Source organism: Gobio gobio (genome assembly GCF_949357685.1).
Source record: "Gobio gobio genome assembly, chromosome: 6".
NCBI classification, from domain to species: Eukaryota; Metazoa; Chordata; class Actinopteri; order Cypriniformes; family Gobionidae; genus Gobio; species Gobio gobio.
The window spans coordinates 4654605-4726693 of NC_137102.1; the positions used below are offsets into that span (position 1 = coordinate 4654605).

Sequence of the window (72089 nt, forward strand, 5' to 3'; positions counted from 1 at the left end):
CCCAGAGATGTTGAACCTGGGAATTTATGCTTTGAGAAGAGAAAAACTCAAATAGTTGTTTACCCCCGCAGACATGTCTGACAAAAACACACACGAGGAGAGAGAATGATTTTCAATAAATGTGACCACCTCTAAAAACTGTTTCAGAAACAATCAATACCTGATTAAAAAACGATTTTAAATGAAAATATATATATATATATATATATATATATTTTTTTTTTAATTCCAATAAGTCAAACCTTACAAACACTGTAAAATCCAACAGTGATTCTAACTAACACGTTTTAGTTAAGTGTCTTAACTTAATCTAGTAATCTGTGCTATTATTTATACATATTTATACATATTCAGTACATATCCATGTCCTGCACTTACGCATCCATTGTATATCCTGCACTTGCTGCTATTGCACTTCTGGTTAGACCTAAACTGCATTTCGTTGCCTTGTACTTGTACTTGTGTAATGACAATAAAGTTGAATCTAATCTAATCTAATCTATTCACATACTATTCCTTGTTTACTCAGAAAAACCACGTTAAGATTAATTGATTGGTTTGAGTGCCATTTTGTCAAGCAAGAAAAGAAAAACCATTATGGTGATCAGTGTTCACTTTGGTGGAACATTTATATTATTAAAACTCTCTTTCCGATGCAACAAGAAATCAGTTATTTGGTTTCAAAAGGAAGAGAAGTAATAAATAGGTTGCTTTTAAAAGTTGACCTATAATAATTAACTAGTGATTTAGTCAGAAATTAAGATCACCTTTTAAAATTAACCAATGTAATATTTCCCTTTATGTCATATAATGATCGTGTACAATTTTAGTGCTAACACTATACTTCATAAACACCTCTGAAACTTTTAATTGGGTTGATGTATCCCTCTATATTCATAACAATATCTTGCCGTTGACCACTTGAGTTACACTTCAACATTCAGCATCAAAACACAACAATGGTAACATGGTAGCTATAGTCAAGAGTAAACCTGAAGTAAAATATCAAGTACTTTCTACAGTTAAGTATTGTGTAAGTGAACTATACTAAACATTTGTTAGCACAACATACTATTCCTAATTCACTTTACTTGTTTTTTAAAGGGGTGGTAAAACACATTCTTTTGAAGGCTTGACTGTGTTTGTGGGGTGCACTGTAACATGTGTTCATGCTTCGTTTAAAAAAAAAATTGCCTTATTTTTCATATATTTGACCTTTATTCTACACTGCTCTGTCCCTCCTTGTAAAACGGTCTGATGCTTTCCGGGTTGTATGAAGCCAGTCCCTCAAAAATACGCAGTGGGCTCTGATTGGTTAGCTGGCCCAGTGTGTTGTGATTCGCTAAACGCCTAGTGCACGTATGTCGGAAACGTCACGCCCCTTACCGGCGGCTGTGCTTTGGTCAGTATTAGAAAAAACGGCGTCAATAAAACCATATGAGCCCGAATCAGACCCAGAACATTTGAGTGAAGATGATCGAGCAGAACCTGTTCAGTCCTCAAGAGTAAAGACTGCGGATCTATAGTGATCGCTACTGAATGGCACTTTAACTTTTGTATTTTTAGAATGATTATAGCCAAATATCTGTCGCAAGAACTAACCCAAAACAAACACTAAGCACTGGCTTTAACTAGTAAGTTAGCCAAATCACACACAGAACCATGTTTAGCATGCCTGTAGATAAACAATACATAAAAGCTCTAATCAAAGAATCATTTACACTAATGTCAGGTTCGCTGTTGAGATTTTAACGTTAGTGTTTGTAACGTTAGGTGTTCGTCGGATAACGTTAAGTATGAATGAGCATTTAACAGACTGGTTTGCAGAACAGCGTTGTCATCTGTTTACTTCCTTGCTACAACCTATTACAGGAAAACAGGAATGTGTGTAGTCGCCTGCTGGCCGTTTGCTGTAGTTCTTAGAAACTGATTTCTTTAAAAGCAAATATCTCCCTTTGCTTTAAACTTTGAACGTTGTAACTTTGCAGATGTTGTTTATGCTCAAGCAGCAACATTACACGTTAGCTAAAGTTTGAATAGTGAAATCGTGGTTTACCACCCCTTTAAGGCAATCGGTTTGCATGCTTTTTTCTTTACAGTGTCATTTTTATAACATTTAGTTTATTTAAAATAAACTTACGTTTTGTGTTGTTTTTCATTTTTTATTTGCCATAACATTTATATGTGGATTTAAAACTGTATATTTTACCCATTTATAAAATTTATTTTTGCCATTTAAGGTTTATTAAAGGTCCCATGGCATGGCATTTTTCTATTATTTTATAATGTTTCCTAAGGTGTACTTATATTGTTAGTATGATTTTTACATCATAAAATGTCATAATTCAGAAATAAAAGGCATTTTTTCTATACTGCTGTTTGCCCTGTGGCTGAATGCCCTGCTTCAAGAGGCGTGTCTGCTGTGAGACTTCAGTAAAAACGCCCACTGTTGTGATTGGCTGACATCATTGTATTTGATATGAGCGGAGGGGGCGTGGTTTAACGAGGTCTACGACGCACTTTTTTTTTAGAGTGTAAATTATGGATCAGCGCTGACTGGAGACGCGAACCGTTTAGAACGATTCAGTCCGATTTGGTGAACTGATTCGGTTCACTAAAAAGAACCGGTTCAAAAGAAAGATCGTTCGCGAACCGGACATCACTAATGTACCAGAGACTGAGCTCAGCGATTGCTAACAAAGTTATTTATAGTAACTACTGAGTTATGAGAGCGCTGTCAGTCAGCGCGAGTTTATTGTGTTTGTATTTGAGAGTTCTGAATAAACACGAGTCCCAGTCACGCCGAGTCCGTCTTCATCATTATACCAACTTTGTAACACATGCAATGTACCATTACAGCTGTCGAGATGAAGCGTCTTACGTCTGCAGCGTCACTGGAGCCTCGTGAACGCGGATTCCAAGATAACGAGAGAAGACAATGCTTCATAAAGTCTTAGTTTTTGTTATTTTTGGACCAAAATGTATTGTCGACGCTTCAAAAAAGTCTAACTAACCAAATGATGTCACATATGGACTACTTTGATGATGTTTTCATTACCTTTCTGGACGTGGACAGCAAAGTGTCCTTACACTTGCATTCACAGGACTGAAAGCCCTTGGACTAAATCTAAAATATCTTAAACTGTGTTCCGAGGATCAACGGAGGTCTTACGGGTTTGGAACAACATTGGGGTGAAACATTAATGGAAGAAATTTCATTTTTGGGTGAACTAACCCTTTAACATATGGATTCCATGTAGTCTTTCATAATATTTAGATATGCACTGTTTGAGGATATAATATAATATAATATATTATATCCCATATTGGTAACACTTTACAATAAGGTTGTATTAGATAACATGAACAACCTCTGTTCAGCATTAGTTAATCTTTGTTAATGTTAACGCACACACGCATCTATTCATAGTAGCATTTAGTTAACATGAACCGTGAACAATACTGAAGCTTTACTGTTTTTGTAAGGTTATCTTACTGTACATATTTACATTAGTTTAGCAGTTGACACACATGAACATTTCTAACTCCGTCTTACTCTGAAGGTAAAAATTTTGTTGTGTACCATATCAACATTATTTAATAAGCCATTGAATATGGGCTGTAAACATAATTCTGCAGTGGAAAGCATCAGCGGACAGGTTGTTCATGTTTACACGCACCTTGCTATCATTACTTACATTCAACAAAGCATTTATTAATGGATTTTGTGACTCTTATAGAGCTCCGGAGGTCATGTGACGCATTCGCCATTTTGGCAGGCATTGCCAGCATGAGTTTCAAGGCAACGGAGTTCACTGCGCACTTTAATTCAAAAGACATAGACTTGTACATATTAAAACTTAATAGATTAAACATAACAGATCCCTATAATGCCCCCGGGGTGCTTTACACGTGTATGGATAAAGGAACGGAGAGCTTTCCTGTCAGGACACCTGTAGCACCTGTAGTTACAACTAGCCTAGTTTGGACGTAAATGGGCACTGAGTTACAACTTATGCACTAATAAATATTTTTGCGTTGCACCATTAAGCTTAGTTGAAGCCTAAATCTACGTATAAACTAAATATTTACGGAAGCCTCCGATCAGGAGCAGAGGTGGACAGTAACTAAGTACATTTACTTGAGAACTGTACTTTAGTACACTTTTTGAGTATCTGTACATTCCTTGAGTAGTATTTTTTCTGGAAACTTATGACTTTTACTTCACTACATTTGAAAGACAAATATCGTACTTTTTACTCCACTACATTTCTATCAAGGCCCTCGAAGTAGAAAGTCGTAGCCGCTTTGAAAGTCAGTGGATGATTTGTTTTCTTCTTTAAAACGGGATTTGTTTTTTTTGCAGACAGCCTATCAGTAATCATTCTTGTAGGATCACATGAAGTTCAATGATTTCCAGACGGCGGCAGTTCCCAGACGCAGTGTGCAGCGCAACCATAGTCATACTTAAAAGTTACAATTCAGAAGAGCAGACGTGGATAAGTCTGAAAAAGTGCGAGGACATGAAAGTGCACAGAAAGCTGCCTCTCAGACGCCAGACCATAAGTACTGGATTTTAGTCTATTGAATCTACTCAAATCTTATTATAGTCAATTAAAACTAGACTAAAACTAAAACAATTCCGATGCCTAAAATGTTATAGTCAAAAGACTGACTAAAACTAAATCAAAATTTGCTGTCAAAATTAACACTGGTATGAAATATGGTTGGTCAAATGATTTTTATAGATTTATCCGCCAAGTTGCCATGGATAGAGCGCTAACGCATAGCTGACGTTCGACAATGATGTTAGTTAGCATGCAAAAACATAGTTAGGCTAATAATGTTAACTGAAGTCCCCCAGAAATGTCATAATCCTGTCAAATAAACACAATGTAGAAACCTTTCTTTTCTAGTATGATTTTGACTTTGATAAGAGCTTTGTAACTTTTAAACAAGTATTTAAATGAGCTCAAGATATGCTAGCATGTCAGATGGAGCATGACTGGCTTAAACCTCCATGATGGAATAGTGCATTCATACAACAATAATAAAATAATGCATTTACTTTTACTTTTGATACTTAAGTACTTTTAAAAGCAAGTACTTCTGTACTTTTACTTAAGTAAAAATCTGTCTTTACAACTTTCCCTTGTAGTGGAGTAATATTTAACCAATAGTACTTTTACTTTTACTCAAGTAATGGAGTTCTGTACTTTGTCGACCTCTGATCAGGAGTAACATTAACAGATAGAATAGCAGGCAGACCTGCATCAATAGCATCAATTCTTCACACGTATATGATAATGCTGACATATACACGCGCTTACATTTTAAGAGAGAAAACATGTGAATAGATTAACATTATATGTTAGCGGTTAACACTAACCCGTCCTAAACAGCGCCGCTGTGTACATCTGTCCCATCGGTCCATGTTGTGCATTTCAAATAAAATTATAATCAATGCAATTTCTTATTTTTTTGTTTCAGTATTTATTTATTGATCCTTAATTTAATTTCAAATAGCCTACAGTTTCTGAATGTTATAAAAGCACTTATGTTATTCATGAATAAGTATCGTATTTAATGGGAACTTATTTTTATCATTAGTTACGATTCTTAAAAGTAGTTAAGAATGAAGAATAAACTGAAATTTAGTTGCATTTCAACAACATACTGTGATAAAATTAGTTCCCATTTGCTTTCCCCCGCCTGTTCTGGCATCTTGGCGCACACCAGCTGTCATCATGTTGAAATAGTAAGGTTTAAACAGACTGGTTTTAAATTATTTTATAGATATCAATGCTACAGCCGATCTAGCGCTCCCATGATTGCCTGCCAAAATAGCGGAGTTTAGGCTGCGTGACGTCAACCTCCGGAGCTCTATTGTAAAGTGTGCATTTTCAACATTAACTGATGTGTTACTAACATTTGTAGACGGGATGTTAAGGTGGTGTTAAGACTTGTATGGCTTAATATAACATAAATGATGTCTCTTACTTAAATATGTAGTAGAAAACCCATGAAAGTAGAAGGCAAGGCAAGGCAAGTTTATTTGTATAGCACATTTCATACACAGTGGCAATTCAAAGTGCTTTACACAGAAATTAAGTTAATCATAAATTAGTCATAAGTGAATAAAATAAAAATATAGATAGTATAATAGTTATAATAGGAATTAAAAGGAAATGAAAATAAAGATGAAATCCCCTATCTGGAAAAAAAACCCATGTTGTAGAAAACCCATGTGTGTGTGAGTTTGTGTGCACGTGTGTTTGAGTGTGTTTTAAATGCAATTACAAAGCAATTAATTGGTTTTGTTTAACTTGGAAACATTTCTCGAAAATATTTTCATATTTTTATTTTTATGGTGCGTTCACACCGGACGCGATTTGCGCGAGTGATTTACATGTTAAGTCAATGCAGAGACGCGAAATGGCATTCTGCGGCGCGATTCGCGCGATTGAGGCGGCACGAATGACGTGAATTGAGCGTTTTGAACGCGCGACTCGCGCAAATCGCTCAAGTTGAAAAATCAGAACTTTGGCGGATATTTCGCGCCGCGTTAACCAATCAGGGGCTTGCTCTAGTAGTGACAATAATGAGGAGAAAATCTGTATATTAATATCTGGTTCAGACAATATGATTATCACTGTGATAACATTAAATGACACGAAACACAACCCAGTCTCTTTTTGTAAAATGCAAGTTTATGTATGATCAATAATACAAAAGTATAAGTAAAAGGTATAATAAGCTACACATGACATAAAGCAAACAATTCAGTCAAAGATTCAAAGTCAGTGCTAGTAAGCTAACATTACAACTGCAACGTACAGTTATAGCCTAAACATAAAAAGTAATGAAACTTCACTTTGCCCTCAGCCTAAACGATTTGCCAGGGAACAAATTAGATCCATGAGAGCAAAGATCGGCTGTTACAAGACGAATTATAGCTCGAGACGCCACAGAGACATCAGAGCCAGCGGCAGAAGGACTGGCTGAGGAAAGGCTGCTCTCGCCGGGGTTAATGAGCGCCGCTGATCCACTGGAGCTCACAACTCCACACACACCAGATAAAATGTTCAAATAGGCGCTCTTCTTATAAATAAACCACAGATTTTAGCTTTAAACAACTACATTATCGACTGAAAAAGTCTTAAAACTACGTTTTGTCACACATTAACAGTAGATTTTAACAAAAAAAGACGTGTAAACACAGCCCATGTCAGCCATTTCTCAACGAGACGAGCCGCTGGCGGAAGCCCCGCCCATGAGGCGAACTCACGTCTGTTTTGCAGTGAATTTCACGCGCGAATGAAGCGAGTAAACTCAAAATCTTCAAGCGTCCACCTTCGCGCGAATCGCGTCCGGTGTGAACGCCACATTAGAATTAAGTATTACTATTCTTGTTGTGTTTGTATTGTAGTATAGGCTATATGTGCACTGGAAGCTTCAGCACCAAGAAAAATTCCTTGTGTGTGCAAGCACACTTGGCAATAAAGCTCTTTCTGATTCTGAAAGATCGTTATTTAAAAAATCCATTATATATTTGGATAATGGGCGGCGCCATTTTGTTTGTGTTCTAGGTCGATGGCGTAGAATGGTTGCACTCGGCAATCTACCGGCAGCTATTTCTACCACAACACAACTCGAAAAATGTTTCAGAGTTAAACAAAACCAATCAATTGCTTTGTAATTGCATTTAAAACACAAACACACTTGCACAAAAGATTGGCGCGCACACACACACATCTGACAGACTGCTCTTTCTCAATCGAGATGTGTTATGGGCTGCCCTCGTCAGTCTCCACGACAGGGGCTGAATCCGATGTCACCCTTATACCCTTAAATACGGCACTATTTGAGAGAACAGCCATTTGTAGTGGTGTCCGAAACCATAAGTGGACATGTTCGAGTGCACTCATTCAATCCTACAATGCACTGCAAAAATGAGTGTACAGCCGATGAACACACAACAGCTGTCTGACTTCTTCACACACTCGTTTTCATTCACTCCTTCAAGTGAACTATATTACTAAAGTAGGGAATAGTGAATGAGAGTTTGGGGAATCGGAACCAGGTGACAAACTAGGCAAGTCAACCTCATGTATAACATTACAGCTGATTGAGCGTGTGTGTGCGCGCACAGTGCGTGCTGCGTGGGTGTGTGTGTGTAGGCTATGAGCGTGGATGTGTGTGTGTGTTTGTGTGTGCACGTGCGCGCCGATCTGTTTGTGTGTGTGAGTTTGTGTGCACATGTTTTTGAGTGTGTTTTAAACACAATTACAAAGCAATTGATTGGTTTTGTTTAACTCTGAAACATTTTTCGAGTTATGTTGTGGTAAAAATAGCTACGTGTAGCCAGTTATTGCCCATTCTACGTCATCGACCTAGAACGCAAACAAAATGGCGCCGCCCATTGTCCAAATATATAATGGATTTTTAAAACAACGATCTTTCATGGGTTTTCTACTACATATTTCAGTAAGAGACATAATTTATGTTATATTAAGCCATACATTAGGCTACCCTTTAACATTAGGCTACTTGCGAAGCATTTATTATTTATTGATTTGTAATGTTAACACATGAGTTAATGTTGAAATAGTGTACACTTGATAAGAAGGTTCTCAAAAACCATTATGCTTTGTTTAATAATGTTGATATGGTACACAACAGCATTTTTACCTTTAGAGTAAGATGGAGTTAGAAATGTTCAAAAACTAATGATGGTAAGATAACCTAAAAGCTACAGGCATTGTCCATAGTTAGTTCATGTTATCAACCTTATTGTAAAGTGTTGCCATTATATTATATTACACAATTATATTATTAAAATATTTTCATGGATTGTTGCATCCACTGTCAGTTACACATCATGGCTGCTTTGAATGTAACATCAGCCTTTGTGTACTTCTAGTTAAATTATACATTTAATTGAAACTTGACATTTTAAAGATGCTTGAGGTGAAATCTCAGTGGTTATGCTAATTATTTTCTGAATAAATGACCTAAAAGCATCACAATTATCCCTCTACACAAACATAAAAACTAAAAAAATCTTGAAAAATAAAAGTTGTGATATAATGAATAGAGTGACTCATTGCTTCTCAGGGTTAAGGTGAATTCCACTATTGCAGCGCTAGCTTCTGCTCCGTTTACTGACCTCAGGCCAAGCCCAGGACTGATGCTCGTTTAGCGCTTTCAAATGGCAAGACTGATTACGCACTTCCTGCCCCTCCAGATAATTATTGGCTGTCTGTGTAGGTGGCGTCATGGGGTTATTTCCATGCTATTAGTCCATCAGTCCGACTGCTTGATTTTGCCTGAGCGATACAGTTTGCATGGTAATTAAAGATGCATTATGCCGTGAATATCAAATATCTGCTTGATGTCATTTGAGCATGTTGAAAATTTATTAATCCGCATTCACTCTGTAAATAGCATACATATATCTCGGTTTGAAAACTCTGATCATGCATGTGTAGATATACAAACATTTCTCAATGAAGACAGTGTAAATGCACTGGCATTGGTTATAATATTCATAAATCGATAGACAGATATCTGTTCAGTCTCTTCTCATTGTACTGTATATGCATAAAACACCCAGTAGGATATCAGGGTTCACACTCGTCCGGGAAAACCTGGAAAGTTGATGACAAATTTTGTTTTCAAGCTTCGTCTTTGATGAATATTTTTATTTTCAAGTAGTTAAACAAAACATTCAAATAGTTCTGATATTTTTTTCAATGATATTGACACTGGTAACGAGAACATTTGTCATAATGTATGATACATTCTACTAAAAAATGCTGCCTTAAAAACCCAGAGGTTGGGTTGTTTTAACCTAGCAATTGGGTTGCTTTAACCCAGAGGTTGGGTTGTTTTAACCCAGCAATTGGGTTGCTTTAACCCAGAGGTTGGGTTGTTTTAACCCAGCAATTGGGTTGTTTTAACACAGAAGTTGGGTTGTTTTAACCCAGAGGTTGGGTTGTTTTAACCCAGAGGTTGGGTTGCTTTAACCCAGCAATTGGGTTGTTTTAACCCAGAGGTTGGATTATTTTAACCCAGCAATTGGGTTGCTTTAACCCAGAGGTTGGGTTGTTTTTTACCCAGAGGTTGGGTTATTTTAACCCAGCAATTGGGTTGCTTTAACTCAGAGGTTGGGTTGTTTTAACCCAGCAATTGGGTTGTTTTAACCCAGAGGTTGGGTTATTTTATCCCAGCAATTGGGTTGCTTTAACCCAGATGTTGGGTTGTTTTAACCCAGAGGTTGGGTTATTTTAACCCAGCAATTGGGTTGCTTTAACCCAGAGGTTGGGTTGTTTTAACCCAGAGGTTGGATTGTTCTAACCCAGCAATTGGGTTGCTTTAACCCAGAGGTTGGGTTGTTTTAACCCAGAGGTTGGGTTGTTTTAACCCAGCAATTGGGTTGCTTTAACCCAGAGGTTGGGTTGTTTAAAGTAAACATTTAACCCAACTGCTGGGTTAAAACAACCCAATTGCTGAGTTTGTCCATTTTCAACCCAACTTGGGTTGTTATTAACCCAGCATTTTTTTTGAGTGTAGGAGCTCAAATTAAAGTTGTCAAATTAAATTATAGTTTATTACCTATAGTTTAACTATAATAAACTATAAACTATAGCTCTAAAAAAAGGTTTAAAAAATGCTGGGTTAAAAACAACCCAAAATTGACAAACCCAGCGATTGGGTTGTTTTAACTCAGCGGTTGGGTTAAATATTGGCACAACGTGCTGGTTAGTTTTATTTAAGTTAACTATTGTTTAAAAATTACTATATTCAAAAATAGGTTGTAAATTAAAAATCAGACACATAACTACTAGAAGCAACAATAATAATCAAAAGGTGAACATTTATTAAAAAGCAATTTATTATTGTTTAATTATTATTCAACATACTTTTGGTTCATTTTAAGCAAGCAATACAGTCATTTTTAAACAACAGGTTAAGGTTCAGGAGCTGAACAGGTTGTGCAAACATTTAACCCAATCACTCAGTTTGTCCATTTTCAACCCAACTTGGGTTGTTTTTAACCCAGCATATAGAGTGAAATGGAAGCTTGTTTCTGCCACTGAATAAAAAATAAAAAATAAGTTAATTGCAACTTTTTATCTCACAATTCTAAATGTACATAATTGTGATATAATGTGTTATAAAGTCCAAATTTAAAGATATAAACAAAGTCTGACTTTCTTTCAGAATTGCGAGTTTACCTTTTGAATGTGTTATTCTGTGGTGGAAACAAGCTTCCATAGTCATAATGTATGATTAAGAGCTCATATTAAAAGCCGTAGTAAAATTGAAAATGTCCTGGAAAATGGTCGGAGTGGGAACCCTGATTAAAAAATAAAAGAATAAATACAACCCTTTACAAGAAATATTGAAATAAAAAGACAGGATGAAGACAAACGAGGCTACTCAAGTCCAGACAGATTTGAATGCAGAAGTGAATTCATTAAGGCATTTATAGAGCTAACAGGACCATGCTTCAAAGAGGCTGAATAATTTATTAATGCCAAGGTTAAACTGACAGCACTTCAAGAAAAGCTTTTAGCTACTTAGCTCTGCTCGTCAAAACATTTCACGAATGCAAATGATAAGACATGTATTTCTGCTCAGGACAAACGTAATTAAGCAAGCTTCGCGATCGCACACGCTAGCAAACAAAGTCATACTGAATTCCCCTTTGGATTGCTTCTCACTTAGCATGGTAAATATATCTACCCTGTAGATGTGTTGCGTTGCCATTTGCGCATGAAAGGAACATTTTCCCTCCATTATTACATCAGAATGATGGGCACTCTTAGAAACCCTTGGAGGATGCTTTTCATTTCAATTCAGTGCTGAATACTGAATATGTTAGGGCTGCTTCACTCAGAAAGCGTTTTTATGTTCCACTGCTTGTTAATCGCTTTTCATTGTAAACACTTACAGTGCATAAGCACCACATTTTTAATATGACCTCAAGGGTCAAGGTAAAGACAACTTAAAGGATAAGTTCACTTTCAAATAAACTTTTGCTTATAATTTACTCACCCCCTTGTCATCCAAGATGTCCATGTCTTTCTGTCTTCAGTTGAAAAGAAATTAAGATTTTTGATGAAAACATTTCAGGATATTTCTCCATATAATGGAAGTCAATAGACCCCAAACGGTTCAAGGGCCAAATGAGAGGTTCAGTACAGCTTCAAAAGAGCTTTAAACCACATCAAACGGTACCAGACGATCAATAAGGGTCTTATCTAGCCAAACCATCGGCCATTTTTTATTTTATTTTTTATTTGTGCTTATAAAACGTAAACTTTATTTATTTTTTTAAAAAAAAGACAGATGGTTTGGCTAGATAAGACTCTTATTGATCGTCTGGTACCGTTTGATGTGGTTTAAAGCTCTTTGAAGCTGCACTGAACCTCTCATTTGGACCTTGAACCGTTTGGGGTCTATTGACTTCCATTATATGGAGAAATATCCTGAAATCTTTTCATCAAAAATCTTAATTTCTTTTCGACTGAAGACAGAAAGACATGGATATCTTGGATGACAAGGGGGTGAGTAAATTATAAGCAAAAGTTTATTTGAAAGTGAACTAATCCTTTAAGTGTTGTTCCCACAGTACACGTTTTTGAATTGCTTGTTTTTCTATGTAAACACACACTACATTGTGTTTGACCGTTGAGCTTGTGTCAGCCATTTTGTACCATCTCAGTATTCTGAAAACCTGGCACTCGAGGCCTTGCGTTCTTCAATGTAAAAACTCTTACAAAAACGTCTTTGAGCTTTGCGTCCTGTCGCTTTTTTATGTTTTTAAGATGCTGTGTCAAGATATTGATAACTTAAAGGCCTGTACACACCGGGACGATTATCGTGTGTGCTTATCGCCAGCGTTTTTCGGCACGTTTTTGTTCACACCTAATCGATTTTTTGAACGTGCAAATTCAGTAGATGGCGCTCCCGGGACCCAAGGTGTTTTTTTTAAACCGCCCTTTGTTTAGTCACGAGGCGTTAAACGTCGGTGATAAACGTGCGTGGAAATCGTCCCGGTGTGAACAGGCCTTAAGGCCCCGGATTGACTATTTCCAATCGATTATTTACAACGGAAATTAATCAATCAAAAACTTACTTTAGCTGGACTATAACTTTTTTCTAGAGCTGATGTACAGCCAAAACAGTCTCTCTTCATTCCTTTCCAATGATCACTGTAAAGCTGCTTTCAAACGATCTGTGTTGTGAAATCGCTTTATAAATTATCCAAATTAGACCGCGATGGAAACAGACAGCAGCAGGTCTGGGGAAAAAGAGTTCATGGGACAAATTGTTCCGGTTAATTTTGGTGTAAACGTGGCTAAAGTACACTCTAAACAATGCTGGGTTTTTTCAACCCAAATTTGGGTCAAAATGGACAAACCAGCAATTGGGTTGTTTTAACCCAGAGGTGGGGTTAAACGATTGGTTTGGGTCATATTTGAAAATGAACCCAATGGTTAGGTTTGTTCATATTTAAAATTTTGGTAACACTTTATTTTGATGGTCCCTTTTGAACATTCTGTTGACTACAAGTAACTTTGCAACTACATGTCAACTAGCTCTCATTAGAGTATTAGTAGACTGTCTACTTAATATCTGCCAACTCTTTATTGTGATGGTCCTCCAACAGACATTCTACTGACTATAAGTAACTTTGCAACTACATGTCAACTTATTCTAACCCTACCAGTCTACTAATACTCTACTAAACCGCTAATGAGAGTTAGTAGACATGTTGATGCAACATTACTTATAGTCAACAGAATATGTTAAAGGGACCATCAAAATAAAGTGAAACCAAAATTTTTAACCCAACATTTGGGTTTGTTCATATTTAAACATTTTAACCCAACGGTTGGGTTTGTCCATATTTTACATTTGTAACCCAACATTTGGGTTTTTCCATATTTTACATTTTTAACCCAACAATTGGGTTTGTCCATATTTTACATTTTTAACCCAAAAGTTGAGTTCGTGGGTTTGTTCATGTTTGAAATTTTTAACCCAACATTTGGTTTTGTCCATATTTTACATTTTTAACCCAACATTTGGGTTTGTTCATATTTAACATTTTTAACCCAGCAGGGTTTGTCCGTATTTGAAATTTTTAACCCAACATTTGGTTTTGTCCATATTTTTTAACTTTTAACTCAACAGTTGGGTTTGTCCATATTTTTTATTTTTTAACCCAACTGTTGGGTTAAATTTTTAAATATGAACAAACCCAACTGTTGGCTTAAAAAATAAAAAATATGGACAAAACTAAATATTGGGTTAAAATTTTAAAAATATGGACAAAACCAAATGTTGGGTTAAAAATGTAAAATATGGACAAAACCAAATGTTGGGTTAAAATGTAAAATATGGACAACCCCAACTGTTGGGTTAAAAATGTAAAATATGAACAAACCCAACTGTTGGGTTAAAAAATTAAAAATATGAACAAACCCAACTGTTAGCTTAAAAAATAAAAAATATGGACAAAACTAAATATTGGGTTAAAATTTTAAAATATGGACAAAACCAAATGTTGGGTTAAAAATGTAAAATATGGACAAAACCAAATGTTGGGTTAAAATGTAAAATATGGACAAACCCAACTGTTGGTTCCATAATATTTTAAATTTCTAACCCAACATTTGGGTATGTCCATATTTAACATTTTTAATCCATCAGTTGGGTTTGTTCATATTTAAAAATTTTAATCCAGCTGTAGGGTTTGTCCGTATTTTAAATTTTTAACCCAAAATTTGGGTTTGTCCATATTTTACATTTTTAACCCAACATTTGGTTTTGTCCATCTTTTACATTTTTAACCCAACATTTGGTTTTGTCCATATTTTACATTTTTAACCCAACATTTGGTTTTGTCCATATTTGACATTTTTAACCCAACAGTTGGGTTTGTGGGTTTATTAATGTTTGAAATTTTTAACCCAACATTTGTTTTTGTCCATATTTAACATTTTTAACCCAACATTTGGTTTTGTCCATATTTTAAATTTTTTATCCAACATTTGGGATTGTCCATATTTCATTTTTTTAACCCAACATTTGGGTTTGTCCATATTTGACATTTTTAACCCAACGGTTGGGTTGGGTCTATATTTGACCCAAATGTGGGTTGAAAAAGCCCAGCTTTTTTTAGAGTGTATACCCCATTGGCCGTGAGTGCAGAAAGGCTCATCGGTGGACATGTTGGCATGCGCTGCTGTCGTCCTGGAGTGTGTTATGGGCTGTTCACACAGAAAGCATTAATTCCACCGCACTTCTATTCCCTCGTTTTCTTAGTAAACATACACAAGATGGATGTGTTTGAATGCTGTGCTTGTATATTGTCTTTTGCACTGTCCTTGCGCATGACACATCATCCTAAAAATGCTGCTAAAAGTTTTTTTTTTCTACACCCATATATTTTTCTTTCCACTGCTTTCGTTCTCGCATTCAGTGGGAATGGCCCCTTTCAAAAATTGTCTTTTGCAGTGTCACGTCTCTTTGTGTGAACGGCCCGTTGGTTTAATAACGATATCTCACATCACATGAATGCTATCATTCCGTCGTTCTCAATTCTGTCCACACGTGTTTGCAAATCCTCAGTGTCTATCACAATCTCAAAAGCCTTGCTGGCAGGTGCAGCATGAGATGTTATTCTGCCTGTGCTTTGAGAGAGTCTATACCTTTTGAGTACGCCTCTTCATGTTGATCCATGCCGTACAATGTTCAGAATATATCAATATTAGCGATGAAGAGCAGATTGGAGTGGTCTTTCCGAGAGGAAGTGTGCACAGGGAGGTGTGTCAAACACAATGGATGAGTCAATAGTTGCCATGTTTGATTCAGTCCACATCCTCTCAGGCAAGATCCTACACATCTCCGCTGGCAGAACATCCGTTCGGTTCGAATTTATGCACTGTAAAATGCACAAATTTAGCACAGCAGGGCCATCAATTAGAGTTGAACCTTTTGGTTTGGATATGTCGGTTGCATAAAGGGTGTAAACATCAAATTATACTATTTAACTCCAGCTGTAATTTTAACAGTAATAATTTATGTGCCCTCTGCCCTTTTGCGCCATATTAAAATATTTCCCCCTGAATATTACCCTTGTTAATGTTGAGTTTAGGTGTCTCATTTCCTCTCAGTGTTGCTCTCCTCCGTGGCTACAAACTTTATTTCTGCATTGGCCGTGCGGGAGGCGACACTGCTGTCCCTCACTTTGTGTCTGAAGAGGAAAGGGAAGGTCTTCCTGAAAGACTTGCGGAAGCTGGCGCCCATAAAACCGTAGACAATAGGGTTGATAGAGGAGTTGGCATAGGACATACAGTTAGCCCACGTCTTGATCTTATATGTTGCGTAGTCAGCCTTGAAGTTGGGGTAGAAAGACTGGAACAGGACAAAGATCTGAATGGGACCCCAGCAAATGGTGAAGAGGACAACAATGACCACCACCATTTTGGAAATCTTACTCCTAATGGAGATGGTTCTCTCTGAGAGCAGGTGGACCTGAAATAAACAAGATTATAGAAGGGGAATGAGTCTGAAATGTGCTTTCACTTACAATAAAAATAAAAAAAGATTATAGGAATGAATCTGAAATGTGCTTTCACTTAGCATTAAAAAAAATCTGTGACATTTTAAAGGATATGTTTATGCATATAGTGACTTGCATCTTGACTTCTAGTCATTTCAGAATGACTGAAATGCATTTTAATGCTCAAACTTGACAAAACAAGAAACTTGACATTTTATCTGCCTCAATGTTATTAAGAAATATATTAAAAATGCTATTCATACAGATCATGACCTGAATGCACCTCTTTCATGATGAAAATGTATTCTTTTTTTATGGGGTTTAAAGTAAAAGTAATATCTATTGCTATTAGAAGTCTTATTAAATGTCTGAACCCCCCTATATTATAGGGTGTATACATTATATTGCCAAAAGTTTTGGGACGCCTGCCTTTTGTAGTGGGATCCGGTATTTATCCCAGTTCCTGATTAACCCTTAAGATACAATTATATTAATTGCAGATAAGCAGTCTTGTGCTGTCAGGTCAGTATTAGGTCTAAGCCTACACTAGCTCGTTATCTCATACCATTAATCTAGTGATATGAACATCTCGTCCCTTAATGAACAATACAAAATCAATAAACAGTCAATAACCCTTGTAATGAGACCATACTCACCACCCGGTGGTTTTTCTCAACGATGGTTGCTTGACCCCTTGGCCGTGTCAGATGCGATAAAAATGCTCTATCTATTCTTTATGCAATTGACTTTATAAGCTGAGGTAAAAAACTGAAAAATACTTTTTCTTTATAAAATGAAAATTTATTTATACAAAAGATAAAAGTACTGGTTAAACAATGATCCAAAAGTAATTAGCAAAATAATAAAAGGTTACAGGTTATAATACTTCAGCTTATCCAATCTCAGACAATCATGAATGAGTGGGTCAATATAAAGGTTTGAAATACCTGGTATGCAGTTTCAAGCAATAGATGTAAAAAAGTAACTTGTTCTCGTCCGAGCAATACAAGTCAGATTGATACAGCAGAGCAATGCAAATAAAAATACAGAGAGAGAGTAATTCTCAATGATGGTACATCAATCAAAAGAAATCGAAAAGGAATGCACATCGACAGAAAAAATACAGGGGTATTTATACCGAACTGTTTACATGTTAAGCAATCTGGGTTCTTTCCAAAGAGGAAGTCTATTTTGTCTGCAAAGGAAATCAAGTGTGTCGATATCTTGTCATCTTAGTTACTCTTGTACAGACGATGCTGGCTCTTGCAGATTCTTCCATACTTTATGGTTCTTCCTTCCTTTTCTCCCCGTCATCTTAGGATGTCGTTTAACATGAGTGTGGGTGTATAATTCAGGAAGTGTTTTCGTTAGTTCATTTATACTCATATTGTAGCTTTCCCTTACACCCCCTCTTGCACTCACGGAAATACTTTTACTATTAACTTTGTCAGGGTATATTACGTTCAATTCATCCAATCTAACATTAAAAACATAGACAGTAGGAAGTACATAATCCAAACAACACTCATGAAACCGATACCTAGTCTCACTCTCTTTCCAGAAGAAACCAATCACGAGAGTCCCGTACTGTGCGGACAGATTCTTAACCGTCTCCCGGTACCATGTCTTCGACACGGACATCCATCGGAATGAGTTCCTTCTCCTCGGGGCTCGATCCATTGCCATCAGCACTTGCGGAGATAACGCCAACTCGGCACCACTCTCCAATATGCTTTCGTCTACCATCCTTGGAACCCAGTGGGCTCTCGACAGACGTACAAAGCAGAGCTGTTGGATCGAGCACATAGACAAAGACAATTTGGCCGTTAACACGCGCCATCCTTGTACAAAACCCCGGAACAACCATTTTCCGCCATAGATAGGTTTGAATCTCCGCACAGCACCGTCCTTTCGAAATAGTTTCTCTGTGTCCAATCAAAAGCTCAACAGCTTCGTCTAGGTCTACAATTATCCATTTCATGTCAATAATAAAGCTCAATGCGTGATAATCGAGATGATGAGTGCTCTTCGGGTCAGTAAAATCCGCCATCGCTTTATAAAATGTAATAGATCTTATTTCAGCCATGTAATAACCCTGTTTGATTACACATTCTGTACAAAAATTCACATACATCAACATTTCTCTCTTATAAACTATTATTTTCAAAGGATAACAATATTTTTCACATTCGTGACATCTTCTCTGCATTGCCCCGCCCGGTGTCTTTTTCATTATAGGCACCTAATGTAACACACAATCATAAAACAATAAATCATTTATCCTGCCCTATCTAGGATAGTTAATTCAAAAATAAAAGAAAACAAAAATAAATCAACTTATCGTTCTATTAATCATAATAAAAGAAGCAGGGAGAGAAAAATAAATCAACTTATAATGTTGCCGTTAATCATAGTTCATTCAATGACAGAAAACCTAATACCTCCAAACCAAATCAATGTTAGATGATGGTAGATTATGTTAAAGAAAGAAAAATCAACAAAAACAAAAAGAAATCATTTATCAATCATAAAGAGTGAAATCCTCTTTGTTGTCTGCTTTTATTTGGCCAGAATAAAAACAGAGAACATTTTAACATACTATTAAAAATTTACTATCAATTACTCGTAAATCTGCTTTAGTCTATAACTAAAAAAAAAAATGAATAATTTGAGCAATAGATCATAAATTTTCCAAAAAAAAATTTTGTTTTGAAAGAAAAAATCAAAATACAGAATATTCGTCTTCTTCATCTGTCGTCATCAATGATAACAAACTAATACAATTCAAGTTCCAAAAAACGTCATATCTTCCTATTTACCAAACTATTTGGAAAAATCTATGGAGAACTAAAAATAATGAAGACCTTATAAAAGTAATCCTTCTAATTTCATAATAAAAATAAAATGAAAACAACTCATCATGGTCTTAAAAATAAAAATGATAAACAAGATCATCTTGGTCTTAAAACATAATGAAATGAAAACAAAATATCCCCGACCCTTGTAAATAGAGGGCAATGACTCATTTTTTTTTTTTTTTTTTTCATGAGTCATTCTCCTCCTGTGTTCAACTGAGTTTCAACAACACCAAAATTTACAATCATCTAAAAATTTGAATAATCGGCTGTAATCATTAATGCCCACAAGAATTGAGAGCATGAATAATTTTGGCTCTTCAGTGTGCCGAGAACTGGCAGCCATTATAATTACTAAAAAATACAAAACTGCCAGTTTTATCACAAGGGGTCTAAGCATATTATTTCTCTGATAGCTTAATGCGATCAGAAAAATGTATGTTAGGATAGCAATCACTATTCCAACATATTTCAGCCAAAAAACGTCAAGATAACATCTAGCGAAATTGTATACAAAAATTGCGCCTGCAAAAATCATTACCGCAAAAATGCCTCTTTGACCAAAAAGTTTTACATATCTAGCGCTTCTCAACAGCTGTGATACTAAAATCAGAACTAAAGAAAAATCATCCAAAATGTTAAAAAGACCTAGGCTCAAACACATTAGCAAAAATTGTTGGCGGTGATTATAGAACAGCCCAGAAATCCAATACATAATTAACCAAAAGTTTATAATAAACATACTCACTATATCGCGGTTCGCTTGTTCTTGGCTGGGCCAGGACGAGCTTGTGTTTGAGCAATTTAGATAGGCCATTATCTTTTTTTTTTTTTTTTCGTAATGACCGCTGTTGTAATTCAGTTATGTTCAGTCACCTTCCAGTGTCAGTCTGTGTCAAGTTCACTAGTCAACATGCCATGCTTATAAGGCCTCGAGGGGCCTTTTAAAATTGCGTAACTCTCAGTCTTCAAACTTTTCCATCCTCAATGTCAGAGTCGAACTCGCTTGCAGAGAGAAGCGCTTTCCGGTCCTTTAAGGAACCGTTCAGTTTCGACAGTCGATTGCAAACCAATCCTAATTTGGAAAATTTAATTATCATAACTGTCGATACTGTCACTATAAAGATGACAGCCAGGCAAATTACCACTATTTGTATGTAAAACCATGATTCTACGAATAAATCCCAAATGGAGACAGCAAGCTCCTTAACATTTTCCAAAGCCCACAGAATCGCTTTAGTTTGTACTTTCCAATAAACCGTAAATAGATTCCCTGTATTGGGCCTTATTAATTGAGATGAGAAGTCTGCAGAAAACATAAAATGCGGGCCCATTGAAAGGCCTTCCAGGTAATCGTCGACTAAATCAAAAATACCCCCCAGCTCAAGTTGACTTTTCACCATCGATGAAAATGCACATTTTTTCATTATTTGATTTTTTGCTATCAACATTAAAGGAGCCCCTGGCGTAATTTGACTTATATCTTCCCATCGTTCCTCACTTCCAATCTTGTCTTGGCCCAATTTCATCAAGTCTTTAAATGTACAATATAAGTGTTCCCCTTTATACATCCATGTTATATTAGGGCTGAACATGTCACCTGGGGTTTTAACAGTCCATTCATCGAACATCTTTTTGTCGCAAGCCTGTTCTATACCCGGAAACCACAAATATTTCTCCTCTTCATCTCTTTTAAATTGAAACTTGCCAACTCCAAAATTCCATGAGCTTGATCTAATTTTATTCACGTCCTTTAAATAGTCATCAGACCGTAGACTATGCCTAGAAAAAGGACTCGATCTTTTTATATTAAAATTAGATGATGCCATCAATACTTTATAATCCTTACCATTGCTACCCCGATGTTCGCTAGGTTTCAACATTGGTAAATAGTATTTATTACTCCAATAGCCATGGGTCAACACTAATTTGTTCAGTCCTATATTTGATTTATTATTCCTATAAGATATAGAAATTGGGAATACATTCTTATTTTTGCTCTCTTGGAACGTTCTCCAAGTGACTGTTTGGCTAGATATCTCATCCAATCCCATTGCTACAGGGAACACATCCCAAACACGGTACTGGAAGTTGGATAGTCCAATCCATCTTAATGTACCTTTATTCATTCCATCACTATGATTACTCCAAATACCTTGATTTGTATGAGTCCACCGAAGTGGGCCTTCAATCGCCAAACAATAAAGCACTATAGCGGATCTATATTGTTGATCAGATATATTAGTTAGAATATAACTCACTATCCCTGATGCATTCGCTAGTTCTAACGATATTCCTGCTCGTGGCGCATAATCCAAAGTCAATGGGTGTAGTCTACTACCCCCTACTCCGTTTTTCCACAAGGTGTCGTTAATCGTCCATGTGTCTCTTTTTGACTCGGCCTTAACCATTTCATTGTTTGCGTCTTGATAACTCATCCAAGAATGCCACAGCTTGATGACCTCAATGCCATACTCTTTAAATTTATCGTTATCCCATTTGGATTCACTATCCAAATAGCAAATCCAGGCACTAGTCGTACCATATTCCGTTTTACAATGTATATCTAAGTTGTACCATAACTGGTTTTCAGGTTTATTACTCAAAAACCTATTTTTAGTCAAATATGGGCAATCTTTTCTGTTTTCACACAATGCAAGCGGCACAACCTTTTTCTCACATGTCACCCAGTCTAACTCTGCATAGGCTGGTTTGGGTCTATTTTTAAACACCCCCAAAATTAATACATGTGGCTTCAGTCCTATCGGCCAATAACTTTTCTGCACTGGGTTGCTCAAATCTGCATTATTCCACGTGTTCTTAGTTATTGTAATTTTACTAGCAGATCTAATTTTTCGTTTTTTGTTTGCTCCAATTACACTGTCATTTTTTATTTCCATAGTTATGGGTCTTTCTATGCCACTTTTCCCCATCCAGGTTTCCTGCACTGTAGTACTGACCTGTTTAGTTAAACAATCCCATTTGTCTTTTTGCGATACTTCCACAAGAGGACTATTCCATATTTTGTACACATGCGACCTGAACGTAAGGTTAGTTATATCTGAAAAATTATAAACCAAACCCTTCAATTTTACATGTGTCTGGTTATGGGCTTTTAAACTACTCCATTGTAACTTTGTTTTATTCTTTATTACTTTATTCCCATAAAGAACTGGCCCTTTGGTTGCACTGATTCGTTTTGTACCCTTACAATTCCAAAAAGATTTATCTATTTTAGCAATAAATCCCTTGAACATTTCCCTTATCATTCTTGGCCCATATATTTCGCCTCTTAAAGTTACATTTTGTTTATAACAAATTTTACTAACTATTCTTTCAATTTCAGAACACGAGGCTACTCCTATTTTACTTTCTTTATTTTCTACAGATATGCCCAAGCAAACTATGAAAAAACTTATTAACAACGATATTAGTGACGCAACCAGGAACAGACTTAAGGTTCTCCTTTTTCCTCTCAGCGTCCTCTGCTTTCGTCTCGTTTCCGTTCCTTTACGCCTCATGTTGCTGCAAAACAGAAAAAGAGACACAGAGAGACATGTCAACCTAAACTTTCCCTAACTGCTTTCTGAACCAATTGGTTACTTTGCTCAGCGAGTTAGGTTTAGGGATTACTGATCGTTCCACATGAACCCCCTCTATTGATCTTCCAACCCCCATGTAATCTGAGGTAGTTGTTAGTGAGACTTTAACTTCCCACTCTATACTGTGCTGTCCAGGTTCTATCTTGACCTTTACTATTTCTGACCCTGTAAACGTCCTCTGACGACGTGCTTGGATAGTAAGGTTCGTTTCCCAGACATAAAAACTATACTCTCTCGGCATATAAATAGGGAATTCTTCCTGGAAAGACATTTCTTTAATTACATCAATCATCAAATCGTATAACAATTTTTCCTTGTACTCTCCCTTTTCTTTATAGTTCACAAGACCATCCCCGTCATGCAATGATTCTTTCACCACTTGCTTCCATAGATTCAGGTCAGTGTCTCTAGACAAGGTTTTGTCCAGAACCTCCCCTTTTCGGAACGGGTCGGAATCTAACGGTATTTGTTGTCCACAAATAAACAGCCTGTCCCATAAAAATGCCTTTTCTTTGTCAGAGATTAAGGCTAATGGGTTCACTTCCCATTTTTCCATAATTTTACCATGTTGGAAACATCCTAAACTGGTACTACTTTTCCTAGTTTGCCATACTCCTTTCTGGCTGGTCACAACCATCCAGCGTTTTTTCAGAAGAATGACACACTTGTCACACCTTTTAAGTTGTCCTTGTTCAACCAGAACACACTTACACTCTTGGCCTCGTAGATTAAATTTTAACTTACAATCCACACAGTTTTTACAACCACAATTCCCAGTGGTTAGTTCGTACTGCCAAACGATCCAATTCTGCGTTTTTATTCTACATGCTCCACAGATTGAAATGTCTCCGATTGCACATGGGCCAACGGTTCGTTCACTACAGAACCATTTTGGCACAGTTTCCACCTGCGCTTTAAGCCAGGTGTGGCTTTCCCTCATTTCTCGAGGTCCTGCCCAGAGGAGTTTGCAAACTTCCTGTTTGCCACAGATCACACAGTCAGTTGGTCTCCGTCGGATAGAGGTAGTGCCCTCTCGACTCTCTCTATGCCACGTTTTCACCAAAAAGGATTCACTAAAATCTTTAACAACTACTACAGCGCCCTCCGTCGGATACTTAAAATCCTGCTGAGAGGTCACTCGCTGTTTGTTCATTATAGTTTTCTTAGTCTTTGCTCCCCACAAGATCTCTAACTGACCAAATTCCGTTTGCCTCAAGTTTAACGGTCGTATTTGAAGTTAATTCTACTACCTTATCTTCAGTTCCCGTTTTACTTCGAAAACGTCCCTGTTTTTGTTTTAATAAGATATAAACTTTTTGGCCTACCTTAAACGGATTTTTGCTTGTGTCAGTCGGTTCAGTAATTTGATTCGTTTTTTAAACCCTATAATTCAGAAAATGGAGGCATTCTGGAATTAGTAGGTCCCAGTCTCCTAGACTCTGATTTTTAATAAACCAATTTTTACATCTTTTCACACAATTCTCAGCTATTCTATTTGAATTTGGCTGATATTTAACTGCTTTAATTAAGGTGATACCTTGTTCTTCACAAAAGTTTTCAACCTCTAGCCCTGTTAAATTATGTGCATTATCTCCACGAACACGTTCTGGCGCACCTCTGTATTTTATCCAGTCCTTTAAGCTATTCACAACCACTGTGCTCGTAGCCTGTGGACATGGGTATATTTGTGTGAAATTTGAGCAATTGTCCACTATCACTAAGAAATAAACATTATTTCTCTTCGTTTTAGGTCTCAAGGGACCCGCGAAATCGAGGCTTATTTCGACATTCTCTTTTTCAGTTTTTGATTTTTCCAAAATCATGATATACACTGGTCATTACCTTCCTACAATCAGGACAGTTAAGCTTGATTTTGTGATAGCTGGTTTTCAGGTTCTGCACATACAAACCCATTTGTTGGCAGTATTTCGCAATATACGCTGTGGAAGGATGCTTCAGTTTATCGTGCAGTTCTTGCAATAGGGTCCCCTCGCTTGCTTTCGTAACTGCTCTCACTCGAATGTATTCATCGACCTTTCCTCTTGCAGCTTCCGTTTTTTGAACACTGTGGCTTGTCTTATTCAATACTCTTGGTTTAGCAATCTCATAGTTGTCTTTAATATTCATCCATAATTCTCTTTGTGCTAAAGGTTTCCCTTTTGCATTATGGAATTCATTCTGTTGCCCTATGTCCAAATTTTGAACTATACCCATATATACATATTCACTGTCCGTTACTAGTATACAATCTTTATGATTGTTATCTTTCATATGTGAAATTGCTCTGTCCACTGCAGTTACTTCAGCTTCCTGAGCACTTTTACTATCCTCCACTTTTACTATCTACCTTTCTCTCTATGGATAATTTTTCCATTTAGCTTGACTAAGAAACCCCACCATTCTTGGCCTTTTTCTGAACTACCATCAGTAAAGTAACACATTTGTTTCGGGTTTATCATAGTCTGTTTTTCCTTTTTAGGCGTTTTTTTTTTTTTTCATTTCTAAATTCAATCTGTTTATCAAAGATTAATTTTTTCCATTTCGCCCAGGTAAAGGTGTGAATCATCTTATGTTCATTCACAAGATTTTTGGCTTCTCTTACCAGTAAATCTATACCTTCGCCTTTAGCTACTACTATTATCAGTTTCTCTGCAGCTAAGGATTTAATTGTCAGTAAATTTCTTGCTAACGTCGCTAATATGTCAACTGATGACATATTTTCATTCTTTCTTTGATTTGCCGGTTTTTCATGCGAAATGAACATCACTGGTGATTTTGAGCTACCTTCATTATATAGGATAACTTCCATTTCTTCATTTGTGTTATTAACTTTAACTACCAGGTTCTTATCAGGATCTCTTCTGATAATCCTCCCTGAATTTAAGGCCATTTCTATTAGGTCACATTTTATTTTTTCCAGGTTTTCATCCCATTTAAAGCTATCCCCGGCTGTGGCTTTATACATTGTTTTTGCTTTAGCACTATATCCTGGAATTAAATCTCGTATGAAATTTAATCTCCCTAGCAAGTTTTTGCAACTGTTTCAAGTTTTTTATTTCTGTATTTTTTAACTCTTTAAGTTTCTCTTGGGTTGATTGTGCAATTCCCCTTTAATTTCCTGAAATTTCAAACCCTAGAAAATTGACCTTCTCCTTCCCCAACTCTAGTTTTTTCAGATTTAACAGGAAGCCAGCTTCTGCTAATCTGCCAATGGTGTCCGTTAGGACTTCCATATGATCTTTTACGGTTTCCGTGGCAATTAATACATCATCAATGTACACTGTGACAGGTAAACCTTCCAAAATTTCCGATATTATTGCCTGGAATACCTTAGGAGGGTTGCAGAACCCTTGCAAACGGTTAAATATCATCTGTTTCCCTTCAAAGGTGAAGGCCGTATGTGGTCGGCTTTCTTTAGCCAATGGGACTGACCAGAACCCATTAGCTAAGTCTATTTTAGACAGGATTTTACCACCTTGCAGGCCATTTGTTGCGTCTCTCGCATTAATTAAATACCTGGTGTCAGGTACTGTTACTTTATTTAATGCTTTGAAATTTAAACGATAGGTCCCATCCGGTTTTTCCATGCTTTGAATTGGGCTGTTGGTGGGACAATTTTCCTGTATACTTATAACCTTTTTATGAAGCAATTCCCCTATAGTTTGTTTTATTTCTGCATATGCAGCTTTATTTAGCGGCTATTGCCTCTGTGGTGTTGGGATTCCTCCCACTATAGTATACTCATATTTATCTGATAACTTCCCACAATCGTTTTTACTTTTTGCGCAGTTATTTTTATATTTTTCGAGTAATTTTCTTAACTCGTCTTTTGGTAGTAGAGTCTCGTTTACAACTCTATTTATCTCTTGCCCCAGGTCGACTGTTTTAAGCCACTTAACTTCCCTGATCTCCTCAGGAACCTTCTCTGTCATTTCTTTAACGAAAATAACATCTTTCAAACACATTAAATTTGAGCTGCCTAATATGCAATGCAAACCTTCCCAAAGATATCTATCTCTAGTGACAGGCCCCATTTCCTTACTAAATCCATACACTCTATATTTGCTTTTTCACTAGGCCTGAGCTTATGTCGGTCATTTGATCGGAATTTATCTTTTTGAAAGTTAGATTTTTGTTTGTCTCTCGCTCTCTCCGCTGGTCTGTTCCTTTCTGGTCCTGAACTGTCTTTCATTCTTTGTCTTCTATTTGTTTCTCTGTCATATCTTGCTGCAAATTTAGACAATTCTGACCAGTCAGTTTCCGCCCCCCAACTTGCAATTTCTCTGCAACCTGGTAGGTCTACAACTATCTTTTTTTTTTTTTTTTTTTTTTTTTTTATCTGGCTAGCATTTTTGTTTCAGTCCAGCCTTCTCCAGCCTTTTCAGATAAATATGGCCACAATCCTGTGGTTTTTACTATCTCTACTTCTTTCCTAAATTCGGCTTCCTCATTTATTCCAATTACTTTTGAATTATGATCTTTTAATGTTTCCAATCTTAGAGACAACCCGGTATGATACTTAATCATTTGTTCAATCAGTCTTTTTGTGACATTTAACGTTTCCCCCAATTCAGCTACCATCCTAGCTTTGGCCATGTTCTTTTCGCCTTCGCCCTGGAATCTCATATTCTGCAGTAGCTGAATTGAAGTGACGCTGTCAGTTTTTGCCTGTCTTTTCGGCCCACGCCTCAGTTTAGGCCTTACTTCCTCATCTGATTCTGAGTTTACTCTTCCCTTTTCCTGCCTAGAGATGGCTGCCATTAGTGACAAATCTATTTGAGGCTTAGGAGGAAGTAACTGTTTCTTGCTGCTGGTCTCCTCTCTGTCAGAAGTTGAGTACTCAGATTCAGACAGAGATTCTGAGGATTCTTCTTCATCCTCTATTTTCCTTTCATATTTTTCTATTCTGTAGTATCTTTCACTACTCTCCCTGATAAGCTTTCTAGTTTTATCAGGTTTTAATTGTTTTCTGGGAGCTTTGCCCTTACGGGGCGGTAGCTCCTGATGTGTGTATTCTCTCAACTTCCAAATTTCGTTGTTAGTCGGTTCTTGTCTGTCGTTTCTGTTATCATCTAACAGCATGTAACACAACGATTTCTGCATACAATCTAATTGTTCTGCTAACATATCTATTTTAGCCTTTGAACCTGTTCAATTCGATTGAACAGAATCGATTTAAGTATTATTCAGTATGATAATCAGATACTTAATACTTTTTTGGCCTGGTCCCTTTATATTTGTTAGGTTCGAATATCCTGCTTTAAGAACAAGACCGGGGCAGGTTAAGAACGTTCTTCCTCCCAAACTGTCATGTTCTCTTTAATGAGAGCTACTTAGCCCCTCACGAGATTGGCTTCTAGATTTTTTTGTAAATAATTTTCTTTCTACGAGGTATTTCCTCATCCTCACTATATTCTGAACCAGAACTTTTATCAGATCTACCTTCTACCCGTATTCTGTAATTATCTTTTACTCTTTCTTTCCGTGGATGTTTAATACGGTCTAAACGCATTTTTTCCAAATTCCCATGATCCTCCCCCCGTTATCAGAGGCCTGAATCTTTTAAGGAAAGCACTATTTTTAGGAATCGCCCCTGCCTCCATTGGCATTATTCTACTTCCTTCTTTTAAATGGTCCGCATCTCAACCCGTCGCTCCCTCCCTGTCAGATTCTGATGGGGTAGGCGAGTTTGCTAAGACCAATGCTTCCGTATTGGGAACACCGTTTTTAATCACTCGTATGTTAATTCCTTTAACAATTGGAACGGTGGTTTCACTGTCTTCAATATCTATTATAATTTGTTTTCTTTTACTCGATTCCCCAACCTTTTTGACTAGTTTTCGTAAACTTTCTACATTAGCGGTGTATAAAGTGTTTCTAGTGGTTAATATTTCCTCACTTCCTTCATATCCCGCATTTTTTAGTCGTTTAGTTAATTCATCTTGGGAGAGCAAATTGATATTAGTTATATTATCCATAGCTGTGTATCTGTTTCCTCTCTTTTGGTAATTATCCTTTTACATTTGAGGTCCTAGTATTGGGTACTCTCTTGGTCCCACAGCGCTGTCCTCCAGATTTTATTACCAGTTTTAACAACAGAAATATCTTTTCTCAGGCGTCCCTGAGATATATTACTGAAGTTAAAAAATGCGGAAGTTACTTTCCTAGTAGCTTCCTCTCTGTGCTTTGAGACTCTGATGGAGCATTTGAATAAAAACGCTTTATTGATTTAAATTATTATTGTTCACTCGGATTCTTTTTAGGTTTGTCAATATTAAATTATATTAATATTAAACAATCCCGGACGATAGCCCCCATGTAGTGGGATCCGGTATTTATCCCAGTTCCTGATTAACCCTTAAGATACAATTATATTAATTGCAGATAAGCAGTCTTGTGCTGTCAGGTCAGTATTAGGTCTAAGCCTACACTAGCTCGTTATCTCATACCATTAATCTAGTGATATGAACATCTCGTCCCTTAATGAACAATACAAAATCAATAAACAGTCAATAACCCTTGTAATGAGACCATACTCACCACCCGGTGGTTTTTCTCAACGATGGTTGCTTGACCCCTTGGCCGTGTCAGATGCGATAAAAATGCTCTATCTATTCTTTATGCAATTGACTTTATAAGCTGAGGTAAAAAACTGAAAAATACTTTTTCTTTATAAAATGAAAATTTATTTATACAAAAGATAAAAGTACTGGTTAAACAATGATCCAAAAGTAATTAGCAAAATAATAAAAGGTTACAGGTTATAATACTTCAGCTTATCCAATCTCAGACAATCATGAATGAGTGGGTCAATATAAAGGTTTGAAATACCTGGTATGCAGTTTCAAGCAATAGATGTAAAAAAGTAACTTGTTCTCGTCCGAGCAATACAAGTCAGATTGATACAGCAGAGCAATGCAAATAAAAATACAGAGAGAGAGTAATTCTCAATGATGGTACATCAATCAAAAGAAATCGAAAAGGAATGCACATCGACAGAAAAAATACAGGGGTATTTATACCGAACTGTTTACATGTTAAGCAATCTGGGTTCTTTCCAAAGAGGAAGTCTATTTTGTCTGCAAAGGAAATCAAGTGTGTCGATATCTTGTCATCTTAGTTACTCTTGTACAGACGATGCTGGCTCTTGCAGATTCTTCCATACTTTATGGTTCTTCCTTCCTTTTCTCCCCGTCATCTTAGGATGTCGTTTAACATGAGTGTGGGTGTATAATTCAGGAAGTGTTTTCGTTAGTTCATTTATACTCATATTGTAGCTTTCCCTTACACTTTACATGCACATGAGCTTCCCATTCTTAATCCATAGGGTTTAATATGGAGTCAGCCCACCCTTTGCACCTCCAACAGCTTCAGCTCTTCTGGCTTTCCTCAAGGTTTAGGAGTGTGTTTATGGGGATTCTTCATTTGTGATGTTGGACGGGAAGGTCTGGCTCTCAGTCTCCGCTCTAATTCATCCCAAAGCTGTTCTATCGGGTTGAGGACTCAAGTTCCTCCACACCAAACTCGCTCATCCATGTCTTTATGGAGCGACGCTTTGTGCACTGGTGCATGCTGGGACAGGAAGGGGCCGTCCCCAAACTGTTCCCACAAAGTTGGGAGCATAAAACTGTCCAAAATGTCTTGGTGAAGCATTAAGAGTTCCTTTCACTGGAACTAAGCGGCCAATTCCTGAAAAACAACCCTACACCATAATCCCCCCTCCACCAAACTTTACACTTGGCACAATGCAGTCAGGCAAGTCCCGTTCTCCTGGCAACCGCCAAACCCAGACTCGTCTATCGGATCGCCGGACAGAGAAGCGTGATTGGTCACTCTAGAGAACACGTCTCCACTGCTCTAGAGTCCAGTGGCGGCGCACTTTACCCCACTGCATCCCACTCTTGGTGATGTAAGGCTTGGATGAGCTGCTCGGCCAAGGAAACCCATTCCCTGAAGCTCTACACACTGTTCTTGAGCTCATCTGAAGGACACAGAAGTTTGGAGGTCTGGAGCTCTTGATCTTGCAGAAAGTTGGCGACTTCTGTGACCCTCAGCATGTGCTGACCCCTCTTTGATTTCACTTCGTGACTGAGTTGCAGTTGTTCCCAATCGCTTCCACTTTGTTATAACACCACTAACAGTTGAGCGTGGAATATTTAGTATAATATTTGGCCTTATTGCACAGGTGTCCACCGATCACGGCCCCACGCTTGAGTTCACTGAGCTCCTGAGAGCGGCCCATTCTCTCACTAATGTGTGTAGAAGCGAACACACACACACACACACACACACACACACACACACACACACACACACACACACACACACACACACACACACACACACACACACACACACACACACACACACACACACACACACACACACACACACACACACACACACTCACTCCTGAGAGCGGCCCATTCTCTCACTAATGTGTGTAGAAGCGTCTGCAGGCCTAGAGCTTGATTTATACACCTGTGGCCATGAAGGGATTGAACACCTGAACTCAGTGATTTGGAGGGGCGGCCCAATACTTTTGGCTATATTGCCAAAATATTGTTATATATTATATTTTATATATAAAGACAGATTCAGAAATTACTTGCACTATTTGCCGGCTGTGAAAATGAACCGTAGAGACCATTGCAAAGTATTTTAAGTGAAGATAAAGTAGCAAAGAAGATAATATGAAACAAAAGCATTAATTAGGAAAAGGTTATTCCACAGTGGCCAATTCTGGTTTAATTATATAAAGATAAATGGCACATCTAACCACACTCCAACTCCAGAGAAAGTTCCTCAAAACTCACTACAAGAAAAATAATTTTTAAGACGTGTGACATCTGCAGCGCAAAAAGCAGTGTCTGGTGACTCATGAACTTTGAGTGCATTAGAGGTCACTCAGATGTAATGTGGGGAAAGTCTTTTTCCTCAGAGAAGATTGAGCTTTTAGGAGCTTTTAGGCTGAAATTCAAAGCGAATATGTGGCAAAGCTTTCACTGCCCACATCTCAAAGAGTCCCTACATCTACAGCGAAGTCTGGAGTATATTCAACATATGATTCCATTTCTGTCAAAAAAAATAAGCTATTAAATAAATGACTGGTTATGTCTCATTTATCTTTAGACATGATGTTGATTTTACTTTGTAATCCCATTCCTTTACATACAAAACGTGTGAAGTCATGATAGATTTCGGGCACCGCCTATGTGAAGCTGGACCACACCTACACCAGATCACAATGCTGTGAAAATGAGCTTTACAAAATATTACAAGGATTAAATACTTTATATTTTAAAGGGGTGGTAAACCACGATTTCACTATTCTAACTTTAGCTAACGTGTAATGTTGCTGCTTGAGCATAAACAACATCTGCAAAGTTACAACGTTCAAAGTTTAAAGCAAAGGGAGATATTTGCTTTTAAAGAAATCAATTTCTAAGGACTACAGCAAACGGCCGGTAGGGACTACAGACATTCCTCCAGGATCTGTGACATCACCAGCCACAATATTTACATAAACCCCTCCTCGGAGAATATTAATTAAGGGGGGCGAGGCCATTTTGTATTGCTGTGGGGAAGAGTTGTTGTGGTATAGTTAGTAGGCTGAAGTGTTGTTGCTGTGATGCCGACGAAACGCTTTTATTTTATCCGGATTGCAGGTCCACTTTGTTCAGCCTTCGTAGGGACGGGGAAGTTAGGGATCAATGGTTACAATTTCTTTTAAACTCTGTCCCTCATAATTATTACCCAAATCTCGCTCTCTGTGCTGCACATTTCACGGAGGAAAGCTTCCACAATCTTCGCGAGTTCAATGCAGGATTCGCACAGCGGCTTATCCTGAAAGATGGATTTAAAAACAGAAGCTGTTTACAGGCCACAACCTGTAAGTGTGATTTATTTTTCGTCTATGTGTTTTCCTGTAATAGTTTGTATTGTTAATTGTACGTTGTAGCAAGGAAGTAACCAACTGACAACGCTGTTTGGCTCTGCAAACCAGTTTGTTAAGTAGTAGTAGTAGTAGTAGTAGTAGTAGTAGTAATACTTTATTGATCCCAGTTGGGAAATTAAAGTGCGTTAGCAGCAATACATGAAGACAGTAAAGTACTCACAATACACACAAAAACTTACTATACACATATAATAAATAATACAAAAAAATTAAATAAAAACATCTAAAAAAAATGCTCATTCATACGTGTTTGTCGCTCGTTATCCGACAAACTTTTTTTAAATCTCAACAGCGAACTTGGAATTAGTGTAAATTATTCTTTGATTAGAGCTTTTATGTAATGTTTATCTACAGGGATGCTAAACATGGTTCTGTGTATGATTTGGCTACTATAGTAAAGCCAATGTTTAGTGTTCGTTTTGGGTTTATAGTTCTTGCGATAGATATTTGGCTATAATCTTGCAAAAAATTCTGAAACGTCGTTTAAAAGCCGTTCTTGAACAGGTTCACTGCAAAAAATGCTTTTCTTACTTAGTATTTTTGTTGTGTTTTCAGTCCAAATATCTAAAAAAATCTTACATTAAGAAGCATTTACTAGACAAGCAAAAGTTTTTGTCTTATTTTGGGGGAAAATAATAATATACTAATAAATAATCTGGTTTTCTGTTTGAATTAAGATTATTTTGCTTACCCCATCGGCAGATTATTTTGCTTGTTTTAAGCAAAAACTCCCTTAATTTTGAGTTATTTTCCCCCAAAATAAGACAAAAACTTTTGCTTGTCTAGTAAATGCTTCTTAATGTAAGAATTTTTTGATATTTGGACTGAAAACAAGACAAAAATACTAAGTAAGAAAAGCATTTTTTGCAGTGTTCTGCTCGATCATCTTCACTAAAATTGTCTGGGTCCGATTCGGGCTCAAATTGGTATGGTTTTATTGACGCCATTGTTTCTAATACTACCAAAGCACAGTCTACCAGTAAAGGTAAGGGGCGTGGCGTATCCGACAAACGTGCTCTAGGCGGTTAGCGAATCACAACACACTGGGCCAGCTAACCAATCAGAGCCCATTGAGTATTGTTGAGGGACCGGCTTCATAGAACCATCAGGCCGTTTTTACAAGGAGGGACAGAGCAGTGTAGAATAAAGGTCAAATAAATGAAAAATAATGAAATTTTTTACAAACACGAACACGTTACAGTGCAAACCACAAACACAATCAAGCCTTCGAAAGAATGTATTTTACCACCCCTTTAAGATTATTTTATATTAATATCGTTCATTAATTCTATCACTTCATAAGTGAGATAATTCATTAAGAATTAAAGGTGCAGTAAGTGATTTCTGAGAAATACTATTGATATTTGAAATACACTCCTCCCTCCCTCTTTTTATCATATCTGAAGCAAAGCAAAATAATGTTTCGTATTCCTGTGCTTGTGTTTCGTGTGTTTCTTCTGTTATGTAGGGTGAACTCAAAAGCAAAGGATAACAACGAGCTGTCTCATTCATCTTGTGTCTCTGTACAGGAAAAAGAAAAGATTAGTTCACCTCTCTCTCTCTCTCTCTCTCTCTCTCTCTCTCTCTCTCTCTCTCTCTCTCTCTCTCTCTCTCTCTCTCTCTCTCTCTCTCTCTCTCTCTCTCTCTCTCTCTCTCTCTCTCTCTCTCTCTCTCTCTCTCGAGTCTTTGGTCCGAATCGTTTGTTCTTTAGTCATGTCACAGCCCCTTAGGCTAAGGCTATGCTGTACCGGAAACAATAATGATTAGTTCACCTTTAGAGTCTTCGTTCTTTTGTCATGTGACATGACGGCCGTATTACATTTTCAGCAATGAATGAATAATTCCCAACCTTCCTTACAAACAAGAGAAATGAACAACTCGGATGGGGAGGTGGCGTAATGGCATAGCCTGATGACCCAGCTAAGCAATGATTTAATAGAAGATTTTTCTCCGGATAGTTAATAATAATAATAATTTGTAACATTTATAAAGCACTTTTCTGGGTCTCAAATCTCCTCAAGCACTACCAATGTGCAGCTCCACCTGGATGATGCAAGAACGCCCACCACACAGCAGCGGATTGGTGGAGAGGAGACAGAGTGATGAAGCCAATCAGGATATGGGGAGGAATAGGAGGCTATAATGGGCAAATTTGTCCAGGATGCCGGGGTTACACCCTTACTCTTTTTCCAAAGGACATCCTGGGATTTTTAATGACCACAGAGAGTCATGACCTCGGTTTAATGTCTCGTCCGAAGGACGGTGCTCTTTGACAGTATAGTGTCCCCATTACTATACTGGGGCGTTAGGACCTCACTAACACCCCTAGTTTTCCCAGTTGGTCTCCCATCCAGGTACTGACCAGGCCCAGCCCTGATTAGCTTCAGTGGGAAACCAGTCTTGGGCTACAGGGTGATATGGCTACTGGTAGTTATAGGAACTACTAAATGTACTAACTAAATGTTCCCCTAGGGTGGTTTTCCTGGTTGCATTCACACCGCCAGAACTCTGAAGTGACGTAACTTGCGCTTGTTGTTGTGACTTATTTTGACGCCACGGACATTTATTTTAATGATGCTGAGAATGCCAGAGCACAAAGCCCTCACATTCTCCATCTTCATTAGTTAACTTTATGTTTACTAGTTATTAGATTGAACTGTTATACAAGGAAAGTAGACTTTGGCGTATTGCCGTGTGGCTGATGTCCAATGTCGCTAGCTGAGCAGAAATACATAATCATGTTTCGTTTGGGCCCCACAGAGTTGCGTTGGTTTTTCTCCTTAGTGTAAAGGTTGAGAGATCCATCTATCACTGTTTTCCATGTTTGTAGAGTTAGTTCGTAGAGTAAATATATAGGCTATAATATATAAATAAAAATGGAGGGTGCTGGTGTTTCGCGTGCATTCGGCCAATCAGGGGACACTTACATAGTTCCTATTGTCCTAGGTTAGACCCTACTCTGACGTAGGAGCTAATTTAGTTCCCCCAAAAAGGTATTCCTAGAGCTAAAATCACCTGTGGTGCGAACACGCCAAAAAGCGAGTAGGCTACTTCCGCCAATAGTTCTATGAACCATTCAAATGTTTCTGTAACTAACATTTCTGTTTCTCATAGTTTGGCCTTGGCTGCATTATAGTTTTTTTCTCATTCTAAATGTGATCAACAAGTTGATGTTTTGGGTAAATTTACTATTAACATAATATTCTATTCTGCTGAAATGAACGAAATGACTTAAAAAGATTAATTGATTTTCATTCTTAATGAATTATTTTTTGCTGATAGGTTGCCACCAAGTCCATTTCCTCACTACTAAATATTCCACGCTCAACTGTTAGTGGGATTATAACAAAGTGGAAGCAATTGGGAACAACAGCAACTCAGCCATGAAGTGAAATCACAGAGCGGGGTCAGCACATGCTGAGGGTCACAGAAGTCGCCAACTTTCTGCAGAGTCAAGAGCTCCAGACCTCCAAACTTCTGTGGCCTTCAGATGAGCTCAAGAACAGTGTGTAGAGCTTCAGGGAATGGGTTTCCATGGCCGAGCGGCTCATCCAAGCCTTACATCACCAAGTGCAATGCAAAGCGTGGATGCAGTGGGGTAAAGCGCGCCACCACTGGACTCTAGAGCAGTGGAGACGTGTTCTCTAGAGTGACCAATCACGCTTCTCTGCAGGGGCGGTTCTAGGATTTCCATTTTAGGTGGGCTTAGCCCCCAGTGAGGGTATTTTAGGGTCCAAATTGCGCTATTAACTAGTAGCTTACTAACATGCATATCCATAGGATGGCTGTTAATTAATACTTATAAAGCAATACTTATAAAGCTCCCCCGAGAAAATGTTTATTTCTCTGATCTACATATGTGCATTGTTCTGAAGGCCAAAAAATTTGATAAAAATAGCTTGAAAACCATGTCAGTGGGCAGTAGATTATTTGTCTTTCTTATCTCCACATCTCTCTTCTTCTCTGTTTTTATCTTGCCCAGTCTCTTCCCTCCTAACGCTGAGCTTTGACTGATATAGTTTTTCCATTTTCGTCAGTGAAGAAAGTAAATATGGTTTACATATTAACATACTGATATTCATATGTTTTATGAATACTTTTCTTAGACACGTTAATTTACTTTTAATTTAATTTAAAAATTTCAGTTTATTATATTAATTCACAAAATAAACTCATTCATGACTAATCTTATGCCCAATACAGGCTGAAATAGCTGAGCCTTTTTTTTATTTACTGAAGGCTACAAATGGAATAATATTAATTTACAATATGTACACATTCATTATTAATCTTATGCCTAATCTGAAGCAAACGGTTTTGTTAATATTTCTTGTTTGTTAATTACATTATGAATCACATTGGCCTATTTTCAATTCAAATTGGCGAAATTAGACAAAAGTGTAGGCTATTCATTTGCCTGAATATTTTTGTCTTTGTTAAACATTTCTGACTTAAAGAAGCAGAGTCTTAGCTTACATTTCTTTCACTTGACGTTGAGTCGTGCTGCTAAAATTCGCGTTTAGCCTCAGCAGATTCTGTGTGAACATAAAGCCAACCTACTCTTTTCTCGAATATTTTGGCATTGACGAGCGGTGACAGACCAATGACCCCTTAGTTCCAGTGAAAGGAACTCTTAATGCTTCACCAAGACATTTTGGACAATTTCATGCTCCCAACTTTGTGGGAACAGTTTGGGGACGGCCCCTTCCTGTCCCAGCATGCACCAGTGCACAAAGCGTCGCTCCATAAAGACATGGATGAGCGAGTTTGGTGTGGAGGAACTTGAGTCCTCAACCCGATAGAACAGCTTTGGGATGAATTAGAGCGGAGACTGAGAGCCAGGCCTTCTCGTCCAACATCACAAATGAAGAATCCCCATAAACACACTCCTAAACCTTGAGGAAAGAAGTGCTGAAGCTGTTAGAGCTGCAAAGGGGGGGGGGGGGGGGACTCCATATTAAACCCTACAGAATGGGAAGTTCATGTGCATGTAAAGGCAGGCGTCCCAAAACATTTGGCGATATAGTGGATGTTACTCGCCTTTCTCGCTTAGGTCTCTCTCAAGCTCTTGCCTGATCATAACCCTTCTTTTTCCAGTGATATTGACCTTTTCTCTTTTGTAATGTCTCTCTTTCTACAGTCTTTCTTCAAATCTGCCTCTGGCTCTCTCTCTCCTCCCCCCTCATGAGCTACTGCTGATTGGCTACAAGTGTGTTGTGGTGCTGGGTTTGATCCACTTTCAACAGCGTTTCTCAGAAATCACTCACTGCATCTTTAAAAGTAGCATTTCCAGTTATTTATTCATGTTTGCAGGGCACTGTCTTTTACTTTGGCCTTGAATTACTTTTCTTTCACCAAATAAACAGCTTACTACGACAACTACTTTGTCTTTACTGTTGAAGAGAAGAAAAGAAACCTGTTTCACAACCTCTCGGGAGCATGTACACCTGAATTATAGATTAAAGAGCGCATAGCCTTTTATATGCATTCAGTGGAGTGTCATCACTCATGGTTGTTTTCTACGATCATACCTGATGGTTGTTATCCACTGGTTCCACGGAGGCCTGTCCCACTCTCTTCAACATGAAGGAATAACAGAAGGAGATGGTAATGACAGGCAGTAGATACACAGCTATGAATTGATAGAGGATGAAAGCCTTCTCATGGGTCTTTGATGGAAACCTCTCCATGCAGTATTTTCTTGGTCCATACCAATAGCCGTCCTCAAGCCTCTGGTACAGGAAGATTGGTATGGAAAGAATGAAGGAACCTTGTTGCATAAGAGAGGATAAGATGAGAATTTTAATGTTAGTTCATTTTTAATCTTTTGCATATAGAGTATTCTGGGTGAAATGCAGTTGAGTGCTGTCATGCACTGGTGTTTTATGTCTCACGGGTATATTTGTGTATAGCCAATAGCTAACTATTGTATGGGTCAAAATTATAGATTTTTCTTTTATGCCATAAATCATTAGGATATTAAGTAAAGATCATGTACTATGAAGATATTTAGAAAATGTCCTACTGTAAATATATCATAAATGTATTATTAGTAGTAATATGCATTGCTAAGGACTTCATTTGGACAACTTTAAAGGAGAATTTCTCAATATTTAGATTTTTTTGCACCCTCAGATTCCAGATTTCCAAATATTGTCCTATCCTAACAAACCATACATCAGTGGAAAGCTTATTTATTCAGCTTTTATTTATTCAAATCTCAATTTCCAAAAATTGACCCTTATGACTGGTTTTGTGGTCCAGGGTCGCATATGTGACGCATGAATTTTGTTAAAGCATTTAGCCTACATTAATTAAGCAAAAATAAAGATAACACTTTAGTTTAGGGTCCAATTCTCACTATTAACTAGTTGCTTATTAACATGCATATTACTAGGATATTGTCTGTTTATTAGTACTTATAATGCACATATTAATGCCTTATTCTGCATGACCATATTCTACATCCCTTAATCCAACCCAATACCCAAACTTAACAACTGCCTTACTAACTATTAATAAACACACTGTAAAAAAAATATTTAAAAAGTAAGTTACCTGGTTGCCTTAATTTTGAGTTCATTGAAATAAAAAAAATTTAGTTATACAATGAACTTTTGAGAATCGACATCACCCTTTATTCAAATATTATTAAAAGATTTTGGAAGCATATTGCGTAATTGTGTGGTTTTTTTTGTAATAATGCAATGAAACATGCCAAATTGTGCTATTTTCATGATTTATCACAACATTTTTTTAAATGTATGTGGTTCAGATACAATAATATTTAGATTTTCTATTTATTAAACCAATTTCCTTCATTGTATTAACTCAAATGTTTAATTTCAATTAACTCAAAATTTTAAGGCAACCAGGTTACTTACTTTTTTAAGTTAAACCAACAATATTTTTTTACAGTGCAGTAATTAGGAGTTTGAGGCAAAAGTCGTAGCTAATAGGTAGTTAATAGTGATAATTATTTTTCTAATCTAAAGTGTGTTCAAAATAACGTTTTTGAGCTGTATTTTCTCAATGTGACAAACTTTTTTTGTGGGTACTTTTCTACGTGGATGGACCTCTGGTTTTGAGTTATTGATGTAATCTTATGTGAACACATGCAAAACATAGCAGGTTTACATGCTAATGACATGTAAATGACTTTCCAAATGTTTACTTAGACATGCTAATGACATATGGTAGCATGTTTCCGTATGTTTACTTAAACACTGAAAGCACATTTTTAATGTATTAGCATCTAAAATATCTACAAAACTACAAATAATAAAATATAAAAGTATATATAATATAAAGGACACCGCTTTAAAAATGCAAAAATCTGCATGAATTCATTCATAAATTACATTTATATTTAAAATCTTTTTTTATTTTTTATGTTGCCAATACATCCATATTGTGCAATTTAGTAGCCTATATAATTGTTCAAAAATGCATTTTCAAACGTTACGTCCTAATAATAATGATATCAAGGCTGGATTAAAGATATTCCATGTTCACACAGAACTTGTTTTTATGATGCATTGTGCTGCGTTTTCTATGTAAACATACTCTAGAAGGAGGTTTCCGACAGCTGTGAACGACCAGTTGCATGCTAACACATGTAATATAGCCTATTATTTATGTGATAATCAACAGCAGATGCTGTGGATGGAGATTAAGTTGTATTTACATTAAATAAAGTGCAGTTACAGAGAGAATCCAGCCTGTCTGTTATAATGGTGCCATCTTTATTGATATTAATAACATTATAGCAAGGTTTTGTGTATGTAGGCCTAACGTATAATTCTACTAAATGACTTACCGATCCAGATACAGATGCTAACAATCATTGCGACACGGGGGGTCCGGTGGTGCAGGGATTTCAGAGGATACACAGTCACATAGCAGCGATCTCCGCTCATGGCTGTAAGAGTGATGCACGTCGCCTGTACGGTCACCTACACATGGCCAAACCTTTGGTTATCATGTGTTCATATCATTATCAGCACATCAAGACAGACACGCTCCAGAGCGCTGGAGTAAACATAAAAATTGGATTTAAGTAATCTGATATCTGGCACATCAAAAACACATCCGCATTATGCTTTCAATACAGGCCAGTCTTTAGCTCATCGCGTTTTGAATTAATTCGAGACAGAAAAAAACTGCCTCATTCACTTGTGGTTTTGTCTGGTGAATTAATTGAACTGAAGTGCCTGATTGCACATCTTAAATTAAAAGAATCGGGTAGGAGGAGAGGTTTTGGAGAATGAAGTCAACCATTGTGCCGAGGGTTTTTAATGCAAGCTTAAGCTCTTTGATGCAACAGGTGTGAACAAAGAGCTGTTCATATTCTGTGCAAGGGATCTAATGATGTGAAAAAGGGTGTGTTTAGCCTCAATCTGTGTTTATGACATGATCAGCTTCTCAGCGGCTTATGGCCGAATACGTACAAAGAGTACAGGATTAGGACAGACCAGTTGCTGCTGAATTTATGCAGGTATTCCTCCTACAGTACACGTGAAATCTGTTGTTTGGTGTTAGTGTAAGCTATTTGTTTACACTGTTAAAGAGTTGATTCTCATGATAAACATGGACAACATTTCAAAAAATGAGTTGGATGTATGACGGAGTATTTCTGTGCCAAATACACTCCTTCAGGATTAGAACAAGTTTCGAGTATGGCCCAGTGTGACGTCATAAAGGGCTGTATTTGCTTATATGGACACTTCTCCCGGATGAGCACACACACACACACACACACACACACACACACACACATCACCCAGAGTGAGAGCAAGAGCGCGTCCATCAACAGCTTCGTTCGGGTTACGGGAACCTTGTTCAGCTTCACAAATAACCCAGCGTTAAGGGAACAGTAGATGCAGTTTGTGTTTCCGGAGTTCCCCTTCGAGGGAATTCGAACTGCGTCATCGTGACGACACTTTGGGGAACGCCCCTCGCGTAAAGCGTCTGAAGAAACAGTAGAATCAGCCCAATCCAATTGGTGTTGCGTGATGATGTAGTATGTGACGGCATACCCGGAAGATACAAAGAGACGTACTGAACACAACAGAGAGAGCTTTTTTGCTCTTCAGCATTAGCGCTCTGTTTGTTCAGTCTGAGAGTAAAGTGTTGTTATATTGTGTAAGAAAAAGTGAACTATGACCGGCTAGCCTCGTGAGCCCCGCGGTTCTGGGCCTGCGTCTGTTGAGGCAGTGCAGCGCCGTAGATCGTGGGGATTTGTCAAGATATGGGACTGCTGAGGCATCTTCCCTATCCTCCTCTGACGATTCCGATATCCGTGTTGAAGCCCGCGATGCGGCTTCTTCCTGCGGGGTGGAGGGTCAGGCGCTTTGAGGATCGAGGTGGATGATGTGGGGCTCTCGCCACCCCACACGCCCGCTATGGAGGAGCTTGTGGAGGTTTTTTAACCCACGCTGTGGCCAAGCTGAGTTTAGATTGGCCACAAGAAATAGTGGACATCCAGCCTCCATCTAAGCTGGATGAACGCTTTTTCAGGTGTCGGGTTCCTTTTTTCCCCGATTTGCAGAACGAGTTTTGTAGATCGTGGGAAAAACCCTTCTCAGCTCGTCTATCGAATCCCCCGGTGCTGGATTTTGCTAATGTGCTGGGGACGGCTGAGTTGGGTTATGTAGCATTGCCACAGGTTGAAGAGGCGCTTGTGGGCCACCTCTCACCCGGGGCCGCTGCATCATTGAAGGCCCCGTCGCTGCCCACTAAACCTTGCCGCGACACATCCAAGTAAGTCGGCAGGGCTTTTAGTGCGGCAGGTCGTGCTGCTGGTTGTCTGCACACCATGGCGGTCCTGCAGGCATACCAAGCCGACCTCCTCAAAGAGCTGGATGAGGGCGAGGGACCATCCCCGGATGACGTCACCGAGCTCCGGAAGGCGACAGATTTGTCTCTCCATATTGCCAAAGAGACGGCTCGCGCTGTGGGCCGCTCTATGGCTGGTATGGTGTGCGTTGAGAGACATCTCTGGCTGACGCTGTCGGGAATCAAGGAGAGAGAGAAACACTTTCTCCTCGATGCCCCGATCTCGCCTTCTGGCCTCTTCGGCGGTGCAGTTGAGACTGTCGTCGAGAGGTTTCAGGAGGCGAGGAAGCAGTCAGCCGCCTTCCAGAGGTTTATCCCTCGCCGCTCGGGATCCGCGGCTAGAGCAGGTAGCTCTACCTTCATCCAGCTCATCACACCGCGATGTGCAAAAGCAGAGTGTCGCCTCCCGCGCCCCTCCCGAGGGTGCTTGGCAAAGGAGACGGCGCTATCGCAGGACGTCTTCTCAGCCTAAGGGCGACCTGAAGGACGTCGTCCAGGCTAAGAAGGCTCCCAAGCGGTCCTAGCTTCGGCAGGGCCGCTGAGAGCTGTCCCCCACAGGGTGGAGCGATCGAGGTCGTTTCCACCCTGAGGCTCTCGGGGAATCGATGCTGCGTTCCCGCCGCGCGCGCACTGAACCAGTCGCCTCTAATAAGACCTGCGACGGTCCAGCATTTGCTTGCGCCCTCCGGATCTCTTCCCCAAGAGGCTCGATTAACACCCGAGACTGGCCTCGAGAGGCTAGTTCCCTTAGTAGATTATCTCGGCGCATGGTCATGCCTTCCAGGTATATTTGCGTGGGCCCTGCGTACTGTGGAACGGGGTTACAGACTGCAGTTCGGTTTCCCTCGCAGGTGCGGGTGATGGAGCAGGAAGTACGCTCCCTGCTGGTCAAGGAGGCTATAGAATGTATTCCTCCGCCAGACAGGGAGACCGGGTTCTACAGCCGGTACTTCATAGTTCCCAAGAAGGATGGTGGGTTGCGTCCAATAATAGATCTCAGGCATCTGAACCGGTCTCTGAGGAGATACAGGTTCAGGATGCTTACTATTCCAGCCATCGTGAGTCAGATCCAGTTCGAGGACTGGTTTGCCACGATAGATCTGAAGGACGCATATTTCCATATCTCCATCCTTCCAGCTCACAGAAAGTTCCTGCGGTTCGCTTTCGGGGGCGAAGCGTACCAGTATCGGGTTCTTCCATTAACCTAGCTCTCTCCCCTTGCACCTTCACGAAGTGTATGGATGCAGCACTGGCTCTGTTGAGACTCCAGGGCATCCGTATACTCAATTATATCGACGATTGGCTCATTTTGGCTCAGTCGTGCGATATGGCAGTTCGACATCGAGATGTCGTTCTAGCCCACATAAGATGCTTGGGTCTGAGACTCAACATGAAGAAGAGCGTGTTGACGCCCTCCCAGAGGACTACGTTCCTGGGGGTTGTATGGGATTCAATGCTGATACGGGCACAGCTGTCCCCCGCACGCGTGGAGTCCATACTGGCGATGGTCTCGAGAGTGAAACTGGGCCGCAGCCTCACTGTGAAGCAGTTTCGGAGACTGCTGGGTCTCATGGCAGCAGCGTCCAACGTGATTCCGTTCGGCCTGCTCCACATGAGACCCCTCCAGTGGTGGCTGAGAACCAAGGGGTTTTCCCCCAGGGGAAATCCTTTCCGTATAATCAGGGTAACGTGCAGATGCCTTCGTTCCCTCGTCATGTGGAAGAAACCTTGGTTCCTGTCCCAGGGGCCAGTGCTGGGAGCGTCTTGTTGCCGGAAATCTGTTTCAACAGACGCTTCCCTCACTGGTTGGCGCTCGGTCATGGAAGGCCACTTTTCCAGAGGTCTGTGGGGGACCCAGCATTCTTCGCTGCATATCAACTGCCTGGAAATGCTGGCGGTCTACAAAGCTCTGAGGAGCTTTCTCCCGGACCTCTACGGCCAATATGTCCTGATATGATCTGACAACATGTCGGCAGTATCGTATCTAAACCACCAGGGGGGCCTGAGGTTGTGCCCTCTTTGCAGACTGGCGCATCAGGTTCTCCTGTGGTCCCAGGGGAGGTTATCATCCCTCAAGGCGATGTACATCCCCGGGGACCAAAATCAGGGAGCAGACATCCTGTCGAGGCAGGGGCTGAGGCCCGGGGAATGGGGACTCCACCCGAGGTGGTGGAGGCTATGTGCGAGCGGTTGGGCCAGTGGATTTATTCGTGTCTCAAGAGACGTCCCACTACCTGCTGTGGTTCTCCCTCACTCATCCGGCCCGCCATTGCACACATGTGGCCGAGGCTGCGTCTGTATGCTTTTCCCCCGATCGCTCTGCTCCCGGGAGTTCTGGAGCGTGTCCGCCGGGAGGGCATCAGCCTTCTCTTAGTAGCACCCCAGTGGCCCACTCTGAGGAGGGACCTGCTGTCTCAGGCCAGGGTTACGATATTCTACCCTCGGCCAGAGATGTGGGATCTCTGGGTCTGGCCCCTGAGGGGGCCCAGTACCTAGGTGAGGGCCTGTCGGCGGGTGTCGTGGAAACCCTACTCAGTTCCAGAGCTCCTTCCACCAGGAGGTTGTACTGCCTGAAGTGTAATGTATTTTCCACTTGGTGTAGAGAGCGAGAGGTGAACCCAGTTAACTGCCCTGTGGCTTCAGTGCTGGAGTTCCTTCAAGACCGCTTCTCCACCGGCCTTTCCCCGTCCACACTTGTGTATGTGGCTGCCATTGGGGCTTTCCACGCACCTTTAGGTGATGGGCCGCTGGGAAGGCACCATCTGGTTGTACGATTCCTCCGCGGGGCTCGGAGGATGAGGCCTGCGGCTCATTCCAGGGTCCCAACCTGGGACCTGGCAGTGGGGCTCGAGGGGTTGGCTGAGGCCCCCTTTGAGCTGCTGGAGTCAGCTGAGGCGAGAATACTGACCTTCAAGGTGGCTTTTCTCCTTGCCATTACTTCTCTGAGGAGAGTGGGGGACCTCCAGGCCTTGGCTATCACGCCGACTTGCCTGGAGTTTGCCCCTGGCATGGTAAAGGCCATCTTGCATCCCAGTCAGGGCTACGTGCCCAAGGTGCCATCTAATGTGACACAGTCAGTGGTTCTCCAGGCCTTCCATCCTCCACCTCACGTGACGGCGGAAGAGAGCAGACTTCATCTCGTGTCCACCCAATCATCAGAGCGCTCGCTTCATCGCAAAGAACGCTCTCTCTGTTGTGTTTAGACGTCTCTTTGGATCTTCCGGGTATGCCGTCACATACTACGTCATCACGCAACACCAATTGGATTGGGCTGATTCTACTGTTTCTTCAGACGCTTTACGCGAGGGGCGTTCCCCGAAGTGTCGTCACGATGACGCAGTGTCTCGTTCTCTTTCTCGGGGAACAAGGGTTATAGTCATAACCCGAGATGTTCTGCAAGTGTGTGTGTTTGTTCCCAGTCATGAGTGGAAACCGCAGGCGGAGAGTGAAACTGCATCAAGTGTGTGTGTGTGTGTGTGCTTGTTCCCGGTCATGAGTGGAAACCACAAGAGAGAGAGAGTGTGTGTGTGTAAGAGAGAGAGAGAGAGTGTGTGTGTGTGTGTGTGTGTGTGTGTGTGTGTGTGTGTGTGTGTGTGTGTGTGTGTGTGTGTGTGTGTGTGTGTGTGTGTGTGTGTGTGTGTGTGTGTGTGTGTGTGTGTGTGTGTGTGTGTGTGTGTGTGTGTGTGTGTGTGAATATGTGTGTTTGTTCCCGGTCATGAGTGGAAACCGCAGGCGGTGAGTGAAACTGCATCAAATGTGTGTGTGTTTTGTTGGCAATCGGCGCGTAAGTTCATATACCTGAAGCACGCGCATATAATGCGAACAACACCAATGTGTGTGTGTGTGTGTGTGTGTGTGTGTGTGTGTGTGTGTGTGTGTGTGTGTGTGTGTGTGTGTGTGTGTGTGTGTGTGTGTGTGTGTGCGTGTGTGTGTGTGTGTGTGTGTATGTGTGCTTGTGTCTCTTTAGCTCCGCCCACTGCACGCCTCCACGAGCTCGGCTGTTTTCAGAAAGAATCGGTGCAGTGTTTCTGTCTTTTATAAATATGATAAACTCAAGACTCTTGTGAGATATGAAGGATCAACACTACTCTATAGATACTCATTAACTAGATTTACATGAGACTGACTGTTTAAGGGCTGACATCCCTTTTGTTGCATATTCTTTTTCTTATGTTTTTAATGGTTTTATAAACATACTGTGTCCCAGTTTTCTGTTTGGCCGATGCAGTCTCTCATGACGCAGTGAATAAAGATTGACTCACATCTTCTATTATCTGCATGAAATGAGGGATGAATCATAATGTTGAAATGCCACACAAAAGATGTTCTTCCTCCATGTGTGCCCAAATGTAAAAAAACAACAACTTGATAGTCCTCAGAGCATTTCTCTTCAGTGATGGTTTTCTGTTTGGATGTATATTCTGTGTGGCTGTTATAAATGCAACTGGTTGGGTTCACACAGGATTACTCTTTTATTTATTTCTGCAGAGAGAGAGAGAGAGAGAGAGAGAGAGAGAGAGAGACCGCTTGCCAAGCTATAAACTACAGTTTTGAAGTAGCTGGACTACAATTGCTTGTTATCCTTTTGGAAAAAAGTAATTAGCTATCCTACAAGCTGGTAATAGAGAGTACTTGAAGCCATAGGCGGAGACCAGAGCCAATGATTTTGTCTGAGCTATGAATAATTGTTTTGTTTTTAAAAAAAAGAATATAATTCACATTTTCTCATTTTATTTGTCTTATCTTATCCTTGTAATGTAGAATGAGTAAAACTGATTTGTTTTTAGGAATATAAAAAGTTAAATTTTTAGGCGAATTAATGTTTTATGCTGCTCTACCTCAGTGGTCTAACAGCGCTCGTCAATGTCAAACTGATCGGCCAATCAGATCAAAGAGGGCGGGGCTTACTGTCACAACACAGCAAGAGTTAGTGGAAAGATGTAAGTAGATGCAAGTCTTACTTAGACAACTGTTTTATTATAGAAATGTTGAGCTACCGACAGTAATAGACTATCTAGCGATGCAAACTACTCAACTTTTTATGACATTTTGCCATTTTGAATTGAAAAAATGCGATCATGATTCATGTAATTCATAAATTAATGTGACGACGAGGCAAAAAAAAGTTAGCATTTTGAGTGAATTTGTGCACTTTTTAAAATAAAATGTTATTGGCAAATAGTTTAAATTGATTACTTCATTAGCCTACAACAATTAGACCTAGAACTTATTTTACCATTCTTATTTATTTATTCCCTTAAATCCCTTTTAATCCTTTAATTATTAAATTCCTTTATTATTATAATGTAAATTATATATAAGTGCCCCCCCCCCAGCACAAAAGTGAAACTCTGCTTATGCTTGAAGCTACTTAAGGCAATAATCTTAAATTCATAACATATATCATATTAAATATAATTTAATCAGAGCTGTTTCTGGCCCCAACTACAACTAAAAATACTAGAGTATATCTAATTTGAAATCCATCCATCCATCCATCATCTTCCGCTTATCCGGGGCCGGGTCGCGGGGGCAACAGTCTAAGCAGAGACGCCCAGACTTCCCTCTCTCTAGCCACTTCCTCCAGCTCTTCCGGGGGAACCCCAAGGCGTTCCCAGGCCAGCCGGGAGACATAGTCCCTCTAGCGTGTCCTAGGTCTTCCCCGGGGCCTCCTCCCGGTGGGATGTGCCCGGAACACCTCCCTGGGAAGGCGTCCAGGAGGCATCCGAAATAGATGCCCGAGCCACCTCAGCTGTCCCCTCTCGATGTGGAGGAGCAGCGGCTCTACTCCGAGTTCCTCCCGAGTGACCGAGCTCCTCACCCTATCTCTAAGGGAGCGCCCAGCCACCCTACGGAGAAAGCTCATTTCGGCCGCCTGTATCCGGGATCTTGTCCTTTCGGTCATGACCCACAGCTCATGACCATAGGTGAGGGTAGGAACGTAGATTGACCGGTAAATCGAGAGCTTTGCCTTGCAGCTCAGCTCCTTCTTTACCACGACAGACCGGTACATCGACCGCATTACTGCAGAAGCTGCACCGATCCGTCTGTCAATCTTCCGTTCCATCCTTCCCTCTCTCGTGAACAAGACCCCAAGATACCTGAACTCCTCCACTTGAGGCAGGAACTCTCCACCCACCTGAAGCGGGCAAGCCACCCTTTTCCGACTGAGAACCATGGCCTCGGACTTGGAGGTGCTGATTCTCATCCCAGCCGCTTCACACTCGGCCGTAAACCGTCCCAGTGCACGCTGAAGGTCCTGCCTCGAGGAAGCCAACACGACAACATCATCCGCAAAAAGCAGTGACGAAATCGTGTGGTTCCCAAACCGGACACTCTCCGGCCCTTGGCTGCGCCTAGAAATTCTGTCCATAAAAATTATGAACAGAACCGGTGACAAAGGGCAGCCCTGCCGGAGTCCAACATGCACCGGGAACAAGTCTGACTTACTGCCGGCAATGCGGACCGAGCTCCTGCTCTGGTTGTACAGGGACTGAACAGCCCTAAGCAGGGGGCCGCCGACCCCATACTCCCAGAGCACCCTCCACAGAATGCCACGGGGAACACAGTCAAATGCCTTCACCAAATCCACAAAACACATGTGGAATGGTTGGGCAAACTCCCATGAACCCCCCAGCACCCCGGAAAGGGTATAGAGCTGGTCCAGTGTTCCACGACCGGGACGAAAACCACACTGTTCCTCCTGAATCCGAGGTTCCACTATCGGCCGAATGCCTACCCTGGCATAGACTTTCCTGGGGAGGCTGAGAAGTGTGATCCCCCTATAGTTGGAACACACTCTCCGGTCCCCCTTCTTGAAAAGAGGGACCACCACCCCGGTCTGCCAGTCCAGAGGTACTGTTCCCGACCGCCATGCGATGTTGCAGAGGCGTGTCAGCCAAGACAGCCCCAGAACATCCAGAGACTTGAGGTACTCAGGGCGGATCTCATCCAACCCCGGTGCCTTGCCACCGAGGAGCTTTTTAACCACCTCGATGACTTCAGCCCGGGTGATGGACGAGTCCACCTCTGAGTCCCCAGCCACTGCTTCCTCAACGGAAGACATGTCGGTGGGATTGAGGAGATCCTCGAAGTATTCCTTCCACCGTCCGACGATAACCCCAGTTGAGGTCCACAGGTGCCCATCTCCACTGTAAACAGTGTTGGTAAGGCACTGCTTCCCCCTCCTGAGGCGCCGAACGGTTTGCCAGAATCTCTTCGAGGCCAACCGATAGTCTTTCTCCATGGCCTCACCAAACTCCTCCCAGGCCCAATTTTTTGCCTCCACGACTACCCGGGCTGCAGTCCGCTTGGCCTGCCGGTACCGGTCAGCTGCCTCCGGAGTCCCACAAGCCATCCAGGCCCGATAGGACTCCTTCTTCAGCTTGATGGCATCCCTTACTTCCGGTGTCCACCACCGGGTTCGGGGATTGCCGCCTCGACAGGCACCGGAGACCTTACGGCCACAGCTCCGAGCGGCCGCATCGACAATGGAGGTGGAGAACATGGTCCACTCGGACTCAATATCTCCAGACTCCCTCGGGATCCGGTCGAAGTTCTGCCGGAGGTGGGAGTTGAAGATCTCTCTGACAGGAGACTCGGCCAAACGTTCCCAACAGACCCTCACAGTACGTTTGGGTCTGCCGGGTCTGTCCAGCTTCCTCCCCCGCCATCGGATCCAACTCACCACCAGGTGGTGATCAGTTGACAGCTCCGCCCCTCTCTTCACCCGAGTGTCCAAGACATACGGCCGAAGGTCTGATGACACGACCACAAAGTCGATCATCGACCTCCGGCCTAAGGTGTCCTGGTGCCACGTGCACTGATGGACACCCTTTTGCTTGAACATGGTGTTCGTTATGGACAAACCGCGGCTAGCACAGAAATCCAATAACAGAACACCGCTCGGGTTCAGATCAGGGGGGCCGTTCCTCCCAATCACGCCCCTCCAGGTGTCACTGTCACTGCCCACGTGGGCATTGAAGTCCCCCAGTAGAACGACGGAGTCTCCAGTCGGAGCACTTTCCAGCACCCCTCCCAGAGACTCCAAGAGGGCCGGGTACTCCGCACTGCCATTCGGGCCGTAGGCACAAACGACAGTGAGAGATCTATCCCCGACCCGAAGGCGCAGGGAAGCGACCCTCTCGTTCACCGGGGTGAACTCCAACACATGGCGGCTGAGCTGGGGGGCTATAAGCAAACCCACTCCAGCCCTCCGCCTCTCACCATGGGCAACTCCAGAGTGGTAGAGAGTCCAGCCTCTCTCGAGAAGTGTGGTTCCAGAGCCCAAGCTGAGCCCGACTATCTCTAGTCGGTACCTCTCGACCTCCCGCACAAGCTCAGGCTCCTTCCCCGCCAACGAGGTGACATTCCACGTCCCTAAAGCCAGATTCCGTGTCCAGAGATTGGGTCGTCGGGGGCCTCGCCCTCGACTGCTGCCCGATTCACAATGCACCAGCCCCTTACGCTCCCTCCTGCAGGTGGTGAGCCCACCCTCAGGCTGAGCCCGGCCGGACCATGGGGGGAGGCCCGGCCACCAGGCGCTCGCATACGAGCCCCAACCTCGGGCCTGGCTCCAGGGTGGGGCCCAGGCTGCGCCATGCCGGGCGACGTCACGGTGCTTGGTGTGGTTGTGGTCATAAGGGTTTGTGAACTGTTCTTGGTCTGGCCCGTCACCAAGGACCTGTTTGCCTTGGGAGACCCTACCAGGGGCATATAGCATACAGACAACATAGCTCCCAGGATCATTCGGGTACTCAAACCTCTCCACCACGATAAGGTGACAGTTCAAGCAGAGGTAATTTGAAATCATAGTGAGATTTATTCAGTGTTAACAGTGCTTAACTAAACATTTCACTTGCTATTGCTACTTTTAAACATAGAAGTCTAAAACACTAGGGGCGCCAGCACTTTTAGCCCACATCCCCATCACCGAGTATTCAAATATTTATCTCACCCATTGTTAAAGCACATCTTTGTCATGGTTCAAAATATTTTGAGTGCCAAATATATATATATATTTTAAAGTTTGCCTTTCTGTCATTTCCATTACCAATTGTTTTTACCAACCACTGGGAAAATTTGCACATGGTGACATAATTTCTGCAAAATTAGGCTCTTCTGCTTCTTATACGTTTCGCAGCATTTTTAAAAGTGAAATGTCCAGTGTCTGCGCATTCCTTTTTAACGTATGAGTCCAGAAATTAAATGTCTGGTGCTAAAAGGTTAATGTTTCTTTAAAAAAACATGCTACCTACACTAATCCCTTCCCTAATATAGTATTAACAAAAGAAGATAAAAACGAGGCCTGTTGCGATTGGTCGATACAATCGACTGCGTTGGCGCTGTTAATTAGTCGACGTTAATATTTTTAATCGACTGGGTAAGTTGGGCACGATATGAAATTGTATTAGTACCGGTAATTTAAAAATGAGAGCATTCTAATAAGAGCAGTATTTCTTAATTTGCGTCGATGTGTGACCCATAGGATTCTGAAGAGCAGTTTTGAAGCGTAAAGTCGGGTCGAGCTGGGCGTTGCAGAAGATGGGCAAAGAGGCGGGACGTGGGCGGAGCTGAGGTGAGGTGATGCGATGACTAACAGACAGCATATGGCTATCCACCTGTCACTCAAAGTGGCCACACCCTTAATTATGCAGAACTTTAAGGCTTTATATAATGTAAACGAATGAGTTATTAAAAAATTCACCCCCCTCACAGTCGTCATGAAGGGCAACATTAGCCGTATAGACCAAAACCACAGTTTTTCCCAGGCTGTAAACATGTTTTCTTCTGCTGTAAAGTTGGGCATTTTAACATGAGCTCAATGAGATTCTGCTCCTTCTGGAGTCTGTCTCTAGTGGCCACTCCATGAATTACAGTTTAAGTCACTTCCATATTGGCTCCAAGAGAAACTGCGGGAGGAGCCGCTTGGAACGGATACAGAGTTGAATGAGAAATCGGGTGTTACAATGAATTTGGTCCGTGCAGCTCTTAAAGGGCCGGACCTCATATTCTGTGTGAAGCAGGGCAGGAACATGCTGGCCAAGTGAGTTTTTAGGGGGTTTTAACAATAAAACAATGATTAGTAAGTTCTGTCATATTATTCAATTACTTTTACAGTTTTTTACCATGGTATTGATTCAGTATCATTATTGAGGTATTTTAGTCTGGTATCGTATCGAAGTCATAATTTTGGTATCGTGACAACACTAATCTATATTAAAAGTATTAGCTGATATTCTCTTTTTTTTTGTTATGTTAGTTTACAAATTTGTACCTTTTTACATTTTTACTCTTTTAGTTTTACATTTTGTCAAGGGCTTGTTTACATTTATACTTTATAGTACACTACTGAAGGCCAACGTTGCACGTGAAATTAAATGTTTTTAAGTAAAATTGTTGAAAATTACTGCGATAAATCGATAGATTAATCGATATAAAAATAGTCATTACACTGGAAAAAATTATTATGGCCCAATTCAATTAAGCATAATTAATTTGTGCTCGTTTAAATAATTTTAATTTTGTTTGCTCTGTTATTGTGACTATACTGAGAAGGAGCTGTTTATGTGATGCAAACATCAAAATGTACTATGGTAAAAGTGTTACGAGATCAAAACATACACAAAACACAAAATTCACCTTTATTAATCAATAATCATAAATAATCATAAAATGTGGGTGTTTTACTGCCACTAGTGGACATTTAGCTGGAAGCTGCAGTGAAGTGTATATGTAAAGGTATGTTTTTTGGGGGTTTAGCAAAATAGTGCCACATTTTTGTCAGTCTAGTTTGTTTTTTTATACCTTTTTTTTCTGGATCGGCATTCTCTCTGCTGAACATATATGTCCAGCGGTACATTGATTGTGAAACGTGCGGAAATCAGAAAACATGCAGTGATTAATCTCTACACACCCCACGACCAAAGCAACTACATTTGTTTCTACAAATTGAATCTACATCTCAGTGAGAACAGACTCAATCTAAGAATATTCTTTATTAGTATTAAAAGCTATGCATGACACTTTTCCAGGGCCATTCAATCAAAGTATTTCTACAAAGACAAGACAAACATTTGGTCGTGAACATTAGGAAGGTGACTCGACACAAATCGGCCATGCCCAACTCTAAAACATGTTGTGGCGTCACTGCCCAACAATCATTTTCTATTAAAAATAGGGACTAAATCAGCGTACAAATCCATGTATTGCTGGACGACACTCTTGGGTACCGTATTGAGTGCAGAATCCTATATAAGCATTGATCTTACACATTTATTTCTCCTACTTTCTACTTCACAGTGGCTTTGTCGGCATGGCCATCCTCAAAAGCATTCTGAGATGAGGCAGCAGAGACACATTTGCACTACACAAAAGGGAAAATATCTTGCTTTTAAACTCTAGTTTTTGTGCTCTGTTTTTTCTTAGGGTGCTCTTCTTACCTGTTGGAGAAAAGCAACAAATTTGCACATGAAGTCCCCAAATATCCAGCCGGGCAGAGGGTAGAGAGTAGCGGTGAACGGCACACAGCACAGCAGGAAAATAATGTCAGTGGCAGCCAAGTTAGCTGAGGAATGAAATACATGTGTAAGGAACGATCTGAACAGGTATGCAAAATTGAATGTGCAATGTGAGATGGCACTGTTCGTATTACTGTCATCTCCAATGGATTCTGACAATTCTTAAAACAATGGGAAGTTAAGAAGAATGCGAGACGGAAATGACATGTAGCAAAAATGATGGATGTTAATCTGACTCATGCTCAGATTGATGATAATTTCCCTGCAAAAAGACCAAAAGTACAAATACGGTACAATTATATATATATATATATATATATATATATATATATATATATATATATATATATATATATATATATATATATATATATATATATATATATATATATATATATATATATATATATATATATATATAAGGAGCTATACAAATAAAGTCTTAGTAATATTATTATCATACATACAATTATTAAATATGATTATTATTTAGTACTCTATACAAGCACAGTGAGATTAATCACATTTTTCACAGGAATTGCCCCAGGATGATGTGCTGTCATGTACCTAAGAATTATTGCATTTTCTCAAGGAACACAGCGCAAGCACCTCTTGTGCAAGATTGTGAGGTTAGGAAATGCCTTAAAATTGAATGACTTAATAACCAGAAATGTCACTCATATGTTAGTATATAATGAATTTCAAAACTGCTTCATATACAGTATGTGACCCTGGAGCACAAAACCAGTCGTGCATCTCACGGGTATATTTGTGGCAATAGCCAACAATACATTGTATGGGTCAAAATTATGCATTATGCAATTATGCATTAGGATATTAAGATCATGTTCCATGACGATATTTTATTAATTTCCTACTGTAAATATATCACAAATGTATTATTAGTAGTAACATGCATTGCTAAGGACTTCATTTGGACAACTTTAAAGCAGATTTTCTCAATATTTCGATTTTTTTTGCACCCTCAGATTCCCGATTTTCAAATATTGTCCTATCATAACAAACCATACATCAGTGGAAAGCTTATTTATTCAGCTTTCGTGTAATGTATACATCTCAATTTTTTTTAAAGACCCTTATGACTGTTTTTGTGGTCCAGGGTCACATATACAGTAGGTCTGAGCATATTTTTACAACAAAATAAAGCATAAAAACAACAAGAACAACAAATATAATACACTGGCAATAGCCTATATTAGTCTTTAGATGCTTTTTTTATGTGAATGCTTATAGAGCTTGTCTAGTGAAGGTTTTGCACTAGGGGATTGTCTGAAACTCACCGATGTAAAAGTTTGTGGCCGTCCTCATCTGTCTGTGCTTGGAGATGACATATATCACCAGAGCGTTCCCGATCAGCCCCACCAGCATGATGAGGGAGAAGAAGAGCGGCACCAGCCAAGCATCCGTCAGGAAGGGGTGCTCCTCGTCCTCAGGATCCTCCACAGATGAGTTTCCAAAGGAGCTGTTCGACGGCTCACTCGAGTTCCAGTCCAACATGATTTCAGTCTGAAGAAAGACCTTAAAACCAGATGAAAGAATTCAGGTTTCTTCTTCTCAGGAGTGACACAATCCCCCACTAATCCACGAAATGTTAAGAAAAAGTTTGACGTTGCACTTTCATAAACCTCATTCTAGCCTAGAGTTTGGCTATTTGAGGGATTTGATCGCCGAGATTTGTCTCACTTCCCTTCAGCTCTTTGAAAAAGGAGCCCAGCGAGAAGTATCCACTCAAAGACGGAGTGGATTCGCTCCCATTGGCTTTATACTCAGCCTGCACACATGTGGCAACCGACTGATTGTAGAAGGAAGAACTGATGTCGGGTCGCCTAGCAACAATTTTAGCTCTCTCTCTCTCTCTCTCTCTCTCTCTCTCTCTCTCTCTCTCTCTCTCTCTCTCTCTCTCTCGTTCCACTGCTATACCCCACCATATACAAATAGCCTAAAGATACGCAACCCTGTGCAATCAAAGAGATCAATGCGATACAATTTGTTCTACTATCACAACACTTACTTCTTACCTGGCCACATCATGGAAACACACAATTACTGCTTTTTGGGTCTGTGCGCGCTTGCAAATTGCCATATAGGATCTCTTTTGTTGAGCTATCTTTTCTCCCCTTATAAATCGGAGATGCACTTTTGATGCAAATCGAATTCAGCAATTCAATCATAAGTTCAGGGAGAATAAGCCTACAATCATGGACTGACTGTTCAGATAAGAGCACTTCCACAGTATCTGTTCAATATACGCGTTCTTTGACCCCCTTACAGCGCTTATAATTGCACGCATTTAATACAAGAACTTGCTTATTATAATCAGAATTGTGTTTGTTTGGAAAAAGTTTATCATTCACTTTAATTTAATATTAAAGCAACATTACACAAGCATGCTGTTGCTCAATATACTTATGGTGTATACACTTTAGTGCACATTCACTATTAACTACGATGTTTGGCTCAATAAACTCCTTGCTTATTAATAGTTAGTAAGGCAGTTGTTAAGTTTCGGTATTGGGTTAATATGGTCATGCAGAATAAGGCATTAATATGTGCTCGCCGCATTTAGTATTTCCTCACATTCACTCTTATCTATGGCAATACAGTTCATCACCGTTTGACAGTCATTATTGCGTTACACTGCATTCATGAGCAAGATTGCGAGGTTACATTTCTGGGACTTTTCATAAAAATCACAAAGTCATAAAATGTTGTAGCTCGATATATTTAGAGTGTATATAATTTGTATATGTAATATAATTCTTGAATTGGTCACACTTTAGATTAGGGTCCAATTCTATTAAACTATTAAAGGGATAGTTCACCCAAAAATGAAAATTAGCCCATGATTTACTCTCCCTCAAGTCATGTTTATCTCTCAAGCTTATGATGGATTGATGCACTTATGATTTATAGAGGCAATTTTATGATGGATAGATGCACTTTTATGGACTTCAAAACAGAAACAGTCATTCACTGACGTTATAAAGCTTGGAAGGGCCAAGACATGTTTAATATAACTCTGATTGTGTTCGTATGAAAGAAGAATGTCATACACACCTAGGATGACTTGAGGGAGAGTAAATCATGGGCTAATTTTCATTTTTGGGTGAACTATCCCTTTAACTACGACTTTTGCCTCAATAAACTTCTAATTACTGCTTATTAATAGTTAGTAAGTTTAGGTATTGGGTTGGATTAAGGAATGTAGAATATGGTCATGCAGAATAAGGCATTAATATGTGCTTTATAAGTACTAATAAACAGACAATATCCTAGTAATATACATGCTAATAAGCAACTAGTTAATAGTGAGAATTGGACCCTAAACTAAAGTGTTGAATCTGATTGGTCAATTGTGGCATTCTGATATTTCCTAACATTTGCCATCAGCAATGCTGTTTATATGTTTTGACTACTCTGGATATCACCTCAGATTCGCTTTCTTGTTTGCATCTCAGTTATCAATAGTTGGGGAAATGACAGTTTCAGTTTTAGTATTACTGTAACAGTTCGTCTTGTTGTAGGCAGAATGTTTTGCATGTTGTAGTTGACAACTTCTTTCTCAGAGTAAGCTTTAAGGTGATAGCTATACAGGTAAGAGACCAAATCAAATCAATATTTTATGCTCTGTATTTATTTATGTAATGAATAGTCATTATGATATACAGTCTCCCACATTCGAATTGGGCATTTGATATTCACGCACTCAAATTCTTTCTTTCTGAAATCAATTCTTGTTTTTTATGGAATATTGCAGCAGCATTATGAATGATTTATCCGTACACACCATTGTTGTTTTAAAAATTAATGTGCCCTCGTAATCTTTAATCAAAATAACTTTTCCTCTCTCTTGCAATAACTTGTCTTCTCTTCTCTGATGATGTGTTTACCGGACGGGTAACCTCACTCATGAGATCACAGCAATGGACACTTTTCACATCACCAGGGTTCTTAGAAACCAGGGATGTAACCAAATATCATATATCGAGATATTGCGATATAAAAATGCGAAGATATAGCTATATAGTTGATGTAAACAATATAATTCTTGATATTGAGTTAGTTGTATCCAAGGCTCAGCTTTCTGTATTTATAAGGTATAATTCACTCAAAAATGTAAATGCTGTCATCATGTAGTCACCCTCATGTCGTTTCAAACCTATACCGTTTTCATTTAACTTCAAAACAAGATATTTTTCAAGCAACCAGATAAAGATTTCTGTCCCTCCGTTTAAAGTCCATTCCTGTCATGGAACGGGGAATAAACAGACGGCAGGTAGAGAGACAGGATCCAAATTGCAGGGGAGAATTTAATGAAATAAACGATCAAAAACAGGACTCAGGAACAAAGCAAACCAGAAAACCCCAGTGAACTAGGAACAGGGAACAGGATAACCTGCATGACATGAAACATTAAACAACGACCGACAGAGAACCAGAGAAAACATGGGCTTTATATACACACAGGGGAGACTAGCTAAATGAGATAACAAGGGGTGTGGTGAATGGGAACACCTGGGAAAATTAATTGACATAGAAAAACTACAAAACTCCACAGGAACAGGACACAGAAAAGAACACAGAACCTAGTCACAAATAAACTTCAACATAAAAGTCCCAAAAGTGCAAAACACAGAACAGATGTGACATTACCCCCCCTCAAAGGAGCGGCTTCCAGACGCTCCAGAACCAGTCATGGAGGGAGGGGAAGTGGTGGTGGAACAGGGGGAGGGATTGAGGGTCAGGAGTGGGCACTGGAAGCTGGGTGGGACCTGGGACAGATCGGGTGGCTTGGGTGGAACAGGCTGGTCAGGTGGTTTGGGAGCCCTCTGTGGACTCTGGTCGGGGACAGTGGGCTTCACTGGGCTCTGGTCGGGGACAGGAGACGTCACTGGGCTCTGGTCGGGGACAGGGGATGTCACTGGGCTCTGGACGGGGACAGGGGATGTCACTGGGCTCTGGTCGGGGACAGGGGACGTCACTGGGCTCTGGACGGGGACAGGGGATGTCACTGGGCTCTGGTCGGGGACAGGGGACGTCACTGGGCTCTGGTCGGGGACAGGGGACGTCACTGGGCTCTGGACGGGGACAGGGGACGTCACTGGGCTCTGGACGGGGACAGGGGATGTCACTGGGCTCTGGTCGGGGACAGGGGACGTCACTGGGCTCTGGACGGGGACAGGGGACGTCACGGGGCTCTGGACGGGGACAGGGGACGTCACTGGGCTCTGGACGGGGACAGGGGATGTCACTGGGCTCTGGTCGGGGACAGGGGATGTCACTGGGCTCTGGACGGGGACAGGGGATGTCACTGGGCTCTGGTCGGGGACAGGGGACGTCACTGGGCTCTGGACGGGGACAGGGGACGTCACTGGGCTCTGGTCGGGGACAGGGGACGTCACTGGGCTCTGGTCGGGGACAGGGGACGTCACTGGGCTCTGGACGGGGACAGGGGACGTCACTGGGCTCTGGACGGGGACAGGGGATGTCACTGGGCTCTGGTCGGGGACAGGGGACGTCACTGGGCTCTGGACGGGGACAGGGGACGTCACGGGGCTCTGGACGGGGACAGGGGACGTCACTGGGCTCTGGACGGGGACAGGGGATGTCACTGGGCTCTGGTCGGGGACAGGGGACGTCACTGGGCTCTGGACGGGGACAGGGGACGTCACTGGGCTCTGGACGGGGACAGGGGACGTCACTGGGCTCTGGACGGGGACGTCACTGGGCTCTGGACGGGGACAGGGGACGTCACGGGGCTCTGGACGGGGACAGGGGACGTCACTGGGCTCTGGTCGGGGACAGGGGACGTCACTGGGCTCTGGTCGGGGACAGGGGACGTCACTGGGCTCTGGTCGGGGACAGGGTACGTCACTGGGCTCTGGACGGGGACAGGGGACGTCACTGGGCTCTGGTCGGGGACAGGGGACGTCACTGGGCTCTGGGTACAGGTAGATTGTGTGGTGTTAGTGAACCACATTGAAAATGGACTAACCCAGCGATTGGGTTGTTTTAACCCAGCAATTGAGTTGTTTTAAGCAAACATTTAACCCAACCGCTGGGTTAAAACAACCCAATTGCTGGGTTAGTCCATTTTCAAACCAACTTGGGTTATTTTTAACCCAGCTTTTTTTTTAGAGTGTGTGGTTTAAAAATACCATAGCAAAAAAAAAAAAAAAAGAATATAATAATATAATAATAATTAATATAATTTCAAGCATTATTAAAGACAAGTAAACACTTGACAAAGATGATTGAAATAAAAATGTTCAGGTCAGTACAGAAACGTTAATCAAATGTAAAATAACACTGCACTTTATTGATCAAATATAGGCTATACATTACAAATATAGTTCAGAGTTATTCGGTCTAGAATAGTGTTAAATAGAATAGAGAAGAAAAGAAAAATACTGGAAAGACCAGTATTTGACACATATTCAATAAAGTATCATGGTTATAATAGTTCACTAAAAACATCCAAAAAAATCTCCATTACCTGACATGAAATAAATGTTAACTGAAATTAAAAAATAAATAAACAAACTTATTTGAAGCTTTAGCTTAACCTGATATGGTCCTGACTAAAACAGAAATACAAAGTTATAAAAACTATATATCTGTTTTTAAAAAACAAACAAAAAAGTGAATTGAGCTCTTTCGTGTGTTTTTTTATGTCAAAAACAAAGTGACAGTCGGTTATGTAATGCTTAAATACTTAATGGATTACAATTGAACTAAACTCATTAGATTTTAGTTGACTAAAACTAGACTAAAACTAAAAACAATTCAGGTGACTAAAATATGACTAAAACTAAATGGCCTTTTAGTCAAAAGACTATGACTAAAACTAAATCAAAATATGCTCTCAAAATTAACACTATATTAGGCTATTATTGCAAAACATGTCATTGTAGCTGAATACCATGAACAAAAATCAACAGGCTAGCAACTTTTGCCTACACTCTAAAAGCTGGGTTAAAAATAACCCAAGTTGGGTTTAAAATGGACTAACCCAGCAATTGGGTTGTTTTAACCCAGCAATTGAGTTGTTTTAAGCACAACATTTAACCCAACCGCTGGGTTAGTCCATTTTCAACCCAACTTGGGTTATTTTTAACCCATCATTGGTTTAAAAATACCATAGCAAAAAAAAAAGAATATAATAATAATTAATATAATTTCAAGCATTATTAAAGACAAGTAAACACTTGACAAAGATAATTGAAATAAAAATGTTCAGGTCAGTACAGAAACGTTAATCAAATGTAAAATAACACTGCACTTTATTGATCACATTTAGGCTATACATTACACATATAGTTCAGAGTTATTCGGTCTAGAATAGTGTTAAATAGAATAGAGAAGAAAAAAAAGTTATTTTAAGAACCTTTCACAAAATGGTTCTTCAGGGAACCAAAAAATGGTCTGTGAAAACCCCTGTTTGTAAACCTTTATTTTTAAGGGTGTATGTCATAGAAGAAGAAGAAATCAATTTTCGTTTCATGCCAACTTTAAAAAAAACCTTGCAAAATGATTCAACAGAGCTGTTTGCCTTTATGCGTTAACAACCTCCAAACCTGAAATCTACTGAAAATGGAAATGGTCCGTTCAGATTAGATGTTGTTCTTTGTCATTGATCGGGATTAGTCATTGCACTTTGATCGCTCTCACACTGAACATGGCAGCAGCACACCTTACAGCACTAAAGCTTCAGCTGAACATTCAGCCTTTAAAACTTAGTATGCCTGTCTGGTGGTTTTGAAGGTCATAGGAAACCATAAATCTGTATTCCGCCTCTGCCATTCTCGGAGTCACTGGGGACTGGGGTCTGCTCCGGCTCAGCATTCAGATGTACTGAATGTCTCCGCTTCAAAAGTGCCATGTCCACTGGCCTTGTTCACAAAGCTCCTGGGAGGCTTCCACGGGCACGATGGGCATCATGTCTCTTTCTCAGCAGGGGTGGAGTGTATTATTTGTAAATACTTTACCATGGAAATAATTGGCAAAGGCTTGACTGCACCGATAACAGCTTTTTAGAAATGCTGTCATGAAATATGTATGCCCTGCAGCAAACAAGACAACACAAAAATAGCAAAAATGACTATAGATACAGAACCTGAGGCTAGAAATGTGCCCAGAGCACTCTTCAAAATCTAATTATTGTGATTTTTTTTTAAATAATAATAATTGTTTTGTTATTATTTTTAACCTTTGTGGGAAAGAGCATTGCTCTGACCTTTGCATCCTGCCATCTAATCTAGTATGTGCCAGGGATATAACAGCTGTGCAAATACAGAAACGTTTAGTGCCATTGCATAAACAATATATTTCATTTCTCCATGCAGTTCGCCTGCAATGGCACAGATGTTACAAGCTAAAACTTTACCTAGGATTGGTTTGCTTTTCCGTTTGTCATTCAGAGAAGCCCGTGGTCATGCTTCATGGGACAAAACAATTAAGAAAAACTGAGGAGGGAAGTAATTGATGCTCCACAACTTTTTCAATTGATAACAACCTTGCCTGTGTTGGCGCTGATAGGATGACAAATATCATTTGCCTTGTGGTAAAGCAAACAAACCAAGTTCGATGCTGTTTCTAATGTACATTTTTAAAGCGTATATCTGCTAAAAATTTATTTTGTCAATATTTTTGGAGTATGCTATACATGCATATGGCCTCAAATCTATAAAACACTTGAACTAAAAGACGGAAAACTCACTTTGATAAAGCAATTTCACATAAACTAGACAAAATAAGCCTAAGGTAGATCGACTGACTGAAGCTATGCTACATCATGAATAGTGTGCAGTGTTTATATTATACAGGTTTGAAATATGCATTTTCCTTTTATATATAAATAATTTTTCATGTTTATGAAAGCCTTCTTGGTAACACTTTTTAATAACTACACGCTATGAAGCATACGTAAATAGTTCCCTTTCAGTCGGTCACGTTCGACGTACGTCGGAACTGACCGACGAATTGGGATCTGATCTCAGAGACCAATCTACTTCGAGTGTATTAAAAACGAGCCAATGGAGATTGGCATGCGATCCACGCATTCCACGCACCGCCCCGCAGCGCGGGTATAAATAAGGAAGTGGAATGCTTGATCATTGCTTTCTACTTCGGAGCCGAACAGTGAATGTTTCCTGTTTCTACGAAGAGTGTTTTGACGAGTCTCGTGAGAGGATCTGCTTCCAGTGCGGGTGTGACAGTGCGTCAGCGAGTGCCGCTTCAGACGGAGATCAGCTGTTGGTTCGCTGGGCGTTTCCTATTTCTGAGTGCACACACAGGCTTGCACCTTTGTACTGTGTGGTGCCGCGGTCATCTCCCTGTGCTTCAGCACGTTAAAAGAGCAGTTTCCTTTCTAAAAGAGCAACACGGTTTGACCCTGCGTCTTTTTCAAGATGTCATTCAAACCGTGTGTTTCTGGATGCGGTCGATATCTGTCCCCAGCTGACGGTCACGTTCGTTGTCTCACGTGTTTGGGCGTTCAGCACGCTGAGGCTGCGTTCGTGAATGACTCATGTTCCCATTGCGGGAACATGACCATCGCAGTTTTACGGTCCAGACTCCATTACCTCGAAAGAGGCGGAGCACCATTGCGCATCCCCTGATCTAGTGGTCCTCCCGCTGCAAAGCAGAGGGCTGCTACTTTGGCTGATGGCCTTGGTGGGGACCTGAGGGTTACTGTGAGGGCATCCCCGACGGGTCAAACGGCTCCTCGGGCCCCTCCCCCCTCCGCTGCGCCGGTGGAGCTTCCAGAAGAGCGCGCTGGCCTCCCCCGGGAGGTCCCAGGCGTTTCTTTTGGGGCTCCGGCTGAGGACATGCTGTCGATTGCAGCATCGGGGGACGAGCTAATGGGCTCTGAGGATGAAGATTCGGCTGCGCTGCCCCCTTCGGGTGTGACAGCGTTGCCCGAGTCCGACCCAGAGCTTACGGCTATGCTTTCCCGGGCCGCCACGAGTGTCGGGCTCGAGTGGAACCCTCCACCGTGTCCCGAACCCTCGCGGTTGGACGATTGGTTTCTCGGGACGGCCCGTGCTGGTTCTCAGCGCCCCGCCCCGGTTCCTTTCTTCCCGGAAGTGCATCAGGAGATCACGAAATCGTGGGTAGCGCCTTACAACGCTCGCTCACGGTCGACTGACTCCTCCGTCCTCACTACTCTCGATGGTGGTGCGGCTAAGGGCTACGTGGGAATCCCCTCAGTCGAGCGGTCTGTGGCGATGCAACTGTGTCCCAAGACCGCTGCGGACTGGCGGGGTGCCCCGCGTCTCTCCTCCCGGGCGTGTAAGTTCTCGTCCGGTCTCACGGGCAGGGCTTACACCGCCTGCAGGGAAGCCGCATCATCTCTGCATGCTATGGCGCTCCTGCAGGTCCACCAGGCCAAGGCGCTAAAGCAATTGCACGAGGGTAGTTCCGACCAGGGTGTTATGCAGGAACTGCGTGCGGCGACTGACCTCGCTCTCCGGGCGACGAAAGTCACTGCACGCTCCCTGGGTCGGGCAATGTCCACACTAGTGGTCCAGGAACGCCACCTGTGGCTGAACCTGGCAGACATGCGTGATTCCGACAAGGTCCGGTTTCTCAACGCCCCTGTCTGTCAGGCCGGCCTCTTCGGCGACGCCATCGAGAGCTTCGCCCAGCAGTTCTCGGTGGCCCAGAAGCAGACGGAGGCCATCAAAAACATCCTGCCCCGACGACCCGCTGCTGCCTCCACCCAGTCGTCGTCGGCAGCACCTCCGCCTGCTCGTCGCCGAGGGCGTCCCCCTGCGTCCGCCTCCGCCCCTGCGAAACCCAAGCAGCAGCCTCCACCGGGAAAGCAGGGTGCCGGACGTAAGGGAGGCGCCCAACCCGCTCAGGGCTCCGCTAAACCAGCCGGCAAGCGCAAGGGGAAGCGGCCCTAAGACGGGCAGCCCAGGAAAGACGGGAGCTGCTCTGAGGGAGATGATGTCCGCATCTTTCTCCCACCCCCCGGAGGAGGACCGGGGGGCCCCGACTGGTGTTACATCTCTGCCGCTGGCTCTCCGGAGTCCAGCGGCACCCACATTCTCAATAAAAGAGCAGTTTCTATTTTCCCTGGGCCCCAAGAGGGCCAGGTTGGCAGTGCGCGACGCCCCCGGGCCTTGCCACTCCTTTCCTCCCCTCTCCCCCTCGCCAGGGGGCAGCAGTGTGTGCACCGAGAACGCCCCCGGGCCTTCTCACCCACACTCGGCCCCACCCTGGAATATTCGGACAACACTCCGGGCCGCCTCCGGGCCTCCCGAGTCGGGTCTGTCTATTCCACTTCGCTGCCCCACCCCGGGTATGTCTGTGGTGCCGTTGGTCCCGCTTGTACGGTCTCTGGGGGCTTGGCTTCAGCTCCCCAGGCCGTCTCGCTGGCTCATCCGTACCATCAGACTCGGCTACGCGATTCAGTTCGCTCGCCGGCCTCCCAAGTACAGGGGCATCCTCTTCACCTCCGTGCGGAGCAGCGATGCCCAGGTCTTGCGGTCAGAGATCGATGTCCTGCTGGCGAAGGACGCGATCGAGCCGGTTCCTCCAGCCGATATGAAGGCGGGGTTCTACAGCCCCTACTTCATTGTACCCAAGAAAGGGGGTGGGTTACGGCCAATCTTGGACCTGCGTATCCTGAATCGGGCCCTGCACAAGCTCCCGTTCCGGATGCTAACGCAGAAACGCATTTTCGAATGCATCCGTTTCCAAGATTGGTTTGCAGCGATCGACCTGAAGGACGCGTACTTTCATGTCTCTATCCTTCCTCGACACAGACCGTTCCTACGTTTTGCGTTCGAGGGGAAGGCATATCAGTACAAAGTCTTGCCCTTCGGGCTGTCCCTGTCGCCTCGCGTCTTCACGAAAGTCGCAGAGGCAGCCATTGTTCCGCTCAGAGAACGCGGCGTTCGCGTCCTCAACTATCTCGACGACTGGCTTATACTCGCCCAGTCTCGGGAACAGTTGTGCGAACACAGGGACATGGTGCTCAGTCACCTCAGCCTGTTGGGCCTTCGGGTCAACCGAGAGAAGAGCAAACTCTGTCCCACGCAGAGGATCTCTTATCTCGGTATGGAGCTGGATTCGGTCAGCCAGACTGCGCGCCTCACGGAAGAGCGGGTCCGGTCGGTGTTGAACTGCTTGAATTCATTCAAGAACAGGACGGCGGTCCCACTGAAATTTTTTCAGAGGCTCCTGGGGCATATGGCATCTGCAGCCGCGGTAACGCCGCTCGGATTGCTTCATATGAGACCGCTTCAACACTGGCTCCATGGCCGAGTCCCGAGGTGGGCGTGGCAGAGCGGCCAGTACCGGGTCCCAGTGACTCCTTACTGCCGCCAAACTTTCAGCCCATGGTCCGACGCTTCGTTTCTCCGGGCCGGAGTGCCCTTAGAACAAGTGTCCAGGCATGCTGTGCTCTTCACGGATGCCTCCTCCACGGGCTGGGGGGCCACGTACAACGGGCATGCAGTTTCAGGTCTGTGGACGGGACCTCAATTGCATTGGCATATCAATTGCCTCGAGTTGTTAGCGGTACACTTGGCACTGCGCCGCCTCAAGGGGCCGCTACGTGGCAAGCATGTACTGGTACGTACGGACAGCACTGCGGCCGTTGCGTACATCAACCGTCAGGGTGGTCTACGCTCCCGTTGCATGTTCCAACTCGCCCGCCACCTCCTCCTTTGGAGTCAGAAGCATCTGAGGTCGCTTCGTGCCATTCACATCCCAGGTGCGCTGAACCAGACAGCCGACGAGCTCTCTCGCCAGTCGACACCTCCGGGGGAGTGGCGACTCCATCCCCAGGCGGTCCAGCTGATATGGGACCTCTTCGGAGCCGCACAGGTAGACCTGTTTGCCTCTCCGGACTCGACCCATTGCCAGTGGTACTATTCCCTGACCGGGGGCACCCTCGGCACGGATGCACTGGCGCACAGCTGGCCCCGGGACCTGCGCAAATATGCGTTTCCCCCAGTGAGCCTTCTTGCACAGACCCTGTGCAAGGTCAGGGAGGACGAGGAGCAGGTCTTGTTAGTTGCGCCCTACTGGCCCAACCGGACCTGGTTCCCAGAACTAACTCTCCTCGCGACAGCCCCTCCTTGGCCGATCCCCCTGAGGAGGGACCTTCTTTCTCAGGGACGGGGCACTCTATGGCACCCGCGTCCAGACCTCTGGAAACTCCATGTCTGGTCCCTGGACGGGACGCGGAGGTTCTAGGTGGTCTACCACAGGCAGTGGTAGACACCATCTCTTCTGCTAGAGCCCCCTCTACGAGGCGCCTCTACGCTTTGAAGTGGAACCTGTTCGTTGAATGGTGCTCTTCCCACCGGGAAGACCCCCGAAGGTGTTCGATTAGTGTCGTGCTTTCTTTCCTGCAAGATGGGCTGGAGCGAAGGCTGTCTCCCTCCACCCTCAAAGTGTACGTCGCAGCAATAGCGGCGTATCACGACGCAGTCGAAGGTAAGTCTGTAGGAAAGCACGACTTAATCGTCAGGTTCCTCAGAGGTGCGAGGAGGCTAAATCCTCCTCGTACAAACTCGTTACCCTCTTGGGACTTAGCTCTAGTGCTCAGAGCACTTCAGAGCCCTCCCTTTGAGCCTTTGCAGTCTGTGGAGCTTAAAATCCTGTCAATGAAGACAGTGCTTCTGACGGCATTGGCCTCCATCAAGAGGGTAGGGGACCTGCATGCACTTTCGGTCAACGAATCGTGCCTAGAATTCGGGCCGGCCAACTCTCACGTTGTCCTGAGACCCCGGCCCGGATACGTGCCCAAGGTTCCTACCACTCCCTTCCGGGACCAGGTAGTGAACCTGCAAGCGCTGCCTTCGGAGGAGGCAGACCCAGCCCAGGCTTTGTTATGTCCCGTCCGCGCTCTCCGCGCTTACGTCGACCGGACTCAAAGCTTTCGGACCTCAGAGCAACTCTTCGTCTGTTACGGAGGCCAGCAGAAGGGAAAGGCTGTCTCCAAGCAGAGGTTGGCCCACTGGATAGTGGATGCTATCGTCTTGGCTTACCAGTCCCAAGACGTGCCTTGCCCGTTCGGGTTGCGAGCACACTCAACAAGGAGTGTTGCTTCTTCCTGGGCGCTGGCTCAAGGCGCCTCGCTGACAGATATATGTAGAGCTGCGGGCTGGGCGACACCTAACACGTTCGCTAGATTCTATAGCCTCCGTGTAGAGCCGGTATCTTCCCGCATCCTCGCCCCCAGTGGCCAGTAGCGCTAAGTGCCCGTTCTAAGTGTCGGCTTGCAACGCCACTCCCGCCCTCTGGGCCGGATACGTGCGTCTATTTTTCTCCAGTTGTGTTCCCCGGAAACGGCTAACCCTGTCGAGCTCCTCCGTCACCCCTGCGGTGCCAGACGTTGCGGCCGTCTGACGCCAGGCCTGCACCCGTATGCTTGTGAAACGTGTGTGTAGGCTGGGTTCCATATGTAGCGGTCCCCTCACGGCTACCCCATATGTGTATTCTTCCACGGTACCAGCTACCCTACTCGGCTAGCCCCGTGTCTTTCCCTTGACAGAGCTCGCTCTGTCGTCTCTGGGCGTGTTCTTTCCCCCCTGGGACCAGGCTGGAACCACCCCAGAGACTGCCATATGTTGCACTACCCTGCCAGGTTAGTCCTTATGTGTATTCTGCCACCTAGCCTTCTACTGAAGGACGTGGCTCCGCAGCGTACCATCTCCCGAGACGGGCACGCTTTCCCAGCGTTATCCAATAGTCACACTGAGTGGGTCTTGCAGAAACAGCAGTGACTGACCTCCCTGCTTGGAGCCCTGACTTCCGTACCATCTAAGACTGTCCAGTGCGCTCAAGCAGGACGCTGGAAGGGCCAGCGCCCTGGCGTTTTGGTAGGGATCCCAATTCGTCGGTCAGTTCCGACGTACGTCGAACGTGACCGACTGAAAGGGAACGTCTCGGTTACGTATGTAACCCTCGTTCCCTGAAGGAGGGAACGGAGACGTACGTCCCGTCGCCAGGTGCTGTGCTTCCGCTAGGGGGCCGAGTCACTAGTTCGACTCCTCAGCAGAAAAAAGCAATGATCAAGCATTCCACTTCCTTATTTATACCCGCGCTGCGGGGCGGTGCGTGGAATGCGTGGATCGCATGCCAATCTCCATTGGCTCGTTTTTAATACACTCGAAGTAGATTGGTCTCTGAGATCAGATCCCAATTCGTCGGTCAGTTCCGACGTACGTCTCCGTTCCCTCCTTCAGGGAACGAGGGTTACATACGTAACCAAGACGTTAGTTCATCATTTATAAAGCATTTAAAAATACAGCTATAAATGCTTTATTCTTGATTTATAAGCATATCTATAATGTGTTTAATAATTGTATTTTCATACTTTATAAATAATCAATTTATAATTTCTAAATTAAGTATTACATTATTTACAAACCAGTTATTTAGGAGTTGTCAGTGGTTCATAAGATCATTTAGAAACTATTTAAATGTACATTTATACATATTATTATTTCGACATATAGTAATATTTACTCAGTGTGTTAATAAATGCTTTATTAACATGTATTTCCACTTTAATTCATGATTAATTCAGGTAGCTGTATTTATAAACTGCCTATTAGTGTACATTAATGCTTTATAAATGATGAATTAACTATTTACTTATGCTTAACTAATGTATCATAGCGTGTATTTATTATAGTGTACCCAAGTCTTCATGTATTTGATCAAAATACAGTAAAAACAGTAATATTGTGAACTATTATTAAAATTTAAAATACATTTTTATTTCATATTTTAAAATGTTATTATTCCTGTGATGACAAAGCTTAATTTTCAGCAGCCATTACTTCAGTGACACATGATTCTTCAGAAATCATTCTCATACACTCTAAAGTTGGGTTGAATATGGACTAACCCAGCAATTGGGTTGTTTTAACACAGTGAATGGGTTGTTTTAACACAGTGGTTGGGTTAAGTGTTTGCTTAAAACAACCCAATTGCTGGGTTAGTCCATATTCAACCCAACTTGGGTTGTTTTTAACCCAGCAATTTTTAGAGTGTATGCTGATCATCAATGTTGAAAACAATTGTGCTGCTTAAATATTTTTGTGGAAATTGATCTTTTTTTTCTTTCAGGACTCTTTGATGTAACAATATTTTATTAACAGGAGATAAAAAAAGGAAAAAAGTACAAACGTTTCGGCTCTTTGCCTTCGTCAGTGTGACATTTTGACTTGTTTTCAATAATTATATAGAAAGTGTGCTGCGGGTCTTCAGGTGATCATGGTCATTGAACAATTGAACAATCAAATCATTAGTTCACGGTTATGGTTACAGTTTAGGTCCATCTAGAACATTAAACTATAGACAAAAACAAAAAACAATGATGGGAGAAAAATCTTTATATAGACTCCCGATAAGACAGACAGATGATCAATAACTCCACCTTGAACAACAAATAAAGGGAACAATTACACATCAGGCAAAAATGCAGTTCATCAACATTGTGTCCAAAAAAAAAAAAATACATATATATATATATATATATATATATATATATATATATATATATATATATATATATATATATATATATATATATATATATATATATATATATATATATCTTTCTAAGAGTTTGTTCTCAATGTCTCCACCTCGGCATTTAAGTGCATTTAAGTACATTTAAGTTGTTCAATGCTGTGATTATAGTCAATTAAATGTCTAGCGATCGGGGAGGTTACGTCATGTCTACGAATGGCTGATTTGTGTTCACTTACTCCTCAAAGGTCTCAACGTTTTTCCAACGTATATCAATGGACATTGGAGACATTGTTTTTTGTTATTGTCTTTTATTTACAGGTGTCCTAGAATGAGTTAAAAAAGTATTTTACATTGTTCTATGATATCTACATAGAGTGCATGTGACTTATTTAAGGGCAAAAATAGTCCAGATGTGGTTTTACATGTCCATTTACAACCCTAGAAATTGCCCCTAGAATGAAATGGTCTGTTTTGGCCTTATTTGGAAGGGTCATGAATATTAATGTGGAGTTCTGCTCTGATTGGCTGTTTCACTGCGGCTCATTTCAGTAGCTCACAGTGACAGAAACACATTTCTACTGTCCGGCATGATAATGGAGAGATTAGGCATCCAACCTTATGTGTTTGATCCTGTTTCTGACGAAGATGCAGATTTTGAGGAACAACCAATTGTTTTGAGATTGTAAATGGATGCTTCTGAGTGGTAAGTTTACTCTTTATTTTCAGTAAGAACCTGCAAAACGTTGTTACGTCAATACTAGAACTTCAGCCAAAATAGTAACTAGCATATAGCATTAACTTTACACGTCAGCACTCACAACTTTATTTTTAGCATTGTAAAAATATTTTAATTATTGTAACGCGTCACCATATGATTTTACAATGATAGCTCTTTCACTTTGAGTCACAAACTCTAAACCGCGAACTGGGTAGCGCGTAAATATGTTGTTTGTACAGTAAAGTTTTTTTTACAAATTGACTAGATGCCTTGTCAAATGACTATCGTTTCAACTTCAGTGGTGGAGAAGGTGACGTTAGCTAGAAGGATCGAGTGAGCTATAAGCATCTAAACTAAATGTAGTTAGCTCCTGAGTTATGTGTTGATGATGAAATATAGGCTAAATTATAATTCTATCCGACAAAAGGGATTGCCATATGTATCTACGGTTGTATTTTGTAGTTTTAAATGACAACACTGGCAGGAAATAA

At 41.5% G+C, this 72089-nt stretch overlaps 1 protein-coding gene across 1 annotated transcript; it reads right to left on the minus strand.

The window, feature by feature from the left end:
* Nucleotides 1-15145: 15145 nt before the first annotated feature.
* kiss1ra (KISS1 receptor a) lies at nucleotides 15146-55871 on the minus strand (the record flags this gene model as incomplete). Its single annotated transcript, XM_079819438.1, has 5 exons — nucleotides 15146-16554; nucleotides 38529-38767; nucleotides 40817-40952; nucleotides 54276-54400; nucleotides 55655-55871. The coding sequence occupies 5 exons, from the start codon at nucleotides 55869-55871 to the stop codon at nucleotides 16180-16182; spliced, it is 1092 nt and encodes a 363-aa protein (XP_079675564.1). The 3' UTR covers nucleotides 15146-16179.
* Nucleotides 55872-72089: the final 16218 nt, after the last annotated feature.